The sequence below is a fragment of the Mytilus trossulus genome, chromosome 9 (genome assembly GCF_036588685.1).
Source record: "Mytilus trossulus isolate FHL-02 chromosome 9, PNRI_Mtr1.1.1.hap1, whole genome shotgun sequence".
NCBI classification, from domain to species: domain Eukaryota; kingdom Metazoa; phylum Mollusca; class Bivalvia; order Mytilida; family Mytilidae; genus Mytilus; species Mytilus trossulus.
This window is the reverse complement of record NC_086381.1, coordinates 9,293,041-9,365,129: the sequence shown is the minus strand read 5'-3', so window position 1 is coordinate 9,365,129 and position 72,089 is coordinate 9,293,041. Positions and strand designations below refer to the sequence as shown.

General features: G+C 32.6%; 2 protein-coding genes across 2 annotated transcripts in view; one reads left to right on the top strand and one right to left on the bottom strand.

Moving 5' to 3' along the window:
• Positions 1 to 9,855, top strand: part of LOC134684291 (uncharacterized) — a 10,594-nt gene extending 739 nt beyond the window's left edge. The window contains exons 3-7 of the mRNA XM_063543577.1: positions 2,896 to 2,995; positions 6,585 to 6,882; positions 7,396 to 7,464; positions 8,289 to 8,427; positions 9,647 to 9,855. Coding sequence (XP_063399647.1) covers positions 2,896 to 2,995; positions 6,585 to 6,882; positions 7,396 to 7,464; positions 8,289 to 8,427; positions 9,647 to 9,855 — 815 coding nt within the window. The remainder of the gene's footprint in view (positions 1 to 2,895; positions 2,996 to 6,584; positions 6,883 to 7,395; positions 7,465 to 8,288; positions 8,428 to 9,646) is intronic.
• A 22,880-nt stretch (positions 9,856 to 32,735) lies between these two features.
• Positions 32,736 to 50,290, bottom strand: LOC134685079 (uncharacterized). The gene is made up of 5 exons (XM_063544489.1): positions 50,195 to 50,290; positions 47,928 to 48,001; positions 46,660 to 46,745; positions 45,320 to 45,414; positions 32,736 to 34,443 (listed from the first exon to the last, which is right to left on the bottom strand). Exons 2-5 carry the CDS (start codon positions 47,988 to 47,990, stop codon positions 32,885 to 32,887), a joined length of 1,803 nt encoding a protein of 600 aa, XP_063400559.1. The 5' UTR covers positions 47,991 to 48,001; positions 50,195 to 50,290; the 3' UTR covers positions 32,736 to 32,884.
• Positions 50,291 to 72,089: the final 21,799 nt, after the last annotated feature.

Genomic DNA, 72,089 nt, shown 5'->3' with positions numbered 1-72,089 from the left:
CATTAGTAATGATAACTTATAGAAATGTCCTTGTTCTTGTTGTCACTTTCAACTCACTTGCACCATGTGTTGTTATTATTTTATCTTTTCATTAAAGTAAAGTTGTTTAAACTCGAATTTCGTCAATAGTGTTCTATTCCCAATTGTTCCATTTTGACTGAGTATAGATTTGTGTAATTGGTGGAGGACGAAAGATACCAAAGGGACAGTCAAACTCATAAATCTAAATCAAACTGACAACGCCATGTCTAAAAATGAAAAAAAGACAAACAGACAAACAATAGTACAAATGACACAACACAGAAAACTAAAAAATAAACAACACGAACCCCACCAAAAACTAGGGGTGATCTCAGGTGCTCCGGAAGGGTAAGCAGATCCTGTTCCACATGTGGCACCCGTCGTGTTGCTTATGTGATAACAGATCCGGTAAATAGTCTAACTCGGTAGGTCACATCCATGAAAGGAAAGGGGATTTTAGTTACGACGCAAGGAACATATCCGATATCATTTGTGAAACGGTTATTCCATAACGGTCAACCAACTCGTGATGGCGTCCTTAAAATTTACGCAGGGATGATTTCAACTTCACCAATTGGAACTCTTGGTTTAAAAGCTTCCTAGTGAGCAACAACCCTCTATCAAGAAAAGCATGATAGGAAATGCAAGCACGGGAATATCGTAACAATTGGGAGATATCAAGTGTGTTGTAACACAACCGTGTCAACTTAGGGGAGGTTTATTTACGCATTTCAATACATGTTTAAATAAACTTATTCTAAAAGGTTACGAATTCAATATTGTAATTAGACCATTGAATATTGCTTTTATTGGTATTAATATTGATTTTGTTATCATAAATAAAAAAAAAACGTAAAATTGTTATTAACGTAAACACATTCGTGGATCTTCCATCTGTCAATACCTGTATCTTGGCATTGCACAAGCTCAGGTGATTGGTTATGATGTCTTAACACTTAATCCAATGGATTTTGAATGTGTACCAATTGGTAATTTTGTTTAAGATGCATGATTTTTTTTAGTTGTTAGTTACTTTTTTAACTAGCTCTCAGTAACTGCGAATTCTCTCCGATTAGTATACGTAATTTAAGTTAGTGTCTTTAGGTTGTTGGGATATACAAATACCATTCGGTGTTTTATGTATTTCTATTTGTATTCATCTGATGAGTAAGGTCTTTTTCAAGTTCGTTCTTATATTGTACTGTAACACCACTGTCGTAGGTGAAGGTTTTGATCCCGCTAACATGTTTAAAAGCGCCACATTCTGTATCTATGCGCCTGTCCCAAGTCAAGACTCTGTAATTCAGGGGTTGTCGTTTGTTAATGTGTTACATGTATATACGTCTGATTTCTTTTTTTTTTCTTTTCGTGGACTATGTAGTATGCATTTTACTCATTGTTGAACACCGAATGGTGACCTATTATTGTTGACTTCCATGGCATGTGGACCTTTATGAAGAGTGGTCGCATGTGCGATTATACTGCATCTTCTTACTTGTATCATTGGCACTCACACCACATCTTCCTACATCTATTTTATTTGGAATGGAGAATAATGTTTACAGTCAAAAGACAAATATCAAGCACCGACACACATTTTATAAATTTTTCAAACTATTCAGACTGTCGTGTTTATCCTTGACCGTATTTAGCAGACATTTTTTGGGAAATGTTGAGTACTTAATGCTCTTCAACATTGTATTTGTTTGGTTAAAGAACAAATTTAATCTGAGCGTCACGTATGAGTCTTATGTAAACGAAACGTGCGTCTGGTGTATTAAATCATTATCCTAAACTTTGATGAGTAATTTTACTCTGTATCATAAGCTATTGGGTTGTTTTCATCATTTTCACAAAGTATTTTGTAGGTATTTGTATCATTGGCAGCCTTGTTCATATCAATTAAAGCATTTGGCTGGAGCTTTCTCATCTAAGTATTTTATAACATGCGTTTTATTTCATTCTGCTTGCTGCTAGTTACCTTGAATTCTAAAATATAACGGTGGTACTTATCGCCGCCAATTTCCTTTTCCTTTGTTCAATTATGACATCTTTATATGAGACTTCAAAAGCGATTTTGTATCTTCCATGAGCAACGCGCTTGGTGACACATTTGAAACTGCATATGAGTACACTTTCGGATCGCGTAGTATCATGCGGTTTCTACAGGGTTGGTATTGTGCGATACATAATATAAAAAAGATGTGATGTGATTTCCAATGAGACAACTATCCACAAAAGACCACAATGACACAAACATTAACAACTATAGGTAATCGTACGGCCTTTAACAATGAGCAAAGCCAATACCGCATAGTCATCTATAAAAGGTCCCGATAAGACAATGTAAAACAATTCAAACGAGAAAACTTACGGCCTTATTTATGTAAAAAAATGAACAAAAAATAAATATGTAAAACTTAAACAAACGACAACCACTGAATTACAGGCTCCTGACTTGGAACAGGCACATATATGAATAATGTGGCGGGGTTAAACATGTTAGCGAAATCCCAACCCTCTCCCTAACTTGGGACAGTGGTATAACAGAACAACATAAGAACGAACTATACAAATCAGTTGAAAAAGGCTTAACTCATCAGATAGACAAAAAATACAAGTGGAAGTGGCCGGGTACTTATACATTCCGACACAAAAAGATATACATAAGTTTTGATTCTTTAAGATTTTGCCTTTTTTCACTTACTGAATGTACAGACTTTGATAGAGTTATATATAAAGCATTAAAAAATATGTAAACCACACTATTTCTTCTGTGCTTGTGTTTGTGTATTTTTATAATCCGTTCTACAGTTGTTGGAATTCATTTGATAAAATCAATTTGGGAATACCTTCATTTTTCTCTTTTTCCAGTAACAGCTCTGATATCTAGTTGCTATCTTAAGGCTATGGCTAAGGTTGCAGAAAAATGGTTTGAGGACTCACTTCAACGCAATTTAGAAGATCATGCTAAGTACAGTCATTAATTTGTCAATTGAAGTATTAGGCTTTTTTCAGTTTATAAAATACCATTTCCTTTATAATCTACCAGATTTCGATGATACAAAATATACCAATGAAAGTTTTGTGCATACTTGTATATACTGTCTTTCTTTGCACATTTGAAGGGAAAAGCAAGTATGAATATGTTTGCTTAATAGAGGTGTCTCAACATCTTACGAACGGACGAAACTCTACGAACGTATCGTTATGGAGCAGTTATTTTGTTATAATAAAATCCATAATAAATGTCTTCCGATACTGCAGTGTGTTTAAAAGACAACAGAAAAAAACTTAATATCCTTATTTGCAACCTTGCGTTTTATTGTTGTCATTAAACATCCGTGTTCCAATTATTTTCTGTTGTTGACTGTTTCGTTTTCTTACGTTGAGTTCCGTTTGTTGACATGTCATATATGTGCGTTCGATTTATCTCCCTTATCTATTCAAAAAGATTTTTTTTTTATAGTATCCTTGATAAAAAAAAATCAACACATCTAGTTTTCAATTGGTTGATTATTTGTTTGGTGTTTAACGTTCATTGGCAAATACTTCATTCATTTCATTGCAAAATTAGCCTTTGGTAAAGGATTGATAAGTGATTGAGATAACACAACTTTAATATATTTCATATATCCACACGTCCCTTCTATGGGTCTAATTGGTTTGAGTTATTATGAGTTAAATTTTTTCGTGTGGACAGATACGTCGTAAAATAGCTTTTTTATTTCTAATATTTATTGGGAATCAGTTTAAGAAATTTAAAGGTGCACTCGATCTATCGTTAGAAATAGAGTTTTGTGTGTTTTTGTTGAAAGGATGAGTGCTACAGCCCTAACAAAAATGGAATTCACATAGTTATCAAAATATATATTTTTATATATTACACCCCTAACTAAAAAGAAAAATGAGAAATATGAAAAACAGAGGGAAAATGAACAGTATGCCATAGACGATTAACGGAAACAATAAACAAGTATTTATATACTAATAATTATACTATAAAGGAAACATACACACATATAATAAGAAAGGCCATGATAACAAAAAAAAACACAATTTATAAGTTTAAATATGTATTTCAATTTTTTCCTTTATTTTTTTGTTAAGTCTATCAATTTAAAACAATATATCAATAAGAAAAGATCATTTGGATTTTAGTGGTTGGGGCAAAGAAGTTATCCCAGAACTTATTGGAATGTTTTCTTTTCAAATTTTAATCGAAAGGCGTTCACTCCTAGATTTATTTTACCTCAAATTAACATCTAGCTAAGATTCAAAAAGATTCTTATCCCTTTCTATCCATATATCTATATTTACCTTTTTCACATATACTAAATACTGATGTTGTCATCATGTTAATTAAAATTTCTTGTACAATTACTGTCCTTTGATTGAATATTATATATTCTTCGCTTAAATTTATAGATCAACTGTGTTGATTGAACAGAAAATTGTATATTATATATAATTTTTTTTTCTAAATATAAAACATATTTTATTAACAATCGCCTGTTACATCAACCCTCAGTTGCCCAGGGGAGCAACTAAGGGGGCCCCAATTGTTACAGTCTCATTTGTCGGAGAAATCAAATGAGAAAAAAAACTCCCACTATAAATTATTAACATCAACCCTCAGTAAAAATATTATCTGTCCTTGTACAAATGTACATGTACCTGCAATCATTATCGATCTATATATCTTTACCTCTCACCATATATAATTTTTTTAAATAAAGTTTGTTTTGTGTCTTTATTTATTTCTCACAAAAGCTACCTGTATTTATTAACTTTTTACCATTCGGCAAAAATTGCACTATTTTTGCCGCAGAGGAACGATCACATTTCAATCATTCATTACTTTCTTGTTACTGTTAGTAGACTTATCAACTAAGACTTTTTATAGAAAACAGTTTTTCAGTATTATAAATAAAAGGTTTGTAATTTTTTTTTTGTCATGTTTGATCACGTGATAATCAGTCCAATGTCACGTGACAACAACAAAAAAATCGGAAAATTGTAAAATTTCGATTCAAAATGTATTTGTTTGTAGTTTATTTATGGAAATAGTATCAACAGAGCATTCAAATACAATGTTAGAAATAACATCTCCACGAAAAAGAACCCTCAATGGTCTATTTATGTGAGAAACAGCAATTTTTATAGCCAAACATGCTATGTGGTGATTTGGGTCAAAATTGCTATTTTCTAGCTTTTGGGGTAAAAAACGTAGCTCAACTGTGCAACTGAAGTGCATCCACACTTTTATCCCCACAATCATTTAAAGGGCAGAAAAACAAAAATCTGGCAGCCTCAGCATCCCTTAGTTACCGATTTGTAATAGATTATCTTAATATGTATGTCTCTATTATTCTATAAACGACTGTAGCTAAAAAACAGACAATTTACTTTGTCACAAGGAAAAAAGCATTTTTAATTTGAAATTAGAATTAAATTAAAGTCAAGATATTTAATATTTGTGTTGGTTTTTTTTAACCGTACATTCACCCTTGCGGGATGCGAACTCAGATCGCTTGATTACTAGCCTTAGATGCATTCCCTCAGCTACGGAGGCAGACAGTTAAATTCGATTAATTCATACTTATTTTCAATGTTATTTATAATATTTATTTATAAGTTGACCATTAACATACAAATATTAGATTATAATAAGATACTAAGAAAGACGTCAAAACTGCATTTTTTTACATTTTTAAAACAACACACAATGTGGAATGGTGTGTGAACCCGGGGAGAATAGGGTATATTATATATTATATAATATCAAATAAATATAATATGTATTTGATTCAAAATGTTTTTAAAAAATCAAGCATGCATATTTTACATATAAAAGACATTTCAAAGGGAAGAAGAGCACAGCCGATAATCCAATATTATAAGATAAATTACTGCTCCCTCTTTTCTCGTTACGGCAAGTTACGTTAAGTTAGGCCGATTTTCGTTCGTTCGTAAGATGTTGAGAAACCTCTAATAAGAGTGCCCATCATTTTTACATTCTGTCCCGATACACTTGAAAAATATCGTTGTGCATCAAATCTGTCTTCATTCTATATAGAAAAGACTTATAAAAATCAGATTGTTTATTTATATATTCTTTCCCGAAATGATATGTTTGATTGCGTTGATAGTTATACTGGATAAATATCGTTGTGCATGAAATCTGTTTCCTTTAAATATAAAAAAAAAAGACTCATAAAAATAGTAAAGAAAAGTCGACTCCTACGGATTAAGTATTTATTATTCAACTCATCATATGATGAAAACAACTCAAGAAAATTATGACTAGATAAACAATAAAACTTCAGACTTTTTTTACATCTTTTGGTATCTATTTTATAAAAATCGCCCATACAGTTACTAGGTAATATTTTTTTGAAAAATATTGATTTTAGTTGAAACGAAAGGACAGTTTTTGACTGGGAACTCACTTTTGTCTAATGACTGTATGTTTAGTATCAAATATAGTTCAGTTTAATAACAAGGACTGAAATAATGCTATTTATGTGCAACAATTTTTTATTATTTTTCATGAATACTAGGCTATTTGCAAACAGAGCTGTACAACTTCTTGATAAGCTGTTTCAACATGACGAAGAAATGGCTACTAACGCACTGGATCATGCTTCTGTAGTTTGGGAATACATTGAAAGCCCTCTTCATTTTGGGCATCAATTTGGTATGGAAGATTTCATATCTCATACGTCTACACAGAAAGATGCAAACAAACGTCTATATTCCTATATAAATAATAGATCATCTTACTACATTGTTAATGAGAAGAACGAAAACGACATTGAAAATAATAGCCCACAACCTGAGTGCCCAGATTTTATAAAGGTATGGTTTTTCAAGAGAAGGATTGTATTGATGACTTGCATCGGGTTTTATATTGTATATTAAATACCGAGCATTACTTTTTAGCTAATTAAACTTCATATTTACTTCTAGGATAGCAATGACATAACGAGATCCAGATTTTTCTTTGTTAATTTATATTTACAATATATATTGTCTGCTCTATGGTCGGGTGGTTGTCGCTTTGACAAATTCACCATTTCCTTTCTCAATTTTATGGTTGTCCTGAAATTTCATAATTGTCTGCAAGCAGTTTATGTGGTATCACTTCATAAAAACAATTAGAAAATTTCATTAAAAGTAACATTTATTACCTCTTAAGATATTTGTGTATCTATTTATTTTTAATGGACTGATATGGTTGTCCTAAAATATTCATAATTGTCTGCAAGCAGTTTATGTGGTGTAACATAAAACATAAAACCAATAAGAAAATTACATTAAACGTAACATTTATGACCTCTTTAGATATTTTTGTATCTATTTATTTTTAAGCACCATCATAAACAAAGCCAATGGTATAAATATTTAACAGCACCAGTTAGCAGAATGTTGATTAATGTGGTAGGTTAATCATTTGTTTATACTGGGTTCTCCCTTTACAGAATGCAAAAAGTGTAAACTGTTATTTTCAAACGACGAAGCAATGCCAATTGAGATGGACTGCTTGCCCCAAGTTGTAATACCAGCACAAAAATAGACAATGATTCTACATTATATATGATTTATACTTACTTATAAAAACTTCTGGAAAGAGGGTTTGTTTAGAATTCACTAGCCTGTTACGCTACAGCTGTTGGCAAACTTTTAAGACCTGAATGTAATACTCACTATAAGCTAGTCTTCGCTGATAACATTCATAACCAACTAATCTGAGATTTGCCGTTGACAAATATGAAAAAATAAGAAATTGCGTTAAAACGTCCTTATAAAAAATGATTTTGATGAATTATTCTATTGTTTGCCAATCAATTATAACGTTTTTACTTTTTATGCATCGCAAGCTTCCACATGTCTAAGTGTTTGCGTTACTGTTGATGTTTAATCGAGAAAGAGCACTTAATATGGACGAAATTATATCTTTTTTTGATAAACTTAAAAGTTACTAACTATTTTTGTTTTGTTTAAGTCAGTTTTGGTTGTCAAAAATCATCTCGCATATTCAAGTTTTATACTTTCTTTCATATTTAGTTGTTGATCATTCATAATTAACCATTGACACCTTTAATGAGCATGCGCAAATCCAATCAATTTATAGACTCGAAATTTCTTGAGACAAAAAAAAATATGTAGAATTAACGATACGAATAAATACTTTAATAATACCTAGTAATTACTTTTTATTATTAAATGATGAGATATTTACGATAACTTTTTTTTTTTTTTAGGCATTGTATATTACAGTTCTTGTTATGTTCGTGATCTTCCTTACGACTGACATGCACTATAATTCGATATCTGTATTGGAATGGGTAGTCTCTATCTGGATAATTGGTGACTTTTTTGAAGAATGTTTTATTTCGGCAAGTTTGTTATACTTTATTAATGAGATTGATTGATTATTGTAGGTGACAAATCAAAATCATGTCAATTGATTTAATTCTCCCACCTAAGAAATCAATGTTGGTGTTTTGCAATTAATATTATCTACAGACTAATCACTGCACAAAAGTTCAAGCTAAGTTTAAATACAAATTTAGAGTGAAGTGCAATTTAAATTACGAGTGTATGATTCTAAACAATAGTCTCCTGCAAATGGTTGTCTCCATCTAACTTTACTTAGCTTATAGAACCAGAACTACAAAATCTTAGTTATCAACACTCTCCCACACTCCTCCATATATGACAATTTTCTTTTCTTTTTATTAAATCTATTTATTCATAGGTACGACCGAGGGATGGTAACTGTTCAATTCAACGAGTATTTCTATATATTTTTGATATATGGAACTTCATGGACATTGTATGCGATGTTATGTTCATCATTGCCTTCATAATGCATGCAGTTGGTCCCGCGGAAATACATAATGATACTAGAAGAATATATAGCTTGGCATTGTTTCTGATGTTCCTTCGCTTATTCAATATTCTTCTAATGTTTAAAAAAATTGGTATCATCATTATTATAGTCAAAGAAATGGCAAGTATTACGTAGTACGCTGATATGTATTTTATCTCTAGTTTAAAAATTAAGTACTGTATCATTGTTCCTCACTTTGTTTTCTTGAAATTGCTAGACTTCTCAATAATAAGTTACATTGTCAACAATAACAATTTCAAATGTATTTAAGAAATGTATTTGTTAAGTACTGAGCTCATTTAACAAAAATATATCGAAACCCGTTTGTTAGCGCATATTGGCCAATCCGGTAGATATAAGTCAACAATAGTTTTTATTGGGTTAAATTGCCCCGTCTGTTTGTCATTTTGTTGTATTTTTTTTAACTTTTATTTTGTTTTAACGAAAAACAATCGTATTGTCAACATTGATAAAAACAAAAGGAAAAGGAAAAACCAAACATTATCGAGGAAAATTCAAAACGGAAATTAATTAACGTACTGTAATCTCAAATCACAAATAAGTTTATTAAGGAAAATTAAAAAAAAAATAGAATTACTTTCCGGAGGGAAATATTTATTCGGTATTTTTATTCAACAATGATAATGTATTTTCAGTTGTTAAACTTTGTTAAAGTAATAAGGCATTGTTTTTGTATTGTTTTTTTAATATGAACATATATTTCAGCTGATGGATTTATTGTATTACCTGGTCATTCTGATGATTTTGATATTAGCTGCTGGTACAGTTTATCATGCAAACATTTATCCAAATCACGATGTCAAACCATTTCCAAGTGGAATTCAGAACTGGCGAATTTGGACAATTCTCAAGACACCGTATTGGCAGGTTTACGGCGAGCCGTTCTTAGATTTACTAGAAGGTCTGTAAACTAATGACACTATGATTAGTGAGAAAAATCGGATTGTTATAAATATGAATAACCTCCGCTGTATTCGGCACAACTTTTTGGAATTTTGAATTCTCAATGCCCTTCAACTTTATACTTGTTTAGCTTTATAGAAATATTTTGGTATGAGCGTCACTGATGAGTCTTATGTTGACGAAACGCGCGTCTGGCGTACAAAATACTTGTCTTAAATCCATTTATTATAAAATACAGACATTTGCGATGTTTTGCGATTTAACTGTATGGGATTGATCTTAGAAAAGACTTAAAATGCGAGAAATAAAAATGTACATTGTGTTTGCGAGTAAATAAAATTGTGTTCTTGTTTACAACATCATATTCTGAAAATACCATTAACACGGACTGGTGATCAAGACTACTTTTTTGCATATTTTTGTAAAAAGAAAAAAAGGTGCGAATGTTGAATATTCGAAAAAAAATTATTAATAATCGCCAATTTTAAATGGCTTGTATATCGAAAACATGCAAACGAATTTACTTTTACTCGCGATTTCTTCTTAAAAAAAATTACGTCACCGTGTTTCTTATCCTTGATATATAATCAAAGAGTATAACTGCAATAACTATATTTTACTGTATGGCTTAGACAATGAAAACAATCCATACCATAATAATGGGCTCGTCATGAAAGCACATTGCACTATTTCTAATTCCTTTATTTCGGTAATTTTGATTCTTTTCTATTTTTACTTTTTTTTTCATCAACATTATATTAGCAATCAGATGGAAAATAAAGTTTGGAAAACGATTTTTTGAAAATGGTACTTTTATAAATGCAATTATAATCATGTAAATATATATAAGTGACTATTTTTTTTGTATAAGTGAATGATTGTTTAAATATAATCTGAGAAGTTTTAAAAACATCCGTACAGTTAAATTGCATTTTTTTTTAGATTGCCGTCCTTGTAGCATTCGTATCTGACGTCGATATCAGCGCTAGAAATCTAAGATGTTATTTAAAATATCATCTGGTTAATTTCTTTTTTTATATATAAAAAAAAATCAACTAAAAATAAATTGTACCTTTTTTCTATAAAGATTTTGTTCATTTATCATTTTAAATAAATCATTATATTGTATTGTACAATTTTTCGATAAATCAGTCTAACTATTTTATAAAGATAAGTGACTGCTTTCTTCTATCAATATTAGTGCCAGTAGATAGAAAATACTAAGAAGACTTTTGTTTACCATTACTAAAATACTTATTTTTGAAATCCTGAAAGTTAATATTGTAAGCGACAGTTTATTTTAACTGACACATACAAGCACGAACCATTCAGAAACATATTCCATTGGGATAAAAAAAAAAAAAAAAAAAAAAGTACTTTATTGACATCCTTATACTATCTTTGTGTTCTTTTTGTATATTTTTTCTAGATAATTATTTGCTAAGTCCAAGTTTCCGTTACAAAACTTTATTAGTTATGCTAATATGTGCATCGGGTTAGAATCTAAAAATGTATTCATCAAATATGTATTCAACAATTATTTTCGCAGCGCATATATTTACATAAAACATTGGAAAGACTAACATTGAAATATACGTATACGGTTGTTTGTAATTCTACTACTATGACGTGCTTCTTTCGCTTTGTAAATAACACTGTGATAAGATTCTCGATATATCTATAATAAGGGCAGACTCCGCGGTGTACATGATAATGGCTGTTACAATATACTTTCCACGTAAATCCACATGTACTGAAACCTATTTGCAAACCATTTGCCGATTTTATTGTTTTAAAAATCGCAATTAAAAAAAGACAAAATCACTTTAATTCTTATTCAGATGCATACTAAAAAGAAGTAATGCACAAGACCTCGGAGAAACCAACAAAATAAAAAGAAACTAAAATTCTGCGAAAGTCTGTTAATGTTTTTGGCGCATTTAAGTCATTTCAAAACATGACGTCATACAAATGAAAACGCTAGAGTTGATAGTTTTCTGTTACGTGAACCATTGAAATGTTGTTTACTATTGTATTAAAATTGATTATCAAGGTAGGTTTTGTTTAATTTTCTATTCTATTGCACTTTTCGCATATTTACTGATTTCAGCAAGTCAACATGGCGGCTTTTTAGTTACGAAATGTCAAGTTTGGATTTGACGGTAGCTTACGAGAAAAACATGTAAATCAAAATAACAATTGTTGGTTTTGAGAATGAAACAGATTTTAGCGGTTGTTCACGAAATAATCCATGCAAGCTACGAATTTATTAGAATGTTTGAGCTTTATCTCACAGGGAGTAAAAAAAGAACAGCCACACACACAGCTTTACCCACCCTCGCTTCATTTTTTTTAATGATCGTATTAGTCCTATTAGAATCGAAATAGTTCATGGAAGCCATAGATTATTGGAAATTTACATATGGCCTGGGCCGTGATATTCGTAAATTTTATCCCACGCTAATGCTCAGGATAAAATTCGAATATCACGGCCCATGTGTAAATTTTCAATAATCTATGGCTTCCATGAATCATTTCTTAAACAAAATATATGTATCCCACACTAAAATGTAATTTCTTTACGCTTGTCTCGTTATAAAGCATCAGATAACGGCATGTGTACAGATAATGTAACAATTTGGAGTAATGATCCAACGGTTGAGAGGTGTCCTACCAGAGACTGGATAACTCCTGTAGTTGCCGCATTCTACATGATGCTGTCGAACTGGCTTTTATTAAACATAGTCATAGCTATGTTAAGGTTTGCATGTGTATTTCTACCATAAATGATACCTGTTAATTATGGTTCTTAGAGGGAGTCATTTTTCCTTTTTTCATTTTCATAGAAACAGTTACTTAGAGGCAGTCCTTGTTCCTTTTTTCCTTTGTTCATAGAAACAGTTAGAAGTGTATAATGAAAAATATTCAAAAGCATAGCGTGACCAGACACCTGTTAATCGACGATACATTGAATTCTAAATCAACCAATCATTTGAAAATAGAATTATAAAATGAAAGTACTATAATGAACAAGTGTATATACAAGTTTACCGATTGACCTATAACACTTTTTTGTCCTCGGTTTCGTATTACGCAGAGCTTTTACAACTGCCTTCGTCGTGATTTGCAGACAACAAACGTTAAAAAACAAATAAACACAAGGTTACATACGGAAAGAAAAAATACATTTAACAAAATATTAATGAGATTTCCTAAAATATCACAATTTCTAAATAAATGGCAATCCATTTCAAAACAATTGCTCCGACGCATATATAGAGAATGAAATACATCGTTATCAACCTACAAACATTCAAATCACTTCTTTATCTCGTTTTGTGACAGTTGAATTATATCGTCAGAAAATTGAACTTATGGTTAGTATTGAATAATATATGACTTAAAATATATTGCGGTGAAAACATTTTTCTGTGTTTGGCAATTCTTACTTCAGTATATAGTGTAAACGATTCATTTGATTGCATTTGCAGCTCACGATTCAACTTAATTACAGCAAAGTCAAAACAGAAATGGCGATACCATAGACATTCAGTGGTTATGTGTTATGAAAATAGAATTCCATCCCCAATAAATCTTGTCGTTAGGCCATTAAGCTTTTTCTGTTATGTAGCAAAGTGCCCATGTTGTTTTTGTTTCAATGAAAGACCAACAGGTAGGTGTTTATTCTTGTTTTATGCTTGATTAAGATGAACACGTTTGGATATTTTAAAAATCATACCGTCTAGATTTGCTAAACTTAATATGAATTTTTTTTCACTTGATGTTACATGTCTAATGTACATGCGTTAATAATGGGTTTTTAACAACTTTATGACAAACATATATTTTACTGTTTTCGTTTTTGAATTATACTTCTCGTCATACCTTTACTCATATTCATTATGAAGTTGTAGTAATAGAAATGAATATGTTTGGAATGATCGCCAATGTGACAACTCTCAACCACAGACAAAATGATGTTGATTATCTATTATAAAAAGGTTCTTGATTCGTGCATACATATAAACCTCTGAATTGCAGAATTTTCAGAATTAGTTAATCGTGATGTGCAATTAATATAGTTACAATTGCCAAAACATGATTGAATGACATTTTTTTCCAAATCAACTGACGATTCATTCCTAAAATTTATGTAAAACTAACATTTTTATGACAAAACAGAGATATTTTTTATCGAATAAGTTATAACTGCATATTAATTGAAATTTTAATTCTAAACTATATAATATTGATTGAGGACTTAATGATATATGAAATGGAAGCCATAGTTTTGTGGTAAATTAACACCCGGGCTGTGATATTCGTTAAGTGTATTCCTCGCTAACGCTCGGCATATAATTCGAATATCCCGGCCAAGTCCATGTGTAAATTTCCAACCAATCTATGGCTTCAATGAACTATTTCGATTCCTATAGGACAAAGGTTTGTTTTTTTCTTTTTCACTCCCTGTAAGATAATACTTAGTTTACCTGAACTATTTCGTAGATAACTGCAAAAACAATGTGCCAAATTCTTTTTATTCCCAAACACAACATTTGCAATTTTAAATTTACATGTATTTTTTCGTAAGCTATCGTTAAATCATAAGTTGACATTTTGTAACTAAGGATCCACCATATTGACTTGCTGAAATCAGTCAATATCCGAATATTGCAACGGAACAGAAAATAAAACAATACCGACCTCAAAAATCTACTTTAATGTAATATTTTACGAATTTAGATGGTTCACGTAATGGAAAAACCTTCTGCTTTGGCATTTTCATTTGTATAACGTTATGTTTTGAAATGACTTCAATGTGCCAAAAGCATTAATGAATTTTCGTGGAATTTTGTTTATTTTGATTTTGTGGATTTCTCCGAGCATTTATTCTTTTTGTCATACATCGAAAAAGTATGAATTTCTGTACTCTTTTTCAATTGCAATGTTTAAAGTGTTTGCAAATAGGTATCGATATATGTGAATTTACGAGAGAGGTATATTGGAACATCCATTATCTTGCATATCTCTAAGCTACGAATAGATATAGCGACAATGTCATCACGGTGTTGTTTACATAGCGAAAGAAGCACGTCATATTAGAATCATGGGTATCTCATTGGTATTGACAGTTTCATAGATTACACTTTCTCAATATCTATTCATAATATTAAACTTTGAATGTTAACCTAAAGCACAAAAAATTTTAAACATCAGCTTTTGAGTAAGAATTTTGTATGAAACTTCCAATTTACTAGCTATTTATATTTAGGGAATATTCAAACGTTTACTTTCAGTTATATCTTGATGTAGCTTAGTATCGATCTGATTCATTATAAACAACTTTATTTCAGATTATACGGAGAAAATGTTGAAAAAGCAGAGAGAGCTCGCAAAAGAGATAATAAGGATTGAAAATGACTACAACTAAAAATCAGAGCATTCAAACAGTGTTAGTGGTGTCTCGATGCATGTTGTAATCTTTACGTTTTGTAAAATGTTTACATTTCTTTTGGAATGTAAACCTTTATAGACCCATTGTTACAAAGTATTTATTCACTTTTTTTTACTTTCTTGATGAATCGATATCTTTACCTATGTTAGTAACTGACATCTATATAACTGTTAAATATGTGTTTATATATCAGCTGTATGTATACGAGGCTAGGAAACGGGTGTAATTTGAGCTGGGTTAGTTCGAAAGCTTACTGATAACGTCCTTCTTATATTGAAGTAAGCTAGATAGAATGGTAAAAGAAGTAACAGGAAAATTACTTACTAGCTATTAAAATTATAATGGAAATACTTAATTACGCTTTAGAATTGCAACTGGTCAAGCTTTTCGTACTTTGTTTATGATTATGTTAATCTTACCAAATGCTTAAAATTTCGATCCGTTTTGTCAAATACTTTAGCAACAAAATAAACTGTTTCGATTTCCCCAAAAATAATGTTAAAACTTGTACATTTCCCTTTCATGTATCCATTATTTTGCAGTTCAATACTAAATACAATATGTCAACTATATTTTACGATGTACATGTCAGTATGGCAGGTTTATGTGACATCGATCTAATTATCACGATTCATTCGCTCATGTTCATTTATTGTGTTTTTGACAGTCTTTTTTTATACTTTATACAAAATGTCAACTGTTTTTGGTGAATGGAAATATTTTACGATGTATATAAAGGCAACAGGGTTCATTGCTAAATTTTGTTTTGGTTTATAAATCCTTAACTTTAAGTAATAAATTATCTATATTTGATTTATGAAATAAAAGAGAGGTGTATGTGTCTATCTGGCATGTATGCTTTGACCTTTATTTCAATTAAAGTTTCATAAGTCAATTTTCAGTTTTTCTGGTTAACTTTGATCCCTAAATACTGTTTACTAAATACTAACTAATTGTCTCGCTGTATCGAAGACATATTGGTATTACTAGGATTTCTTTTTAAATCAAATAATAAGTAAAATGAATAAAAAATGTCCTTAGCACATTTTCGTTTATTATTTATACTTCAGGTATTTATAATTAATCAAGGAAATTAAATATCGGTCGTCTGCCTTTATTGAGGAAAAAGATCCAAAGAAAAAACAGCTTATTTTTTGTGGCTTAATTTTACCTTAATGTTAATGCTATAACACGAGAGAGTTTTGGTCTAATTGTCTACCTTTCAGGGTCTATAAACATACGTTTTTAAACTTTAGAAAAGTGAGATTTGCAATCAATTTGTTTCCCACTAATGGAATTAGTAACTGATAAGGTTTTTCGTCAATGAGGTAAAACTTTGTAAAATATATACTTCAAAAATAGATCCGCATCATATATTTGTATGTACCAACTGTAGGAAATTATGACATGAAGCGCTTCCCTTGACTGTTTTTGTTTTCGTCTGTCCATTCCATTTTTGTTTCTGCATACTTACTTAAGTTTTCCTCGTCCAAATATGATGAAACTCATAAATATAATTTCTGCATTGAGTCTTTTAGAACAGGTATAGAGTTATGCCTTAACAATAACAAAGCTTGAGCGGGGTATACATATACAAAGTTAATAAACAAAGAGAGAAATAAATGAATACACGTTGCAATTTTACAACACTGCATCATCCCAACTTCCTCTCTCGCAATTCAAGTAAGTAAGTAAGTTAGTAAGTAAGTAAGTAAGTTAGTAAGTAAGTAAGTAAGTTAGTTAAATGTTTATTTGTTTAAAATCCAAAATTACAGGATTGATACCAAGACAATCAAATATGTTTGCTATACACAAACATACCAACATATCTATATCATACCAACATATCTATATCATACCAAATTTATTAACATTATATGAGGAGGTGGTGCAACAAAGTCATTAAGTGCTTAATAAAGCATTTCTAGAAATGTACATGTCACTTATAAATTAACAATAATTTTAATTAAATCAGTCTCAACACACGTATACAAAAAATTAAATAATGCTTTATTAGTCATTAAAAAAGAGGGAACTATTTTCCTAATTTTGGAAAACAGCTGGTCCCTTATTATATTTAGTTTTCTACATTTTAAAGTGAAATGAAATTCATCTTCTACTTCTAAGGAAACAAAGGACAAATTATTTCTTCGACAGGGGTTTTAGTGTTACACCCTTGTTCAGTTCTATGAACACTATTACTAAAACGGATTTTAGCAAAATACCCTATTACTTTTCTGTCTATAGTTAACAATAAATAGGTTTCAAATTTATAATTTTCTTTAAGCTGTCTATACGTTCTCAGCTTATTACCATGTACTGGTTTAATTCAATTCTAGTAATAACAATCATATAATATGTATAATGATAAAATGACACGGATTTTGAGTTAATATTAGAATACAATGCACAAAATTTCAACAACAATCAATTGTCTCTCCTGTTTTGGTACAAAATTGCTCATTGTTACAAGCCGTACTATACGCTGACTTAAAGCTGTTAATTTCGTTGTCATTTGGTCTCTTGTGAAGAGTTGTCTTATTTGCAATCAAACAAACTTATTTTTTTTTTAATATATATATAACCAAAAGTATCGAATATAAAGTTCATCATTTCTCACATTGCAAAAACATAACAAAAATTAACAAAGTATTAAGTTTACGAAAGCATTTATGCTGTACAACCCCATAAACGCTCATTCTCACTACAGAAAACTGAACGCTTATGGTAAATCTACCAAGAAACTCAAAGCTTTATCCCTCATCAAAACAAACTGCATTGTATAAAAGAAACTGATATGTGGATATACGTCGTTCCCACGTCAGGTGCTTTTATTTTAATTTCGGGAGATATTAATGTCAGAATTGTGCCCGGTTTGCTTCTTCAGTGTGCCATTAAGAGCAATCAATATCAAATACAACCAATTTCAAAAACACAAAGATGAAATATTGTTTGGCTTTGTATCAATTGCCAGTTAGTTTTGTGCAACACTAGATCTGCGATATATGTGAACATACAGATACTTATTTGCATTTTTGTGGCTTATTGTTTTTTCATACTTTTTTACACAAAGACTCGACATAAAACATTCAACCCCGCCACTTTCTGTTTGTGTGTGCCTGTCCTAAGTCTTGGGTCTGTATTTCAGTTGTTGTTAGATGCTGTGTTACAGATATGTTTTTCGGTCACTTTTTTAACATAAAGTAGGCCGTTATAGTTAGTTTTATTGTATAATTTGTTTTACATTTGTCATTTTAGGGCTTTTACAGCTGATTATGTGGTATCGGTTTTGCTCATTGTTGAAGGCTGAAATATAACCTAAAGTTGTAATTTCTGTGTCCTTTGGCCTCTTGAAAAGAATTTTAAATCATACATACATCTTCTTTTTTTCTATTTAGAAATATTCACCCCCCGTTATGCTGAGAAGCTACTACAAAACATGGTTAAAATAATAACGTTGAGAAGATTGTAAAATTGAGAATGAAAATGGGGAATGTTTCAAAGAGTCAACAACCCGACCGTAGAAAAAACCACAACAGAAGGTCTCCAACAGGTCTTCAATGTAGCGAGAAATTCCAACACCCGGAGGCGTCCTTCAGCTGGCACCAAAACAAATATATACTAGTTCAGTGATAATGAACGCCATACTAATTTCCAAATTGTGCACAAGAAACTAAAATAAAAATAATACAATACTAACAAAGAATATATACATTACACTTAAACATTTAGTTTTGGGAATTTATGACATTCTATGGATGCATGAAATTTTATGTTTCTATTGTAGAATTAATGAATAATAAGCGCTTATTTCGAAACATGAATAATATGCCAGCTTTAGCTGGCACTTATGGTAGAATCATCGTTTTGGGACAAAGAACGATAACTCCTGTTACCTGTTACCTAGTCTTTATCTTCCTCCTCTAGCAGGAGCTTCGCTTCTATAGCGTAATTCCAATTTGCACCCTTATTTGCACCCTAACCCTTACACACGGGGCACTCATAAAATCAATATACGTAGGTAGTTATTATAATGATTTATATATCACAGTAACATATATACAGCATGCGGACTAATCCATCACCATGTAAACGTAGTTTACTATATATATTACACAGTCCAATCGTTCATAGCCGGATCACTATTATATCTCCATATAACATAGTGTTATAGACTATAATTAAAACACTCCTGCCCTCGCAATAGCATTTACTGTTCAAAACACTGTCCTTGGTATCTTTAAAATCTAAAAAACGTTTCACTGTTCATTTGGTAAGCAATTATTCCATATAAAACACGCTAATAAAATATTTAAAATCTAAAACCACTTGATATTTTACAAGCCTTGGATACGAGTTTTCAGTTCAAACACTATCCATCTCTCAATATTGCAGAATAAATCCTGACACAATCCAGTAAATGCGAATCAAATTTACTCAGACATTAAAAGTAAACGTTTGTGATATAGTTTGTAACACAGACCTCTGGTTAATGTCTCTATACGGACCTGTTCCTTGTAGGTAAGAAAATGATATGATGTACAGTCTATAATTAGATGTAAAAGATTCTCCTTGTCATCAAATAGTTCTTGAATTAGCAAAGGTGGCTTATTACAATCTACGAGAAGAGATTTCAACTCTTGCATAAAGCGATTTCTTATGCTTGACAGTTTTTCACATTTAAGTATAAAGTGAGTCATATCTTCTGGTTCAATGTTACATAATGGACAGATTGCTGAGATACAGTTTTTTGAAAATCTAGACCTCTGATACTGAAGAATCATTATTCCGGTGGCAATTTTAACTTTAATTGCAGCCATATTAACAGAGTACGGGTCAGTCCCACTGCTTTTCCAAATATTATGCACAGTTCCTATGTTGGAATCATTAAAATTAATATATTTCAAGGATGACTTTTCTTTAGCTTCCTTCTTTAAATTTTGTAAAAAATGATTATTTATACAGTTATTCACAAGTCTATTCCAGCTTATTTTTGATGGTGGATTCTCAATGATATCATAAGGCGATGGCAATCCATAAATTACAGTTAAATTGTGTAGTTTTGTAAACCAACTTCCAGATTTTTCATCTTTCATAGCCAATTGTCTAAAAGCAATTTCTCTTTCAACAGACTTATCATTTCTAATTATGTTTCCAAATTAGAAATGATAAGTCTGTTGAAAAAAACTCTTGCTAGAAAAGTTTCGTCACTCTCGTTAAATCTCGTACGATTATTTTTTATTAATGACTGCCAAAATTCTCGTTTAATCGCGATCTTGTAAAAACAGGCAGAAAGGAACAAATTTGATGTTAAATACGACATGAATTTTTATTTGTTTGCAAAAACAAGAATTCAGAAATGTTGGCTACTTGTGTAGCTTATTTAAATTTTATTGTACCACGGAAATTACCGAAGTAATGACAACAACATCCGACGCCATGTTTCGTCTGCTTCAACATTCCATTATCTAAAGACTAAAGTGAGGTCAAAGCAAATTAACTGTCCTAAATAATCACAGGTACTTCATTCAAAAGTCACAAAATCATAGTTAACGAAAACATATTTAGCGTAAAAGTTCCGTCCAGCCATGGGAACACAGAAAAAAACATCTGCAAGCAATATATTTCGCATTTCTTTTTACAAATTGACCATGGCGGGCATGCGGGGTAAACTCCGGTGCACTGGTTGACCATGACTCCTTATGTTCATCTGCCACATATCACTATTCCCCACACCAAGGAACAGTGATAATTATACAGTTGAAGGTTATCACGGTTATTCATGTAGTCAATGGCGAATCCAGCATTTTTCATAAAAAAGGGGGGGGTCTGACGGTGCGCTCCAGTCATGCTTCAGTTATTCCCTATATAATCATCATTTTTTCCCCAAAGAAAAGGGTCTCCCTCTGGATCCTTTGGTAGTCCACAGACTAATTCAAAACTTAACAAAAGTTAAAACATTCAAATAATTCACAATCTTCTTATTCTGTACTTTCTAAATGGCAAACTCTCAAGACATCTTTTCATTGATTATGTCAAACCTTATACAGTCCCAGGAAATGGAAACTGTTTTGTTTTCTCTCTCTAAGTTTAATCATAAAAGGAGACTCGAGTCCAGTGATATTGTTTGCCTTAAATTAGTGGAGAATAAAGGCTTTTTCCCCTGGAGAAAAATCCCAATTTGAAAAAAAAATGACTGAAAATTATTCCCGAAAAAGACCACTTTTTTCCCAAACAGTGCAGTCTTAGTAGTATTTGTGCACAAATTCAAATGGAAAAACACTCATTTGAACATTTTTCATACCCAAAATGCCTATATGTGCAGATTTGAGGATCTATTTATGTATAATCACTGACTATAAGGGGTCTTATTTCAATGCAAGAGTTGACTCTTGAAAGGGAGTCGGTAAATTGAAGTTTCAGTCAAATTTGAGGTTTATTTTAAATTTCCCAATTTGATGAAAATGACACATATTTTCCCAATAAAAAAGGGCAGAGGTAGTTTTGAAAAAAGCCAACAATATCACTGGAGTCTGAGTAGTACATTTAGAACTGACTACTGTATATATTGTATGCTTCAATATTGTCCAAAATTGGATTTTATGGGAAGATGGAGTTATCATGAGAATAAACCATGATGTGTATATAGGGCATGTTACTTGGAAGAATGTGGGCTACATCCTTTAAAATTCAAGCTACAGCAGTCGCCTGCATATTTTATGCATCAGTTTATCCCTGATCAAAACATTTTCACTCTACCAAGTACTTTATGACTATATAACTATCAGGTTCACATTTCAACCTATTTAGCAATACACACTTATGATATAACATCACAGTACAAAAATTGTACTCAGTAACCAAATTGCACCTATTCAACAAAAAATACCTGCAAAAAACTTACAAGTTTTGTTTCACATGTGAAATTATCTTATTATCATCTTTTTACTCTGGTACATTAATTAATAAGTGATAGATTTCTCTTAGAAGAAATTTAAAGGTCTGAGTGACTATAAACTATACAGAGAACAATACCTGTTGTATTTGTTCAATGGGACAAAAGAACTGCAAAAAGTTTAAATGGACAGGTAACTAACTATCAGGTGAATCTATGGAAAGGTTCAATTGGGTTCCAATAAAATGAGCAAATTAAATGTGTTACCATGAACATCCTTTTCTTTCAAAAATAATAGTTACAGCATGAAATAAAACAAAATCTCTTTTTATATCCCAGTTTAAAGGATTTGAAATTAACCATACATGTAAAGATGTATGAAATTTGGGTTCCTGTCTCGTTACAGGATCATGGATTGTTTGGATGTTATTTCAAACTAATTTTTCAATGACTGTACATGGACTCATAATTAAATTGGTATAACTCTATTGTAGACAAGGGAAGTCTACAAAATAAGCACAGAATAAACTTTTGTGTGGTACATAAAAAAAAGTTTGGTAAAAAAAACTGACAATTTAGGTAAAATTAGGGTATTCTCATGTTAGCAAATTTATTTTCATGACCAAAAAAAAAAGGTGCAAACCTAAAGCCAATAAAATGCTTTGCCATGCACAGCCTGATACGACTGCAGATGTATATTGAGCATATAAATAACACCATTTTTTTTTTATGTCAGTTGAAATCAAACATATTTTAATTTTAGATCCTTTAGATCAATATGGACTAATTTGAAAACAGGCACAGGTAGACCCACATATTTCTATTCAGCAGAAGTCTCGAACTACATGTACATATCTCCTTAATTCCATATGATAGTAAGTCCTACTAACTATTGAAAATGTGTACATTTAATTTTTTTCTAGCTCCTCTCGTGTGAAAGCAGAACCTTTTTGGTCACTATTTATGTGTTGCGTCTAAATAAGAATTGTAACACTTTATAGTGACTGAACAGGTGAAACAAATACTTCTTAGGAAACAGAAAAAGAAGACAACTTGAAACAGCACAGCCATGCCAGTATATGTATGTATAAAACTCAGATCAGAATAGCATGGACAATGTGTTAGTTCTGTGTCCTTGTGAATTTATTGTGAGGAAAGTTATCAATAATTCTGCAGATAATGAAATTTATTCAAGTGTTTTGTACATTGCTGTTAAAATTTTCACACAATCTGTGAAACATTCAAACAAGCTAAACTGAATTTTTATTACTGAAAGTTTCAAACATTGACAAATGTTTTATTTACCAAATAACTCATGTGTTTCTGTGAGAGAAAAAAAATCATGTTCAATTTTTGGAATTAAAGGGAAAGAAGATCCTTTTCTCGCTCTGGTGCATGTCAATTGTGAATATATACTTACGGTTACCAAATATATTTTCTTTATCATGATACTCACATCAACATTATCAAGAAGTACACGTACATCATAGGAAAAATGCACAGACTACAGATAAAATGTTTAAAACACCATATTTTGAGTGCATCTCCTGCCAAATCTGTACTAGATGAGTATAATTGATGTAAATAAGGTAATTTTTGGAAGAAAAACCCAAAATAAAAAAATAAAAATACCTCCAATAATGTACTATAACCCCAAAATCAATTCTATCTTCCTTTTGAGTTTTGTGTATGAACCTCCTGGTAAAATTTCATGGAATTCCATTTACTTAACTCAAGTTATTGTCTGAAACCAAATGTGTTTTTTTTAACATGCTTGTATTTCCCATTTCCATTCTCAATTTTTTTTTTGCTATCATATAAGAACTTGAAAAGTAAGCTACATTATGTACATGTAACAAAAAAAATATATGCAAGAAATGACATAAAACTGACTCTGAATTAAATAGTACATGTCAGATAGTGATGTAGAACTCACATACTGAAGATGATCAGAAATACAAATGTTTTTATTTTTTTTTACCGAAGCCCTTCAGCGCTATCATTTAAAATTATTTAGTCAAAATTTAACACTAGTATTAAGGTTTATCATAACAAATTGGCAAATACAGTCTTATTATCACCTAAAAAATACTGTGTACAGACTGACATGTGCGGTTTGGGAAGTTTTTATGTTTTTAGATATATAAAAGTTAAATTTAATTTGCATATCTGAAAGATAAAATCATTTTTTGGCAAAGATCTGGATTCAAAATATTTTTTTGTCCTATGCTTTTTTATTCATCAATTTGGGAATCAGAATATTTTTTTCAAGAAAAATAGCATTTTCCATCTGAACTTATAATTTTATTTTAGATATAAACAAAACGTTATTGTAGCCTTGGACATTCGTTCTGAACATGCATGAAATATTTGCCACTGAACGTGAAACCACCAACAACCAATCAATATGATCTAGGACATTATAAAGCTGGCATTTAAGGTAGCGCCTTCCTCATATTAGGGAATATAAGTTAGGGGGAAAGAAACCAACGTTTTGTTCTGTACTGGTATTTCTATTTATATCGGAGCACTTTCGCTTGGAATAAATTGGCTCCATTCTGAAACAAATATTCTCGCAGATATTTACAAAAATATTTAAAAAATTAAATGTTGAGATCTTTACATTATATTTACAAAAAAACGATGCGGGAAATGGACATGATTTCATTTCCGGATGCGGGAAGCGGGAATATAATAAAAAAAAAAAAATCTGGTTTGAAAAAAATAGGTGCGGGCGGGTCCGTCGAACAAGGAATCAAATTGGTGTGGCCTAATGCTTTCATTTACTTCAGGGGTCCAACAACCTATATACAAGCCAAAAACCATATAAATATTATTTGAATTGGACCCTAAAGTAAAAGAGTGCTATAATGCTTTCATTTACTTTAGGGGTCCCACAACCTATACACAAGCCAAAAATCATATAAAGATTATTTGATTTGGACCCTAGAGTAAAAGAGTGCTATAATGCTTTCATTTACCTTAGGGGTCCCACAACCTATACACAAGCCAAAAACCATATAAAGATTATTTGATTTGGACCCTAGAGTAAAAGAGTGCTATAATGCTTTCATTTACTTTAGGGGTCCAACAACCTATATACAAGCCAAAAACCATATAAAGATTATTTGACTTGGACCCTAAAGTAAAAGAGTGCTATAATGCTTTCATTTACTTTAGGGGTCCCACAACCTATATACAAGCCAAAAACCATATAAAGATTATTTGATTTGGACCCTAAAGTAAAAGAGTGCTATAATGCTTTCATTTACTTTAGGGGTCCCACAACCTATACACAAGCCAAAAACCATATCAAGATTATTTGATTGGGACCCCTAAAGTAAAAGAGTGCTATAATGCTTTGATTTACTTATCATAAGGGGTCGCACAACCTATATACAAGCCAAAAACCATATACAGATTATATATATATATTTGATTGGGACCCCTAAAGTAAAAGAGTGCTATAATGCTTTCATTTACTTTAGGGTCCCACAACCTATACAAGCCAAAACCATATAAACAGTTTTAATATAATGGACATATCTAAGCCTATAATATATAAACAATCAATACAATAGAATATTATTTAATATATCAATTACAAAATGTATTCAAACACATGTATATAGTGGGACCCTCCATTTTTCAACAGTAATGTTGGGACCCCTAAGGAAAAGGAAGGCCAGATTTTTTATTCATCAATTTGGGAATCGGAATATTTTTTTCAGGAAAAATACTATAACCCTTCTGCCTTTTCCAGTTCAATGTTTGTTCCCTAAACATTATCCATCTGAACTTATAATTAAATTTTAGACATAAACAATACGTTAATTAGGGAGGGGGGTAGGAGGGGTCCTGACCCCGAAATCCCGGGCTTAAAAAAACGAAATCCTGCAATCCCGGACTTAAAAACACGAAATCCCGATGTCCCGAAATTCGAATATAGAATTCCCGGATCTCGAAAGGGTCAATCCCGAAATCCCGACCTAAAAACACCCGATCCCGGAGTCCCGATAAAGGTCCTATCCCCCATCGTTAATGTAGCCTAGGACATTCGTTCTGAACATGCATGAAATATTTGCCACTAGACGTTAAACAACCAACAACCAATCTATATAGAGGACATTGTCTTAGTATAAAGCTGGCATTTAAGGTAGCGCCTTCCTCATATTATTGAAAATTCTTGTACGGTACACAATAGAATTCAATTGTCATAAGTCTGGTCTTATTCGATGATTAATACTTTAATAAACAATAAAGGGGGATCATCGAGAAACTATATCCCTCCACAGCGAAAGGCGATTTTCGAGAAATTATATCCTTTATGGATGGCCGTACGGTATAAAATAAGTGTCAGTTCCGATTTCTTTAGTCAATCCTGTTATTCCAGTCTCAGAAAAAAAGCGACATCTTGTTACTTTATTCTCTATCCCACGATGGAAGGTATATGCCACACAGTGTTCATCATTAAAACATAGGCTATAACATCCGTCTGGGGTATTTATATTTTTTGTGTCCGTATCCGATGACCGCTGAGCTCCAAAAACAGTTGTGTTCACCATTATCATCTTACTATTGATTTTTGATATGAACATCATTGTTTCCCATTCTTTATCTGTTTTATCAGTCTCAGCTCTTATTTTATACGACGTGTCGGAGTCATTCTTAAAGACATTATTAAACATATGACAGACCAGATCAGCAGTGACACACAGCGGACATATTGTTATAGCTTCACAGTCACTCAGCTGAAGACACGTGTCGATGCACTGACGATTTGTTGAAACTTTCTGTTCCTTAAAGTGTGCAAAGAGTCTTGTTTTCTTCAAAACTAAACCTGGAGGTGGTATCTCACATGAATCTAGCTGTCCAAGATCTTTAAGATAGTCACAGTATTCGGCTTGGTACTTTTCAATGTTTAATGATACTCTTTGATAGTTTACGTTTAAACCTGCCATATAAGTTTCAGTGAATAAGTTGTCAATTGACTCTAGTTTATACTTCATAGGGACTGGGGTTTCCTTAACGGTAGATGCCCACGTTGTTGCGTCGCCGTTTGCAGGAGGTGGGGCACCTACGGTAATAACTTTCGTTTCAATATTTTTTGAAATTTTTTCGACTTTTTCTCTTTCTTCTCTTGCAATATTAAATCCTAAGCCGACATTAATCTTGGAAAAGATCTCTCCAAAAAAGCCGAAATTATACCCTTTTTGCTTTTCAGAAATAAATGTTGAAGTTTTCATTTTATGTTCAAATGTATATCTTGCTCCAAACGTAGTATAAATTTGAAAATGAGTTCCATAAGTTTCGAAAAAATTAAAATAGATTTGTTGCTCGTCGGTTGCTGCAAGTTTATGTATCCATCTTATAAAAGAGTCGGAAAAGGGAGCAGCTTGATCCGTCATAAGTTTACTGAAATAGTAATTACATTCAGCAGTAGAAAGTATGAAAACTGACTTACTGGTCGATAATTCATTCGATGAATCCTGATACCCACCACTAGCTGAAAATGCTCCACTGGTTTTGGATTTTTTACCTCCTGACGATTTTGTCGGTGGACTTGCTTTTGCGCTTGCTGAGAGTGACAAAGATTTTATGAGTTCATATCTTGTTTGTATCGTTTCAGAAGTGAAAGCCGTTATACAGGAAACATCCGGAACGATAACCAATCCTCTGGGAACAAAGTACCTACAATCTGAAGTCTGGAGGCCTTCACTATAATCTGCTTTAAAAATTGGCAAAGTTAATCCTGGGTCATGTCCTATATGAAGTGGATATCCTTTTAAAATGTTATATCCAAAGAAAGCATAGTCTATATCGGGAAATGTTCTTTTGAATTGAGTTCCCTGACATTTCTGTAAGTGATCTTCATTCCTCATACCTGAAAATATGGTAGTATGCTTTTAAAATAGTAATAGATCCTTTGTAAAGAAAAAAGTGCTTAAATAGCATAATTGCATGAAGTTCAATAGAGCTATTTAAATCAAAAATGATAACCTATACAATAGCAAGTCCTTCCCCTCCACTAAATAACACAAGAAATAAGTTTTCGACAAGCATGTTCTATATAACATGTATAAGTATAAGAGTTCAATAATTCTTTGATATCAAAATAAAACTAGAGGCTCTAAAGAGCCTGTGTCGCTCACTTTGGTATATAGACATATAAAACAAGGCACACGTTCCAACATTGTAGACAAGAATAGACCATGCCAAAACTTTCGTTTTTGTTGATATTGTATAAATAATCTTTTAGTCTGTTTAGTTTCTCTGACTTATCAATAGATATTGCCTTGCTGATAATTTTTGTGATTTAGATTTGTTTTTATCTATCATTATGAGGCATGATAGAAGAAAAATGTTCCTTTCTAAATATCATAGTTTAAGTGCTAAACGGCAAAAATGAAACAAAAAAGTATCGTAAAATTTTGCATCCATGAGCAGTAACTCCTATAAAAATGTGTCTAACAATTTTGTGGTATATATGGACAGTTGGTAGAGCTCATTTTTCTGAGCATATGTTTTCCTTTCAGATTTTCTCTATTTATTACGGTTAAAAAATAATAGACAAAACTTGCTTTTTACCCTATGTTCTTCTTTAAGCGATGGCAGACCAATTGTTTGGTAGACAGGGTTATCTGACATTGTTTAGCTAGAGACCTTAATGATGATTGTGGCCATGTTAAGTTACATTTTCTTATAGTTTCAATTCAGAGGAGAAGATTTTTTTGTAAAAAAATATAAAGAATACAAAAGAGTTGTCAAAAATTTACTAAGAACGACAATAACTCCTTCAGGGGTCAATTGACCATTTCGGTGATTTGACTTTTTTGTAGAGCTTACTTTGCTGAACAATTTTGCTGTTTCCAGTTTATCTCTATCTATTATAATATTCAAGATAATAACAAAAAAATGTAAATTTTACCTAAAATTACCAATTCTAAGACAGCAACAGGTTGTCAGATGCATCTGATAATTTTTGGGCAGATAGGTCTTGACCTGATGAACATTTCATACCGTTAAAATTAGTTTTAAATGCCTTAATTTCAGAGCTTTAAGCCAAAAACTGCATTTTATCCTATGTTCTTTTAAGATGGCCATATTGGTTGATGGGCGGGGTATCAAGATATATTTTTTATTTTGAACTAAAAAATCCAAGGATGATTTAGACCAAGTTTTGTTTCATTTGGTCCAATTATTTCAGAAGAGAAATGTACATATCTCCTTAATTCCATATGATAGTAAGTCCTACTAACTATTGAAAATGTGTACATTTAATTTTTTTCTAGCTCCTCTCGTGTGAAAGCAGAACCTTTTTGGTCACTATTTATGTGTTGCGTCTAAATAAGAATTGTAACACTTTATAGTGACTGAACAGGTGAAACAAATACTTCTTAGGAAACAGAAAAAGAAGACAACTTGAAACAGCACAGCCATGCCAGTATATGTATGTATAAAACTCAGATCAGAATAGCATGGACAATGTGTTAGTTCTGTGTCCTTGTGAATTTATTGTGAGGAAAGTTATCAATAATTCTGCAGATAATGAAATTTATTCAAGTGTTTTGTACATTGCTGTTAAAATTTTCACACAATCTGTGAAACATTCAAACAAGCTAAACTGAATTTTTATTACTGAAATTTTCAAACATTGACAAATGTTTTATTTACCAAATAACTCATGTGTTTCTGTGAGAGAAAAAAAATCATGTTCAATTTTTGGAATTAAAGGGAAAGAAGATCCTTTTCTCGCTCTGGTGCATGTCAATTGTGAATATATACTTACGGTTACCAAATATATTTTCTTTATCATGATACTCACATCAACATTATCAAGAAGTACACGTACATCATAGGAAAAATGCACAGACTACAGATAAAATGTTTAAAACACCATATTTTGAGTGCATCTCCTGCCAAATCTGTACTAGATGAGTATAATTGATGTAAATAAGGTAATTTTTGGAAGAAAAACCCAAAATAAAAAAATAAAAATACCTCCAATAATGTACTATAACCCCAAAATCAATTCTATCTTCCTTTTGAGTTTTGTGTATGAACCTCCTGGTAAAATTTCATGGAATTCCATTTACTTAACTCAAGTTATTGTCTGAAACCAAATGTGTTTTTTTTTAACATGCTTGTATTTCCCATTTCCATTCTCAATTTTTTTTTTGCTATCATATAAGAACTTGAAAAGTAAGCTACATTATGTACATGTAACAAAAAAAATATATGCAAGAAATGACATAAAACTGACTCTGAATTAAATAGTACATGTCAGATAGTGATGTAGAACTCACATACTGAAGATGATCAGAAATACAAATGTTTTTATTTTTTTTTACCGAAGCCCTTCAGCGCTATCATTTAAAATTATTTAGTCAAAATTTAACACTAGTATTAAGGTTTATCATAACAAATTGGCAAATACAGTCTTATTATCACCTAAAAAATACTGTGTACAGACTGACATGTGCGGTTTGGGAAGTTTTTATGTTTTTAGATATATAAAAGTTAAATTTAATTTGCATATCTGAAAGATAAAATCATTTTTTGGCAAAGATCTGGATTCAAAATATTTTTTTGTCCTATGCTTTTTTATTCATCAATTTGGGAATCAGAATATTTTTTTCAAGAAAAATAGCATTTTCCATCTGAACTTATAATTTTATTTTAGATATAAACAAAACGTTATTGTAGCCTTGGACATTCGTTCTGAACATGCATGAAATATTTGCCACTGAACGTGAAACCACCAACAACCAATCAATATCTAGGACATTATAAAGCTGGCATTTAAGGTAGCGCCTTCCTCATATTAGGGAATATAAGTTAGGGGGAAAGAAACCAACGTTTTGTTCTGTACTGGTATTTCTATTTATATCGGAGCACTTTCGCTTGGAATAAATTGGCTCCATTCTGAAACAAATATTCTCGCAGATATTTACAAAAATATTTAAAAAATTAAATGTTGAGATCTTTACATTATATTTACAAAAAAACGATGCGGGAAATGGACATGATTTCATTTCCGGATGCGGGAAGCGGGAATATAATAAAAAAAAAAATCTGGTTTGAAAAAAATAGGTGCGGGCGGGTCCGTCGAACAAGGAATCAAATTGGTGTGGCCTAATGCTTTCATTTACTTCAGGGGTCCAACAACCTATATACAAGCCAAAAACCATATAAATATTATTTGAATTGGACCCTAAAGTAAAAGAGTGCTATAATGCTTTCATTTACTTTAGGGGTCCCACAACCTATACACAAGCCAAAAATCATATAAAGATTATTTGATTTGGACCCTAGAGTAAAAGAGTGCTATAATGCTTTCATTTACCTTAGGGGTCCCACAACCTATACACAAGCCAAAAACCATATAAAGATTATTTGATTTGGACCCTAGAGTAAAAGAGTGCTATAATGCTTTCATTTACTTTAGGGGTCCAACAACCTATATACAAGCCAAAAACCATATAAAGATTATTTGACTTGGACCCTAAAGTAAAAGAGTGCTATAATGCTTTCATTTACTTTAGGGGTCCCACAACCTATATACAAGCCAAAAACCATATAAAGATTATTTGATTTGGACCCTAAAGTAAAAGAGTGCTATAATGCTTTCATTTACTTTAGGGGTCCCACAACCTATACACAAGCCAAAAACCATATCAAGATTATTTGATTGGGACCCCTAAAGTAAAAGAGTGCTATAATGCTTTGATTTACTTATCATAAGGGGTCGCACAACCTATATACAAGCCAAAAACCATATACAGATTATATATATATATTTGATTGGGACCCCTAAAGTAAAAGAGTGCTATAATGCTTTCATTTACTTTAGGGTCCCACAACATATACAAGCCAAAACCATATAAACAGTTTTAATATAATGGACATATTTAAGCCTATAATATATAAACAATCAATACAATAGAATATTATTTAATATATCAATTACAAAATGTATTCAAACACATGTATATAGTGGGACCCTCCATTTTTCAACAGTAATGTTGGGACCCCTAAGGAAAAGGAAGGCCAGATTTTTTATTCATCAATTTGGGAATCGGAATATTTTTTTCAGGAAAAATACTATAACCCTTCTGCCTTTTCCAGTTCAATGTTTGTTCCCTAAACATTATCCATCTGAACTTATAATTAAATTTTAGACATAAACAATACGTTAATTAGGGAGGGGGGTAGGAGGGGTCCTGACCCCGAAATCCCGGGCTTAAAAAAACGAAATCCTGCAATCCCGGACTTAAAAACACGAAATCCCGATGTCCCGAAATTCGAATATAGAATTCCCGGATCTCGAAAGGGTCAATCCCGAAATCCCGACCTAAAAACACCCGATCCCGGAGTCCCGATAAAGGTCCTATCCCCCATCGTTAATGTAGCCTAGGACATTCGTTCTGAACATGCATGAAATATTTGCCACTAGACGTTAAACAACCAACAACCAATCTATATAGAGGACATTGTCTTAGTATAAAGCTGGCATTTAAGGTAGCGCCTTCCTCATATTATTGAAAATTCTTGTACGGTACACAATAGAATTCAATTGTCATAAGTCTGGTCTTATTCGATGATTAATACTTTAATAAACAATAAAGGGGGATCATCGAGAAACTATATCCCTCCACAGCGAAAGGCGATTTTCGAGAAATTATATCCTTTATGGATGGCCGTACGGTATAAAATAAGTGTCAGTTCCGATTTCTTTAGTCAATCCTGTTATTCCAGTCTCAGAAAAAAAGCGACATCTTGTTACTTTATTCTCTATCCCACGATGGAAGGTATATGCCACACAGTGTTCATCATTAAAACATAGGCTATAACATCCGTCTGGGGTATTTATATTTTTTGTGTCCGTATCCGATGACCGCTGAGCTCCAAAAACAGTTGTGTTCACCATTATCATCTTACTATTGATTTTTGATATGAACATCATTGTTTCCCATTCTTTATCTGTTTTATCAGTCTCAGCTCTTATTTTATACGACGTGTCGGAGTCATTCTTAAAGACATTATTAAACATATGACAGACCAGATCAGCAGTGACACACAGCGGACATATTGTTATAGCTTCACAGTCACTCAGCTGAAGACACGTGTCGATGCACTGACGATTTGTTGAAACTTTCTGTTCCTTAAAGTGTGCAAAGAGTCTTGTTTTCTTCAAAACTAAACCTGGAGGTGGTATCTCACATGAATCTAGCTGTCCAAGATCTTTAAGATAGTCACAGTATTCGGCTTGGTACTTTTCAATGTTTAATGATACTCTTTGATAGTTTACGTTTAAACCTGCCATATAAGTTTCAGTGAATAAGTTGTCAATTGACTCTAGTTTATACTTCATAGGGACTGGGGTTTCCTTAACGGTAGATGCCCACGTTGTTGCGTCGCCGTTTGCAGGAGGTGGGGCACCTACGGTAATAACTTTCGTTTCAATATTTTTTGAAATTTTTTCGACTTTTTCTCTTTCTTCTCTTGCAATATTAAATCCTAAGCCGACATTAATCTTGGAAAAGATCTCTCCAAAAAAGCCGAAATTATACCCTTTTTGCTTTTCAGAAATAAATGTTGAAGTTTTCATTTTATGTTCAAATGTATATCTTGCTCCAAACGTAGTATAAATTTGAAAATGAGTTCCATAAGTTTCGAAAAAATTAAAATAGATTTGTTGCTCGTCGGTTGCTGCAAGTTTATGTATCCATCTTATAAAAGAGTCGGAAAAGGGAGGAGCTTGATCCGTCATAAGTTTACTGAAATAGTAATTACATTCAGCAGTAGAAAGTATGAAAACTGACTTACTGGTCGATAATTCATTCGATGAATCCTGATACCCACCACTAGCTGAAAATGCTCCACTGGTTTTGGATTTTTTACCTCCTGACGATTTTGTCGGTGGACTTGCTTTTGCGCTTGCTGAGAGTGACAAAGATTTTATGAGTTCATATCTTGTTTGTATCGTTTCAGAAGTGAAAGCCGTTATACAGGAAACATCCGGAACGATAACCAATCCTCTGGGAACAAAGTACCTACAATCTGAAGTCTGGAGGCCTTCACTATAATCTGCTTTAAAAATTGGCAAAGTTAATCCTGGGTCATGTCCTATATGAAGTGGATATCCTTTTAAAATGTTATATCCAAAGAAAGCATAGTCTATATCGGGAAATGTTCTTTTGAATTGAGTTCCCTGACATTTCTGTAAGTGATCTTCATTCCTCATACCTGAAAATATGGTAGTATGCTTTTAAAATAGTAATAGATCCTTTGTAAAGAAAAAAGTGCTTAAATAGCATAATTGCATGAAGTTCAATAGAGCTATTTAAATCAAAAATGATAACCTATACAATAGCAAGTCCTTCCCCTCCACTAAATAACACAAGAAATAAGTTTTCGACAAGCATGTTCTATATAACATGTATAAGTATAAGAGTTCAATAATTCTTTGATATCAAAATAAAACTAGAGGCTCTAAAGAGCCTGTGTCGCTCACTTTGGTATATAGACATATAAAACAAGGCACACGTTCCAACATTGTAGACAAGAATAGACCATGCCAAAACTTTCGTTTTTGTTGATATTGTATAAATAATCTTTTAGTCTGTTTAGTTTCTCTGACTTATCAATAGATATTGCCTTGCTGATAATTTTTGTGATTTAGATTTGTTTTTATCTATCATTATGAGGCATAATAGAAGAAAAATGTTCCTTTCTAAATATCATAGTTTAAGTGCTAAACGGCAAAAATGAAACAAAAAAGTATCGTAAAATTTTGCATCCATGAGCAGTAACTCCTATAAAAATGTGTCTAACAATTTTGTGGTATATATGGACAGTTGGTAGAGCTCATTTTTCTGAGCATATGTTTTCCTTTCAGATTTTCTCTATTTATTACGGTTAAAAAATAATAGACAAAACTTGCTTTTTACCCTATGTTCTTCTTTAAGCGATGGCAGACCAATTGTTTGGTAGACAGGGTTATCTGACATTGTTTAGCTAGAGACCTTAATGATGATTGTGGCCATGTTAAGTTACATTTTCTTATAGTTTCAATTCAGAGGAGAAGATTTTTTTGTAAAAAAATATAAAGAATACAAAAGAGTTGTCAAAAATTTACTAAGAACGACAATAACTCCTTCAGGGGTCAATTGACCATTTCGGTGATTTGACTTTTTTGTAGAGCTTACTTTGCTGAACAATTTTGCTGTTTCCAGTTTATCTCTATCTATTATAATATTCAAGATAATAACAAAAAAATGTAAATTTTACCTAAAATTACCAATTCTAAGACAGCAACAGGTTGTCAGATGCATCTGATAATTTTTGGGCAGATAGGTCTTGACCTGATGAACATTTCATACCGTTAAAATTAGTTTTAAATGCCTTAATTTCAGAGCTTTAAGCCAAAAACTGCATTTTATCCTATGTTCTTTTAAGATGGCCATATTGGTTGATGGGCGGGGTATCAAGATATATTTTTTATTTTGAACTAAAAAATCCAAGGATGATTTAGGCCAAGTTTTGTTTCATTTGGTCCAATTATTTCAGAAGAGAAGATGTTTTTAATAGCTAACGGACGACGACAACGGTCTTTTGGGCCAGGTGAGCTAAAAATATGAAGGTTATGAGTAATTGCTGTATTCTAGATCTGTTACACGAAATGATTTATCCAGAGCACATGATATAAAATATAAAGTTGTGGAATGAGAGTACACATAGACAAGCTAAAATTGGCACCGACATGATAAAATCATATGCAATTCATACGAGAAATTTCACTCGTTTCAATGGGTGTGACGTTAGCAACCGGTTCGTTATTTGTTAAGCAATATCCAAACGGCTGCTAGCAGTCAGTTCGATATTCATAATTTTGTTGAAAATCATATAAAAAAAACTAAATAACTTTAAAAGCATGTTTTTTTGATAGTTCATAGGGCTGATATAAAGATACGTAGGGAATCGCTTAATCGCGCTTTAAAATGACTTCTTCAAGCTGTCATAAATGCTCGTGGTCCTCGAATATAAACCTTTTTCTGAGTTGCTTATTTGTCGTTATGTAATATAGATGTTTATCAATAAAAGAAAAACCTATAACTCTAGAGACAAGGGTGAGACCCCCTGATCTTTCAATGTCCATACTATTCAAGTAAATCATAGACTCTGTATAGAAAAAGATTGTATTAGTCATCTTCGATATCTACGGAGGGCTTAGATTGTCATTTTGTAAGTAAAACATTGTCATTATTTATGGACAGCGCGCACATGGCAATGATAAGAGGCCCCTGGTCTCTCAATCTTTCCAATATTAGTTATGCAGACATTAAGTCAATAGGTGGCACGTTAGTATTTCCTGACCATAAGGGATAATGATAGCCTTTTTAGAATTTTCACCACTTTCTAACACTGCAAAAAATTCTACATTCACAGTTAACTGAAGTACTTTCATTTTACCATTCAGAAATGAATTTGTATATGTACCATGACCGTTTACTTTTTTTGCTATTTTTAAAATCCTAAGACCACTAGTACTTTTAGGTCTTTTATGGTGCAGTGAATGCAAAATTTAAAAAAATTCTCAAAAATTCATTTTCATCTGTATATAAAATTATTTCATATTTTTCTACACCTGATTCATCACTCAGTTTGGGAAAGTATGTTCAGTTGATACTGTATTTTTTGTCCTATCACACTGTTTAGATACATTTACCTAAGTAGGGTACACAAAAGAGCAACCTAAATTCTGGAAAGCAAATACTACCGTGCCACCTTAACCAAGACATAACAAACTTGAAACCAGTCATGACACCTATGATGCATAGACTTCTTATTTTGGAACATATTACAATAAAGAATACTTGTCTGCACTCATTTCTTTAAAATGAAACATTACATCCCTACCCCATCTGGCAGATTTTCACTTTTTTTTCATCTTACCATTTTTACTTAAGGAGTGAACAAAACCCAAATATATGATGTTTCAAATCAACACAGAAGTCAAACATGATGATTCAGGAGGAATCAGTGGATTGCCAACTCTGTTTATGGTTAATCTGACTGAAAGAAACAGTTTTAGCACCAAATCATGAAAACTGGTATTAAAGTCCATTCCACATTTTACAGCATGCCTTATATTTCTTTAAACATTTTCAGATTATGAGAATAGTACAACAAGAGTCTTTAGATTGCAGTTAACTATTATTCCAAAATCTGTTTGACAATACATGTACTAGAACACATCTCTAAGTTGACTGTATGTCTATTTCTCATGTATGCATTAAGTTGAATTATGTCCCCTTACATAATCAATTTGCCTTTATTGTGCTTTTCACTGTCAGAAAATCTTAACAACTAATGGTATTTGCATGGAAAATGAATAAACCATTTAATCTTGCTGATATAACATCATAAATACATTCTTTGTCAAAAATAAGGTCTATTCAATGTAAAGAAACCCCTATTTCTATCTCTATTTCAGAACAGTATGAGAGCTTAATGAATAAGTAAGGACCCCTTAACCACTTACTAGTTCCCCAAAAGCTCCAACTGGTGTCATGTTACACCAGAACTACAAATTAAACCTGAAGAAAACTAGTATAGCTGTAATTGTGTTGAAAAAAATAAGAAATTATGCAATTTATTTATTCGGTGAAAATAATAGGATGTACATGCAACCGAAGAATGTCGCGTCTCAAATTTCAGTGGTTGCAAATGTGTCTGACACTGGGAAAAGTCAAAGCGAGCATTTATAATTAAAAATGTAGTGCAAGTTACATAAAAATAATGAATTTCTACTTTCTAGGTAAATTTTTACATTATTACCTACAAATCATGCAAAATTTGCTGAATCAGCAATTTTTACTCTCAGGGGTGGAATTTAAGGCTTGTTTTTATTATAGTTGCCCTTAATCAACTTTGTATTGATAAACTTACAAATTGCATAGGTAAGAAAAGTTCCTTTATTGATTTAGTGTAAAAATAAATATCCCCCTTAAGGTGGCACGGTAGTATTTCCTGACCATAAGGGATAATGATGGCCTTTTTAGAATTTTCACCACTTTCTAACACTGCAAAAAATTCTACATTCACAGTTAACTGAAGTACTTTCATTTTACCATTCAGAAATGAATTTGGATATGTACCATGACCGTTTACTTTTTTGCTATTTTTAAAATCCTAAGACCACTAGTACTTTTAGGTCTTTTATGGTGCAGTGAATGCAAAATTAAAAAAAATTTAAGTAGGGTACACAAAAGAGCAACCTAAATTCTGGAAAGCAAATACTACCGTGCCACCAATAGGTAGGTTCAAACGTGACTAAAATGAATTTGGGGACACTTCCTGTCTTCTAGTTTACGGAATGCCCAAGATGCCAGTTGGATATTCAAAACATATAGCGAAAACCTACACGAGACCGTTTAATCAAGGTTGAGACCCCTTGGTCTCTTAATGTCCATAAATTTCAACCAAATCATTGACTCTGTATATACAAACTTTAAGGTTGTATCAGATGGATTTTCCAGAATAACGCCATCTTCAATATCTACGAAGGGCTTAGATTGTCACTTTATAGCCAAAAAATGTCAAAATCTTAGGACAAAGGACACAGGGTAATGGTGAGAGCCTCCTAATCTCTCAATCTTTCTAATATTAAAGAAAGAAACACATCTACTCTGGAAAATTCATCTACTATCTTGATTTGAGATGCTCGATTTTGTTGTCGGTAAATCTGAAGCAAAAGTGTACAGAACTCCAGATAAGAATTCACAAATTGGGATTTTTACCCACTTTTTTCTTATGTAATTGGGTGATAAAGTTTTTTAATTGCATTATCAATTCCATTCACGCCTCAAATTAATATCCAATTGGATGTTTCACCACCAAGCTCCTTAAATATTGGATTTTTTCATCCAAACAATATTGAATAGATAGGCAATATCAACGCCAGATGTTTTTCCACCGTATATGTGTTTCTTTCTTTGTATATGTGCTAGCTGTTTTATTTGGTTTATTCACTGACCAGCAATTGTAGGTTTAAATTTCCTGTTTCAAACATCTGCCAGTTTTGGATTTTCTCACAACTTTTATAAACTGTAAAAAAAACGGATATGTGTATTCACAGGCACTCGTCTCAGATTTTTTTCTTTCCTATATACCTTTACATAAAAAAATCTGAGAAGAGTGACTCTGTGTGTATTCACACATTAACCTTAAAATGAAGAAAAAATTTGATATAAACTCTTAGTCTAATTATACTTGATGTTTTTGTTTTATTCAATTTACATAAATCTGGGTTAATTCTCATTGTTTAAGGCCCTACGGTGACCTATAGTTGTTTATGTGTGTGTCATTTTGGTCTTTTGTGGATAGTTGTCTCATTGGGAATCATACCACATCTTCTTTGTTATAAGCTGTCCCTAATTGGAACTTTTGGTTTATGATGCTGTCCAGCTACATATTTATATGATCATGTCATAATTGATTTGGCCTTTCACTTTTTCCAACTGGTTTCGTTTTTGACGACAAAACCAAGTGTTTATTAGCAATGTTCTCGATAAGATATACAAACACGCCTGTGCGTTTAAAGGACGCGTCCTAAAACACTGGCTGAGTCTTGTTATCATCATAACTTTCCCTCAGCTATTCAAAAGAAGCTGAAAACATGCTTCTATTCAATATTTTTACCGGACATTCACTTTCGTTGTAATTCAATGTATGATAAATCCCGAGCAATTCGAAAAACTATGACATTATGACATACGCTAATTGGATAAACCCCAAGAAAATGGAATGTAAAAATATGAGACGACTGTAAACAGATCAGAGTAAATAACGAAAATAATAGTCAATAAAAGGGTTGAGCACTCATGGTTTTGGCATATACTTGGGTTTTCTCTTGAATTGATTGGGTTACTGGACCCTGCAATGGGCAATTGCATTGTGTTTTTCTATTATTTGTATTGCGTGATCACGCAAATACGCAGCTTATCTGAAGCCCTGATTAAATTAACTTGTATTTGATAATGTATGCTATGGTCGACTCTCTTTTATTCGTTTTTTTTTTATTTTTGAAACTTTCGGTCAAAGGCACGATTGTGCTCTTTATTATAACATGTGTCTGGCATTAGTTAAAATACCATGAAATGATCAATACGTATGGTTTTGCATCATTTATCTTCTAGCTTCAGAGGACATGGAGGGCCAAAAAAAAACTTGCTTTACAAAAATAGCCTTGTGTTTTGCTTTTCAGCTGTTTTAAATGTTGTCTGTAGTACACTTCATTGTTTTAGGGGTGGGATTAGGTGGTCAAGGTCACATACAATAGCAGTTCATCTACCGTACCAATATCATGTCAGGGCTACCTTCCACACGCGCCAAGTGCATTCGATTCGGTTATGAATCGACTAGGAATGTCATTTGTCCTGTAGATGATAAGTGGTCTTTCACAGGTACTCCAGATTTCACAACCAATAATATTCGGCCTGTATAATAGCCTACAGTGCTGAAACAACAACAATCAGCAAATTCTAGTAACGTCTCTTCAATACATTGAAATTAAACAGGTTGACTACTTCACGTACTGTAAACCAACTAGGGGACTGACCAAGCCAACAATTTTTCAAGTTTAAAGGACCACCCTACTTACAGGCGAATTTATGGCTTTCAGGAAAGAGAAATGTTTGTTCTTTAATTTTTGCCTGGTCGTAGAATTGAAATATGGTGCATTTTTTTTACAAATCTAAATAAGGTCAAAGGTTAGTGATTGAGTTTTTCACTATTGTCAATTTATTTCACAAGAGGTAATACAAAGTCTCCAAATAATATCTGAAAAAAAGTAAAAACACAAAAATACTGAACTCCGAGGAAAATTCAAAAAGGAAAAATCAAATGGTAAAATCAAAAGTCCAAACAAATCTAATGAATGGATGACAACTGTCATATTCCTAACGTGGTACAGGCATTTTCTTGTGTATAAAATGGTGGATTGATGCTAAACAAGAAATTCATAATGAAATAAACTGTGACACTTCATTTTCAACTTAATTTTAAAATAATGAAACCACCAAATTCCCATTTTGAGGGTAATTTAGACTAGCAACAAAAAGAAAACAGGAACTGGAACAGCCAACTCTCAATTCATAAAATTGAGAATGGAAATTAGGTATGTATCAAAGAGACAACAACCCGACCATAGAAAAAACAACCGGAGAAGGTCACAAACAGGTCTTCAATGTACCGAGAAATTCTCCCACCCGGAGGCGTCCTTCAGCTGGCCCCTAAACAAATATATACTAGTTCAGTGATAATGAACGCCAAAATAATTTCAGTTTGTTTTTACATCGCATAAAAGGAAGTATACTGAAATAGACCCTCAATGAAAACCGAGAGCAAGCCGTTTTTACCCTCTAACCAATCAGAAAATTAGAGTTTTCGGAAGGTATGATCACTGGTTTAGCAATATGAGAGTTCATCCAAATTTACGTATGAAGCATTGTACGTGTGATGTGCTATAAAAACGTGTTTTCGTATTGGGTAATTTTCACACGACTGGCATCCTTTGTGGAGGCAAACTCCACCTTTAGCTTGCTTGTTTAGATCATTTTGAAGATACCGGAACTTTCTCTTCAGATCATACAATGAGGCAAAAATGCACTTCCAATGTTAACTGCGAGATCTGATCACCCGTTTGAAAACTTCCACCAGCCCAGTTATCAGCACTACGGTGTTGACTTTAACATTAATTATATAGATATAATAAACCGTTACAAAAGTATTAATTATTCGAAATACTAAGGATTTTCGTATTCCAGGTGAACACTACTTTGACCGTTTTTGGCACAACTTTTAGGAATTTTTGTCCTCACTGCTTTTCAACTTTATACTTGAGTGGCTTTTTAACTATTTTGATCTGAGCGTCACTGATGAGTCTTATATAGACGAAACGGTCGTGTGGCGTATCAAATTATAAACCTTATACCCTTGATAAATAGGGTCATAACTTGGAAGATTGAAAGGAGAGCAGTTTTTCTTTTCAAGGAGGTTAATTATATCAATTATACCAGATTTAAAACATTTCCAAAAAGTACCATTATCCCCTTTTAACCTTTAGAATCTTTAATATTGGTTTTCTCTGTAACCGTATCACTCCAAATACTATTAAAAGCTCCATGTTTATGTCTGATTGAAAAATTCAACTGAAGTAAAGACTGTTTTTTTTTCCTTTTCAAACAAATTCAATATACCCAATATGTAGAAAGGTTTCCATCTAAAATAGTTAGTCGGATTGGTAATGAAAAAGCATCGCAACATTGCAGCTACCATTTGCAAATGTAAAAGCCACAACCCATTCCGTTCAGCCCTAATGTTCTATAACAATATCTCAACTGCATGAAGAACCATATCTCAAAATGCGAAGGCTGATGATAGATTACAAGAGTTACAAGAGTGTATTCTGAATTCTTCAAATAATGGCAACATATATTCTTTACAATTAGATCAAAAACAAATGTTAAATACCTCAGCGCTTTTGTGTGTTTTAGTTAATGTAATGTGACAGTCAACGAATGCTTCCATACATTTGGTTCCATATTAATTAAACGATTTTCGTCTTCATACCAATTGAAGAATGCTTTTAAATTAAACAAAAGACCCGTTAGAGCTAGCCGCTTTTACCAAAGTTGTTTCTCGAACACGTCTGGTATAGACTCATAGGCGGATTCAGGGGGAGGGGGGGTAGGCTTGGCATCTTTAACCGGAACATCAGCTACAGACAAAATGTGTTCAGTGCTTTCTGCAGAAAATGGAATCGAATCTAAGTTTTGAAGAAGTTTTGTCTCGAAAGATGTCGCAAAAATAAAAAGACAACAGATATATCTCAGTTGTTCATGAATGAAAAAAACACAATCTTAAAATAAACATAAGGATAGCGAGGAGGTCCATACCATTCTGTTGGCTTGTCGAAAGGTAAACATGCCATTAGATTGGTATTTGAATCATTCAACGTCAAATATCTTTCTATTCCCCGTTTAACCTCTATTGAACTCGCGTGGGCGTTTGATGATTCGTTCTGATACTGAAATACAACTCTACCCATGGAGTGAAATGTATATTTACCTTCGATTGTTTCAGCATTTCAGTCAATATTTTCTGCTCCCTCCTGTATAATAGCTTAAACATAAACATATTTATAGTGGATTGGGAAACGAGTTTTACAACTTTTCTAAATAGAGCAATACCATTAGGTACATAGGACATGTAATGGGTGCTGTGTAAAACAGTTATGTCTTTCTTTCGAAAAAGAAATTACGGCATCCATTTGCTTAATTAGTCCGATATCTACGTACTTCAGAATAGGATGCACAAAAGCAATGAGAGTATTTTTAGAAGCCAAACTCATGGTGTGAAGGAATACCAATCAAGTTAAGATGATCTTAACTTGATTGGTCGGATGGAGTTAACAGGTTTATGTTTGAAGCAAGTATGCATTCTGTTATCGCCAGTTCGTCGACAGGATGTTTAGAAACATTACTACAAACTGCCAATGAGAATTAGAATAACGAGGTGGGCCATACCATATTCATTCAACTATAATGCAACGTTAAAAATCCACATTAAGGGCATACGATGCAGTTACAGGGAAGGTAATGACGTTGCTAACGTAAAATGTTATTTTCGCGCCGTCAAACTGTGACATATCGAGAAAAAGATGCATTTTTCGACTGATTTTTATCATTCAAACTGATTTAATTTGAAAACAAGTTCATGGACCCCTATTTTTCAAAACGTCATTTTGTTTCATTTTGCAGGGAGATTATGTGACCCAAACTTTATAAAACTGTAAAAAGAGGATTTTTTTAAATTTTGATAAAAATGCAGTAAAAAAACGTTTTTCCTCAATTCATGAACATTTGATAAATATGAGTTATTTCTGAATAATAGTAACAAAATTTTGTTTTTCCATTTGAAAATTTGAAAAAAAAACAAATGTACCGCATGTAATGTCTCCGACTGGGCAAATAGTTAGCCTAAGGCTTTGCAAACAAATCATTTTTAGCCTGCAGGTTTGCCGGTCCATTAAAGTCGTAAAATAAGCATCTTTTCTTGATCTGTCACTCAACTTAACGTTTTTAGCAGATATTTTATTTCGCGTTTAGCCTTAACTAGCCCGCGATGATTAATATTTGCGTTTTTGTTTCAACTCGCAAAACACGTGAAAATTAATCGCTCGCGAAAATAAGTTAGTTTACAGTAAGTACAACAATTGCCAGCAGTCATTCAATGTCTAAAACGGACAGACAAACACACAACAGCAAGACGAGCATTCCAATCAATGAGGCAAATTTTCAGGTGTAATCACTGCACCATAAGACAAAAATCTATAAAAGCATTGTAAAACCTAACTGGATGAATGGCATGTTAACTTGTAAAAGTCACATCATATGATATTTATTAATCTGCCTTCATTTATATCTTTAACCAGTCAAAACAAATCTTTCCAAGTCTTATAAAAAAAAGTCATACTTCAACATGCGTTCTGTATTAACATAGAGATATCTAGCTACACGATGGAAAAGAGAGGTCCAGTGGCGGATCCAGAAATTTTCTTAAGTTGGGGCCCGCTGGCTGCCTAAGAGAGGTCCGATTTCGCCACGCTTCAGTGATTCCCTATATAAGCAACCAAAACTTTTCTCAAAAGGGGGCCCCCTAAATCCGCCTCTGAGGTCAAAGCAAATATAATACGGTATAGGACTGCAATGAAAGGAAAATTCAAAAGGAATTTCGTTCATCAAATGAAAAAAATTAAGGTCAAACACATCAAACGAACAAAAAAAGCCATATTCTTTATGCGGTACAGACAATTCCTTATGTAGAATATTGTAGATTAACATAGTTTAAAGCTAGCTAAATCTTTCTTGCAACTGTTTGACAGTCACATCAAATGCCATGGTTTAACAACAATGTTTGAGCAAGACAAACACACAGAGTTAAGAAAATTGCAATCAAACTGTTGAAAACCGGAAATGCTCTGATCGGTGCAGATGGGGTTGGAATTATTTTCTAGCAAATCATTATTCTAGACACTAAACACTAGACATGCACTTACCGACATTTAAGTCCATGTTTTGAACTGAACTGGCTAGCAGCTTTTCTGCATTATTTCCAGTAAGTGTTTGTTTTTCTACAGTTTTCTTTAATTCACTACAAATTAAGACCATGAAACATGTCAGGAAATCAAAACAAAAAGAAGCATTACATCGACACAATTACATATACTGTGGCATATGTGTCCTCAAAATCTTGATCACTTGTAGCTAAATACCGTCACAAATTTTATCAGAAAGACCATGACTCGAATATGCAGTATGAACAAAAATGATGTATCTGCAGAATTTGAGAAAAAAATAAAATTTCTAGCCTGTTTTTTACTTTGACTGTTAGTGAAATACAAAATTTTGCAATATGTCATGCGGTCAATTTTTGAGTGCCAGGATTTTAAGTTATGTTTTGATTCTGATTCTAGTTGATATTAGGGTAGGAAAAGCAGAGATACAAAGTAACACATAACGTTCAAAGTTCATTCAAGAAGATTACTTCATTAAAAGTTTCATTTTCGTCAGTATGATATTGTTCTATAATATGTCATTATGATATATTGCTATTATGAATTGCTATATACGTTGAACCACAAAAGTCAAAATCATTCAATCGCTTAGTGGAATCAACTATTTTTGGTTTCTTATAAATTCTATACATAACTGTTGGACTAGTTTAAATCTCATTCTATTTCTGAAATTTTGTTCTTACATACTTTTGATTTTTTAACCCTGTATGCTAACATTACCTATGTAAATTTTAAAATTGTTTGTATGCACATTGAACGACAAATTTATGTGACGTATAAAAAAAATTCTGACGTCAGACACTCAAATCAATCAATGTGTTCGTAGATAGTAGATGTTTTTGTGTTCCTTTTAAAATTGTTATACAATGATGACTGATGTACCCATATTATGACTATTTTATTTATTGTGTCTGTGTCAATGTATATATAATGGAATTTGATGAGCAAAGTGTTGATGAGACTGTCATTAAAGTGAGAGGGTAAGCGCTATAAAACCCGATTTAATCCACCATTTTCTACATTTGAAAATGCCTATACCAAGTCAGGAATGTGACAATTATTGTCCATTTGTTTTTGATGCGTTTTATTTTGATTTTGCCATGTGATTATGGACTTTCCAAATTGATTTTCCTCTACGTTCAGTATTTATGTGATTTTACTCTTCCTAAAAGGTCCACTAAAGACCTTTAATCAATTGTTATTATATAAAAACAACTATGAAGACACTCTTACTTTGTTCTATTGATTATTGATGCTGAACTTTAATCAAGCATCCTAATTTAAAGTGTCATTTAGGTGATATCCTTACTCTTAGGACTTACTTTGTTTGAGAAATGGAATATGCTATATAACATGCCAATACTAGTACGACAGCTCCAAGGAAAATCTTTATCAATTTGTAAAGCTTCTGGAATAAATAATAACATTTGGTAGTTGTAGAGGGCAGATAGCTAGATAATGACCTCAATCATGCTATCTAAAAACCAGGAAGTATCTAATTGGCCGTTTCAGAATCTAACAAATAATTGGTAATTTAAGTGTTCGTACTCTAAAATGCAAAAAAACGACGTTTTGGTGTACGATTTTGGAAATATTACCCAGAATGCATTAACTTCTTAAATGCCGAATAACAGGACACAATCTTCCGATATTTTTGACATGTGGATAAGTTCGTGGATTTAAAAGAAAACAAATTGATCTTCAAATACCTAAAGAATATGATAGAGTGGATAAGAACTGCGTTGTCTTAAAATTGTTTCTATTTAAAATAGAGCCGATGATGCAATTCGGGAGTAAAGAAGCAAAGATTGGTCGACACGAAGTATAAATCGTGTGTCAAGATAGAGTGATACGTTTATCTGGACTATTAACCTGTGAATAATACGTTTTAAAAAACTCCAACTCAGTGTGTGAATCTAGTACAAAGAAGAGTTTATGTGTATACCATATTAACATTTATCTTACCTCCTATGCATTTCTAGGAATATGATCGGTTAAAAGCTCCCTCGTGGAGACTGTTTATATTTGATATTAGGTTAGTTCGGAGGCGGGTCTCATTTCATACATGGTTAGTAGTGGAGTTACTCCCCTTTATAAAAACAAAACGGTGCTGAGAAAAACTCTCAGAGGCTTCAACAGACGAGGAAATTAATGATTAAGATGGAAATAAATTCATCAAACGCATTTAAACCTAACAAGTTGTTATTGTTGGCATCTGTTTTTGTAGGATCAATGAAAGTAGCTAGTTTCGTTATGCCAACAGTATCGAAGACTTTTTCATTTTGATAGGTCACTAGTCTAAATTTCACATGTTAAAATAGTCGGTAAGATGAATTCGTTACTTAGTGTACTAGTGACGTAATACGGTATATATGGGATCAGTAAATTCCACATAGGGTTAGAGCGTCGACGTATTGGGTCACTAGCACACTATGTAACTTATAGTATTCGTCATTTAAGATATGTGATTTCTGCCACGTCAAATGAAACACAAATTAATCGGCATTATTAACATTTCCATCTTGGACGAGCATCGAGAGATGATATCAAGGTTACCTTCTACATTGAATTCAAAAGTTTGAAGTTTTACCTTTTTAATTCCACCATGCTGTTTCTCGCTGTGTTGTGGTAAATTTGATGACGTTGCTTCCATGTCTTCACCATCTAGATATTGAACAAAAAACATTATGATTTAACAAACAAAAATAAAAATGTGTACGCAATTTATTTTTTTGTCAATCTCCAACTAGCTGTATTTTTATTAAGTACGCAATATCTCAAAAGGCAAAAGCAGTGCGTAGTTTGATACGCGTGCTCAAAAGCAGTGCGTTGTTTGATACGCGTGCTCAAAAGCAGTGCGTAGTTTGATACGCTTACTCAAAAGCAGTGCGTAGTTTGATACGCGTGCTCAAAAGCAGTGCGTAGTTTGATACGCTTGCTCAAAAGCAGTGCGTAGTTTGATACGCGTGCTCAAAAGCAGTGCGTAGTTTGATACGCTTGCTCAAAAGCAGTGCGTAGTTTGATACGCGTGCTCAAAAGCAGTGCGTAGTTTGATACGCGTGCTCAAAAACAGTGCGTAGTTTGATACGCTTGCTCAAGAGCAGTGCGTAGTTTGATACGCGTGCTCAAAATAGTGCGAAGTTTGATACGCTTGCTCAAAAGCAGTGCGTAGTTTGATACGCGTGCTCAAAAACAGTGCGTAGTTTGATACGCTTGCTCAAGAGCAGTGCGTAGTTTGATACGCGTGCTCAAAATAGTGCGAAGTTTGATACGCTTGCTCAAAAGCAGTGCGTAGTTTGATACGATTGCATTGATCAAATCCTGAATAGTTAAGGCAAGTATGGACTCAACACTCAAGCTTGGTATAGCTCTGAATTTGGATTGGGATTGAATATTTGAAACATCAAAGGTTTCTGACACAGATAGTTATTAATGTGACCAAAGAGATGAAAATTTTGAAATTGGTCTTGTGCTTTTTATAGTCCTATGAGTATATCCCATATTTAAAAACACGCTTATATATCTGATCATAAAAAAAGTATCAATATTTAGCATCTTTGTCACCCGCGAAGTCACAATGCAATTCCCTCGTCTTCACAATGGGCGGATTTCAAGGGTGTAGAGGATGGGACTGGATCGTAGCCAGTCTATCGAAAATTACTATTTAGACAATTTGGTGTAATTTACTGAGAGCTGGCTTAATCTTTTTGTAAATGATACCACGAAAAGTTAAATATACACTCCTTGATGATACCGACCTTCCAAAAGCATCATAAAACATGTGTCGTAGTGATAGAACTAATCGCGTCGGTGGTTGCTTGGAAGCGTATATAAAAGAACATTGTATCTGCGTCCATAGTTCCTCCTTGCAATTCGGTCGCTTCAAATGCGTCTGGTTAGAAATAAATTACCACTACTAAAAAATAAGCCATTTTCATATTGAACATTTTAAATACCCAAAAATCGTTCAAAACGAACTTTTGATAATTTTTATCATTCAATTCACCTTGCGCTTTCTGCTAAAAAAGACATTGTTCAAAATGGCGGTTTAGATATAGTCCAAAATATTAAAAATCTCAATGACAAAATTACAAATTTACTTCCTCAATATAGCCTGTAGTTAATTTATGAAAACACATATTTCACTAAAAATAGCTCTCAATTTTACATCTTATTATTGTTTGTTTACTCTGATATCGGTCCAACCTTTCTTGATGAAACGCGTTATCATTTTAATATGTACATATATGCCGCAGTGGTAACATGGTAACTATGAATCAAACAGACAACGCATTTCAGATATAAATTGGGGCTCTTTGTTCGTCACAGGTGATGTGGAAAAAATGCCATAAACATTTCAAAAGTTATTCTGAAATTTGCAGGGTAAGTGATCCCAAATCTGTTTATAAATGTGAAAAGCCGACCTCCATGGCAAACTATCAAATTAATATATATCCTAAAGAAAAATTTAAGTCCCATGAGAACACTTCCTATCAGTTGAGGGGGTAAGGGAGGGACAAAACCTACAAGAGGGACATTCAAACTCATAATTAGAAAACAAACTGTCTACGACATGTGTAAAAAATAAAAGGAAAACAGACAAATAATAGTACACAAGACACAACAAAGAAAACTAAAGACTAATCAACTCGAACCCTATCAAAGACTTGGGAGATATGAGGTGCTTCGAAAGAGAAGCAGATCCACATACCATTGTGGTACCCGTCGTGTAAGAAATAAAAGTAATAAAGCTGTTGAAAACGTTTATAATGTGCATCTGTCAGATATGTGTTTTATCATTGAGGAAAAGTGTATAGTTTTATATGTTGAATAAATCTTAACTGTAATTGCACTTACCGACCAAAAGATTTTTCTGTTATGAAGGTCTATTATACACCTTTTTGCAACAAAACTACTCTTGAGAAATTGGAATTACTTTACGTTATTTTCTCGGAAAACCGATATCTAAAAATAGCATTATCTTACACACTTGAAGATAAAATAGGTTGACCACAATTTGAAAATGACTAATTTCTATTTTTAAGTCATGTAAAACGAGACAAATAAGTGAATAAATAGACACATAATAATTTGTTTCATACTTTTTATGTGTTCCCTTCGTTACCCATGTTAACTGAATTGTTCTCAATTAAGTTAAAGTTAAAGAGACTACCACTTCCACCTAAACTACTTTAGATATAATACCCTTATTAGGTAATGACCATTCACTTCAAAAGTAGGTGTGGATTATGTTATTTTTTCCTAAAAGAAACATTTCAATCACCAATTTGTTGAGAAAACAAATATTGTCATCAAGCAGATGATAAAAAAAAACAATTTCTGAACCCATTTTTTCCCCCTATTACTTATTGTGTTATATTTTGTTCATTGTATACCGAGGAAAATTAAGAACGGAAGGTCTCCTATCAAATGACAAAATCAAAAGCTCAACCACATTATGGGATTACAACTGTTATATTCCTTACGTGGTTCATATATTTTTGTACGTTAAAAGATCTCTCTTGTATGACAATCTCATAAAATTCCATCATATTGTCGACGATGTGTGAATACAACAAACAGACGAAAAAAGGGAGCAAAATAGTAGTCAACATTTTGTTATAATCTTTAATCACTATAAAAACAATCTAATTATTTTACAAATAAACACAAAAGGGCATAAATACAAAGCATATAAACACAAATAAAAGACAACAATACAAAACATTTACCATAGCACCATTATGAAACAATGACGGGATTTACAAGTGTCGAGTCACGTCCAATGGATATCACAAAAAATACACCAAACATTTGAAGTAATATTCAAAAAACAAATAAAATTATTTAATCATTATTTAAATTTTGTTATACAGTCATTGGACAAAAGTGAGTTCCCAGTCGAAAAAAGTCCTATCATCTCAACTAAAATCAATATTTTTCAAAAACTTTTACGAAATAACAGTATGAGCGATTTTCATAATATAGATACTAAAAGATGTAGAAATGTCTTAAGTTTTATTGTTCATTTGGTTATTATATTATTCATGCTCATTTTATTTTTCTGACGAGATGAACATAAAGATAAATATTCGTTGAAAAAGTTTGCTATTATTCTAACCAAATTAAAAATCCTAAATATTTGCATCTGTGTCTAACTCATCAGATGATGAAAACGAAACTCCTGAAATTTATGACTAAATAAACAATAAAATTTCAGACGTTTTTACATCTTTTGGTATCTATTTTATAAAAATCACTCATACAGTTACTTCGTAATAATTTTTTGAAAAGTATCGATTTTAGTTGAAATGATAGGACTTTTTTTGACTGGTAACTCACTTTTGTCTCATGACTGTAGTTACTGAGTAGGGGAAATATTTCTATATATTTTTCTCTTATTTTCTGTCGTGAAAGAAAATTAACTGTTAGGTTCATTTCAGATATAAAGGTCTTTATATCGTTCATTTTTACTTATTAGTTTTATAATTTTTTTTGCTGAAACATGTCGTGCAATATGCACGATAGTTTTGGCCCAAGATAATAAAATGTTTAATAACCATTTCAAATTGGCACATAATGTTTCGAAATACACCGACTCAAGAAATATAAATGAAAACATAAAGATTTTAATCTGATGACGTCACAATTTCGTCATAATATGTACTGTTTCACAAAATCGATGAAAAAATACAGAATGTATGAAGTTTTCTATCTGTATTTCCGTTGTGGAAACATCCTGCGCATCCAAGACACAACAAAATAATTTAACAGAAGCTTCATTATAACTATTGGCATGATCTCACCAAATATAAAGTTGTTTCTTGGGTGTGCACATATTTTTCCAATCTAAAATATACTTAAATTTGATGAAAAAACAAGTAAAATCATGAAATTTAACATAATATCCAAATTAAGTCATGATTTGTTGCCATGTTAACTTGTTCGATGTCAAATTTTTTTCTTTTTTTCTTTGTACCTTATACCTTAGTCACGTTTACAGTTATTTAAGAATATGTGTGATAACTTTTAAATTGCAGTAATTTTTGGGCAAAATAAGGACCTTATTGTCTCTACTCCTTCCTTCTGGGGTTGAAGTATTTTATCATTCACTAAGTTCTATCAACTATTACTTTATGAAACTTTTTTTCTTTTGTTTTTTGTGTATTTTGTGGGGTTGTTTTGTTATTGTATTTCCTTTCCATAATTTCATAATGATTGATAAACATAAAAAGGCAACAGAAGTATATCGCTGTTCAATAGTCATAAATCGATTAAGCGAAAACTAATCCGTGTTACTAACTAAAACACATCAAATGTAAGAGGAAATACCTGGAACATTATGGGATGAAATATAAATGATTAATAGCTTATCTCACAAACAAGTCATTGGAAAATTGAATAAGAAACCCGAAGCAGAAGATACGTCGTGTAAATAAGGTTTTTTTTAAACCACTGAAAACCTCACATACCGATTAAGAAGACACAAAAGCAGTAAAAAAGTAATGATAGATTCGTTCAAATTCCAAAAAGAACGAAGTGAAATGCTTTAACCCGGTAAGTGTCTCCTGTTATGTAAGTATCACAACGCGATAATTATATCTTGTTATGTAAGTATCATGCACCACGCGGTAAGCGTCTCCTGTGATGTAAATATCACTACGCGGTAAGCGTCTCCTGTGATGTAAATATCACTACGCGGTAAGCGTCTCCTGTGATGTAAATATCACTACGCGGTAAGCGTCTCCTGTGATGTAAATATCACTACGCGATAAGCGTCTCCTGTGATGTATGCATCATCACGCGGTAAGCGTCTCCTGTGATGTAAATATCACTACGCGGTAAGCGTCTCCTGTGATGTATGCATCATCACGCGGTAAGCATCTCCTGTGATATAAGTATCATCACGCGGTAAGCGCCTACTATGATGTAAGTATCAGCACGCGGTACTCGCCTCCGGTTATGTGAGTATCACCACGCGGTTTGCGCGTAAGCGGTTAATGGCGGATAGCCTGAAAAAGTACGATGACAGAATGCGACCATGAATGTGGTTCTCTAGCTTTATATCGTTCTCTCAAGATGATATGTCGTTCCCGCGGAACAGTATGCTGTTTCCACAAGAAAGTTATCTCGTTTCCACAAGATAGTTATGTCGTTTCCACAAGATAGTCATCTCATTCCCTCAAGATACTATGTCGTTCTCACAAGATAGTTATCTCGTTCCCTAAAAACACTATGTCGTTCCCTCAAAATACTTCTTTGTTCCCTCAAGATGATAGGTCTTTCCCTCGAGATATCAAAAGTCGTTTCCTCAAAATTCTATGTCATTTCCACAAGATATTAGTCATGTTCCCTCAAGATGATATGTCGTCTCCAAATGATATTTATCTCGTTTCCACAAGATAGTTATCTCGTTCCCTCAATATACTATGTCGTTCTCTCAATGTGTTCTGTTGTTCCCTCGAAATAGTTATCTCTTTCTCACAAGATAATATGGTGTTCCCCTAACATAGCTATAAAAAGTAAAATCACAAAAATACTAAACTCAGAAGAAAATCAATTTGGAAAGTCCATAATCGCATGGCAAAATCAAAAAACAAAACGCATCAAAAACGAATGGACAAGAACTGTCATATTCCTGACTTGCAATTGGTACAGGCATTTTCAAATGTAGAAAATGTAATGGTGGATTTAACCTGGTTCTATAGCGCTAACCCTCTCACTTTAATAACAGTCTCATCAAATTCCGCTACATTTACATGATGCGTTAAATAAACAGTCACAATTAATAAAATAGTCAAAATATGGGTACATCAGTCATCATCGTATAACAATTTTAAAAGGAACAATTTAACAGGACACAAAAACATCTACTATCTACGAACACATGGATTGATTTGAGTGTCTGACGTCAGAAAAATTATATACGTCAGAAAAATTATATACGTCACATAAATTTGTCGTTCAATGTGCATACAAACAATTTTAAAATTTACATAGGCAATGTACGCATACAGGGTTAAAAATCAAAAGTATGTAAGAATAAACTACAGAAATAGACCGAGATTCAAACTAGTCCAAAAGTTATACATAGAATTTATGAGAATCCAAAACTTTTAAAAGGAACAATTTAACAGGACACAAAAACATCTACTTTCTACGAACACATGGATTGATTCGAGTGTCTGACGTCAGAAAAAATTATATACGTCACATAAATTTGTCGTTCAATGTGCATACAAACAATTTTAAAATTTACGTAGGCAATGTACGCATACAGGCTTAAAAAATCAAAAGTATGTAAGAATAAATTACAGAAATAGACCGAGATTCAAACTAGTCCAAAAGTTATACATAGAATTTATGAGAATCCAAAAATTGTTAATTCCACTACGCCATTGATTGATTTTGACGTTTGTGATTCAACGTATATAGAAATTCATAATAGAAATATATCATAATTACATATTATAGACAAATATCATACTGACGGGATCGTTTAAAGTACAGAGTCACGTTATAAGCACAAAAGAAATACAAAGAGTCACATATACAAAACAAATCACCAAAAAATGAAAGCCAATACAAACGCATTGACGAGATGTATAAGTACCGAGCCACGTCAAACGGATATCACATAAAACCATTCAACAGTACACGTAATCTTAATAATAGAACAAAAACAAATAAAAGAACAATAAAACATGTTGTTAAGATGATACACAACATCAGTACGCAGAATCTATACATCAAGACCATCGTGTATTATTTGAGAAGTTGATACGGAATATTTATCAACAAGGTCTTGGAACCTTCCGATGAACTTTTTTTAGAAAAAGGACGAGACGTTCTTTGACATACCCCTGGTTCATCAACTTTCTACTCAGACACTGATGACGTTTTACAAAGTCTGAGTAGGAGCTGCAAGCTCTTGAATATCGAATAAGTTGGGAAATATATATCCCATATGCAGATGAAGTTGGTATATTGCTACTAAGGTGGGGGAAATTTATAATTTTGAAATTAAAATCGTCTCGTTTGTCATAGATTCTGGTACTGAGATGACTGTGTAAGTCAAATTCGAGATATAAGTCTAAAAATGAGGCGGAGGAAGCCGTGTCTGTTGTTTCTTTAATCTCGAGTTCTGGGGGATATATTAATGGGACCCAATCAGAAAAGTTCGGATTGTTTAAGGAAAGAACATCATCAATATATCTGAAAGTGAAATTAAATAATCTGGCTTCTTTGATCCTCTTGTTTTTGACAAGTGTCTGGAGGAACTCCGATTCATATGAAAATAAGAAGAGGTCGGCAAGAAGAGGTGCACAGTTTGTTCCCATAGGAATGCCGACAATTATTCAAGAAAGAGACCGAGATTTGAAATTGTCTAGAAGTTCTTTAGAATTTTTAAGAATCCACATATGGTTAATACCACTACGCGAGTAAACAGTTTCACAGTATTTCTGAAGACCCTCTTTCACTGCGGACAGAATGTTAGTCAATCTAATAGACAATTCTTTAGTGGAACATGAAGATGAGCCAGCAATATACCGTTGTTTGTACGGAATTTTATGAAGCTTTGGTATCCAATACAAACAAGGTAAGTCCTCCGATTTGGTGTTCAATGTAATGTTTATTGAAGCCATGAAGGACTTATGATTTGCTAAAATCTCATCCTTGTCAAATGATATGTCTTTGTATGTGGGATTACCTGAGTGCTCCGTTATACCCAATTCTTTTACAAGACATTCGTAGTAATACGATTTACATACAAAGACAACATTATTTGAAGCTTTGTCTGCAGGAACAACAACATACTTATCATGAAGAGTTGATAGACGTTTCATGACCTCTTTGTCTCTGAAAACGGACTTTGGTCGATCGTTCACACAGTTTTTCAACTTGTGAATGCGACGTTTTATCAGAGAACTGATAGTTTTAACCCATTCTGACAAAGTGTCCAGTTCAACTTCTTCTCGCTTAGCCCATGCTCTGGCGTAATCCTCAATAGAATCCATAATTATTTTGAAGTTATGGTTCCAATTGATGTGCTGGGGTTCTCTAAACTTAGGACCATGAGAAATCACCTTTCGAAGATTTTCATGTTTTATATTTAGATCCCCAGTTATAACATGACCAGAGAGGCTGTAATTATAAGGCGAGTGGGAACAGTCACATGTCGGAGGGTTTTTAAGGTATTGTTCTAAGTCAAGGTCCTGCAATGCCTGTTTATAGTTAAATAGTATTGGTATCTTATGTATTATCCCTACGAAGCTATGTTGTGGGAACGATATAAGATCGAAAATATTAATGTTGCTCGTGTAAAATTTACTGATTCCTGTAAAAAAAATATCTGATAAGCAATAAAGGTCAGAAATGTAAGGCTATCAACAATCTAAATAACAATATCCCTTTTAACCATTTAAATAAAGTGTGGGTATACTGTTTTACCTCTGTCTGTCCACCAGGCCTATAAAAAATGTTCGTCACATTTTCCGCAGGAACTACATAACAAGGATTTCTGAAATTTGGCTTTAGGGTTTATATAAGTCAGCTGTACTGTGTGATACGTTTTCAGATTCATCACAACACAAATTCCTTTTTACCAAATTATTTGGGCAGAGGAGTATCATCAGTGAGCAGTGGTTTGCAGTTTCACTTGTATTTAACAGTAGTATAATTCCTTACCAGTAGTTTCCTGGGTGGTTTCAAAACGTTTCCGTTTTTCAGTCAATTTCGTAGCATGAACTGGCTTCCCCTCTGTCTTATCTTTTTGATGGCCAATTGTTTTTGAACTCGCTTTCATATCTAAAAGACAAATTTAAGTAATAAAATGTATCTTTTATAAAATAAATACAAATACAAATATTTCATTAGCACAAACTTATCAACAATAAATCGTTAAGGCTCATCGTACATCCATTACATAATCGGTCAAACAAAATAAGTATTGCAAATAATGACTTTATCCATATGTAATATTTTAAGCAATGATTATACATTAGACATATTGACAATAATTTTATAGAGTTTTTTTCTGCTTTACGCAGGTTCAAACTGTCTGAAATAAAAGAGGAAGTCAATGTTAGGATTGTGTATGAATTATTATTTAACAAAAAGATTATATTATTTTCATGTTTTTCACATGGATCAATTTTAGTTAACAGTTAGTATATCGAGAGAGTTCTCTGAAGAAAACAACAACCAATCGAATCTGACTGTTTTGGTCATGTCTACCGATTTCTTTTATATTTAATTTCTTCATAAATTGCATTACAAGTTGTATGAGTGTGCATCTATCGTGTGCATTCAATTGTTTATTTAGTCTAATTAAAAAAGATAAATCGGATTAAGATTAAATTTAAGTGACCTGACAGTATATGTAACAAAACTAACGTTTACTGCTCATAAAAAATGGCATTTATAAATGTACATAAACATTTATCTTCACCCAAGTAAACATTAAAAGTACGGTTCATTTAGTTAGGCATATGGGGGAAAAGTGATCTCGTCTCACATGGATGTCTACTTAAGGATGTTCTAATAGGTGAGGTTTTGGAATTATTATCAAATGTTCGGACTCCTCTGTGTTGTTCCATACGACACAAGGTAAAATATTTTGCCCCATAACCCCAATATATATTCATATTTTAACATTAGACTTCCTAATAGTTAACAAAAGGTCATTTGAGAAAATTTAAGCAGATTCTTGATTTCTTGCTTTTGATTTGTAACTAAAATAATACCAATGCAAATATAAGATAAAAGTCCGAGTCAGCATTTTCCCGCTATATTTTATAAACCAAATATCTTTAAAGGATCTCCATGACCTATTATATTGTTTAGCTCCATGACCTATCAATATGTGTACCTTTGATAACTATTTAGCTTATTTTGATCCGTAACCAATACTCTTCCGCCTGGAAGTCTTGATTTAAGATCTAATTTAAGATCACCTAGTAAGTACATCCTTAAGCTACATCAGTTGTATAGATGGGGGGGGCAAGGGGTTTAACTGTTATGCTGTTATGGAGCAATTTAATTCTTTGATATATGTTATTCTGAAAATATATTTGCTGTTAGCTGGTATTGTCTTATTCTTTGTTAGCTGTTATTGGGCTTTTAGTTTTTTTGTTATCAGTTATTGTGATAATGTATTTTCTGTTAACTGTTATTGAAAATTGGAATGTTTTGCATTTTTTTGACAGCAAATTTTCGGTAGAAATTGAAAATCATAGGACATTGGGGTCTACCACTACTAATATGTTGGTCCTGTATTCAGAGATTGATTGCATTAACATATTAAGGCAACAGTAGTATACCAATGTTCAAAACTCATAAATCCATGGACAAAAAACAAAATCGGGGTAACAAACTAAAACCGAGGAAAACACATTAAATATAAGAGGAGAACAACGACACAACGCCGAAACGCAACACACACAGAAACGGACCAAGCAACAGACAAAACACCAAAGAATAACAAATATAACAGCAAAACCAAATACGTGAATTTGGGATAGACAAGTACCGTGCCACGTCTTATCTCAATATCTCAAAAATAAGAGAAAACACAAACGACTCAACGTTAAAATGCAACACACACAGAAACGAACAATATTATAACAATGGCCATCTTCCTGACTTGGTACAGGGCACTTTTAAAGGGAAATAAAAGTGTTGGGTTGAACCTGGTTTTATGGCATGCCAAACCTCGCACTTTAATGGCAAAGTTAAATGTTACATTGAAATGACAACATATACCAGGAACATATCCCCCCGCATATACCTATCACAGAAGTGAGATTCAGGACAATTCCAGTATATCTTATGCTTATCCTTTGTAATACATTCCATTTTTTTGGAACATGTATTTAGAATTATCTCATTATTTGGTATGAGGATAATGTTCCTTGTTTCCCGTACCAACATAATAAATCAGAAAAATTCTTAATATGACAAAAGGGAAAATATATGTCCATGCAGGAATATCTGACAAGAATCCCAATTAAGGTCTAGCTCCTTATCATACAACCAGTTAACCTTTTATATAATATGGTACATTGCCTCAGCTCTGTGATTCTTTTCAAAGCAGAACCAAACACATTGTACAATGAAAGTTCCAACCATGTATTGGGTTTAGAAGCTGCACATAGCTCATTACAAACAAAGATTTATTTCGTCTTCAGGCCATTGTTCCCCTACTAAACTATGTATTCTCATTACTAGAACACTTGGTGCAATCAAAAGTCTGATAAAAAAAATTGTTCAAATTGAGCCTTTGAAAATAGTGGAATAAATTACTATTGGAGTGTTTAAATTGGTTTGAGGTACTTGATAAATACCATGCTTATAGTTGGTCTTTTTGATTTTTCTGCCCTATATACCACTTTGCCTCATAGTCTGATTAAGAAAAATCACACACCTCAATTAATTAAACTCTGAAACGTAAAATCTAAAATTTATAAAAATTGAAACGGAGCTCATGTCAATAGATATAAACAATTCACTAAAATTGCAAATTTGTGAAAGTATTTTTGAAATATTTTCAGAAAACTGAAAAAAAAATATTGAATAAACCTCCATTACTCAGAAACTTAAAATTGGAAATTTATATAAAAAAAAACTAAGGGGAGCACACGTCAATAGAAATAAACAATTTCCCAAAGTTTTATGCAATTTGGTTAAAGAGTGTTGGAGCTAATGTTCGACATGTTGACGACAGACATACAACAGTATTCCATAATACGTCCCGTAAACAAGCGTATACAAATATATTGAGTATTAAACACATTCTAGATACATAGTTTTAAAATCCTGTTCATAGAAAACGGAATTCATTACAAAGGAATATATATAGATATAGGAAGATGTGGTGTGAGTGCCAATGAGACAACTCTCCATCCAAATAACAATTTAAAAAGTAAACCATTATAGGTTAAAGTACGGCCTTCAACACGGAGCCTTGGCTCAAACCGAACAACAAGCTATAAAGGGCCCCAAAATTACTAGTGTAAAACCATTCAAACGGGAAAACCAACGGTCTAATCTATAAAAGCAAAACGAGAAACGAGAAACACGTATATATTACATAAACAAGTGACAACTACTGTACATCAGATTATTCCATATACACGTAAATAAAAAAATTCTGGATTGGTCAAGTATCCGACTTTTTTTAATATTTCATTTACTGTTATCTGTATTTGTCCATTTTAATTCCTTGATATCTGTTATAAGCCAAATCAATTTGCTGTTTTGCTGTTTTGATGTTATTGGGACCCCCCTTGACCCCCAATAGATGGGTTAATTTGTTTCTCATATATAACACTAGGAAGAGCAACCTAACAAGGCTGAGGAGGTTCCAGATTCAAATCCTGGCCTAGTATTTATCCTTGTCCATTGTTGCAGTATATTTGCTATCAGTATAAATTTGTAAGTTTAAAATTGAAAAAAATTGAATGTTTGTTAACCTTCATGGTTTATGTAAAATTTACCAAAGGCATAATGAACTTCAGTGTCAGTGTGACCGTATTCTTGCCACTTTTTTGTATAGGTGGTCATTTGTTCTGCTCTGAGATGTTTAAGCGGGAGAAAAGATCCCGTAGACCGCCCTACGTCACGATTTATGAACTATGCATATTAATTCTATTTATAGGCTATTTATAAACGATTTTAAAAATACTAATGATAAAATAGAATATTATCAACATGTTAAACTATTAAAAAAGGTAAACGTAGCAATATTAACTTTTGTGTAACATTCAGGTAAATTTGCTTTATTTATTTTTTTATCACATGAAAAATAGAAAAATGTAGCATATATAAGTGTGGTCTCTTTAGGCAAATACAGATTCCTTTTTTAAAATAGACATGATATTTCATATATATATGACAAACAGTAGTGGTGCCTTAATTATGTTGTAACTAAAGACCCACAAATGTCCCATGGCTTTCAATATACTATGGAGTTAATTGTTATTAAAATTTGCTGTTACAAAAGGAAAGAAATTATTATAAATTAAGAAATGTATCTCCCTCATGCAAAGCTCTGATTTCTTTCACGGATTTGGCTATACTTTTTGGACCTTTCGGATTATAGCTCTTCATCTTTTATATAATATAAGCTTTGGATTTTCAAACATTTTGGCCAAGAGCATCACTGAAGAGACATGTATTGTCGAAATGTGTATCTGGTGCAAGAAAATTGGTACCGTTAATTTAATTACTACCACTGGGTCGATGCCTCTGCTGGTGGACTATTAGTCCTCGAGGGTATCACCAGCTCAGTAGCCAGTACTTCGGTACTGGCATGAAAATACGGATTTTTTCGTGTTATTAAAATTTGCTGTTACAAAATATTATAAATTAATATAAATTAAGGAACGTATCTCCCTCATGCAAAGCTCTGATTCCTTTAACGGATTTGGCAATACTTTTTTTACCTATTGGATTATAGCTCTTCATCTTTTATATAAGCTTTGGATTTTCAAATATTTTGGCCACGAGCATCACTGAAGAGACATGTATTGTCGAAATGCGCATCTGGTGCAAGAAAATTGGTACCGTTAATTTAATTATATAAGCTTTGGATTTCAAATATTTTGGCCACGAACATCACTGAAGAGATATGTATTGTCGAAATGCGCATCTGGTGCAAGAAAATTGGTACCGTTAATTTTATTGTCATAGCTTCTGGTACTGAGATGACTGTGTATTTCAAATTCGAGGTAAAAGTGAGACGGAGGAAGCCGCCTGTTTTCTCTTTCATTTCTAGTTCTTGTGGATATATTAATGAAACCTAATCAGAAAAGTTCGGATTGTTAATGGAAAGAACATCATCAATATATCTGAAAGTGAAATCAGATAACCTGGCTTTTTTTTTATTTTCTTGTTTTGACAAGTGTCTAAAGGAACTCCGATTCATATGAAAATGAGAAGATGTCGGCAAGGAGAGGCGCACAGTTCGTTCATATTGGAATGCCGACAATTTGTTGAAAAAGTCTACCTCTAAATTCAACAAATATGTTGTCAATAAGAAACTCCAGCATACTGATCACTTGTTCTTCTCTGTAGTATGTTTTACCCTTTTGTTCCCTATTAACAAAAAATGCCTTATGTTCAAATTTAAATATGTTGTTTCACTTTTTCTGTTCTGGAGTTGTTGTTATATATCTGTCTGTATATGGTCGTACGTGTTTTGTAGTTAAGTCGTGATAGCTGTGTCCCTTTTTATGATGATGATGCATATTTGTCCAACTTCCAAGGCAAGGTTGTCGGTTCTCCAAACTTTCCCGAAATCTTGCGTTTAACATCACAATACAAAATAGCAAGTCTGCATAAACCGATCAGTGACGCAGAGAATACAAAATACCGGTGACGGCAATGATTGATTGCCGAGTGTATGACTGCTTCGGTCCTTGCTTGGAAGTTGATTATTTGTCATGTGATGTTATCTGTCTCTTTGAAATAAACGTGCTATGGAAATAGATGTGTTTTTATTGCTCTCAAGCAAATATAACTTTAGAAACATGGGGGCAAGTATATGTCCCCCATGTACGTAATATTGTACAACATGATGCATGTATTTGAAAGATTGAAATGCGATACAATTTAAATTAGATTCTAATTCCAATTGGTTTAAACAAAAGTATTTTTTACAGACAGCTGCTGGTTTTTTTTTAAATAATTTTCAAACAAAAAAAGAAGAATTTAAAGAAGTAATGAGTCTGATTTAAATAGTTTAATTAAGTTAAATTACTGAAATAGTCGAAAAAATATAAATTCCACCAACTTTCTGCTCATTTTATGTTTCCATGGCAATATATGTGTACACGAATAGTTATCATACATCTATTTCAGTAGAAACCTGGAAAAATATCACTGCGAGTTAACGTCTATACATTAAACTGATTTAGACTTTGAAAACGAGTTCATGCCGGGACTACGTGGCCGGGACATCCTTTTTTTAAATGACATTTGGTTTTATTACGTATGAAGATTATTTGTAACAATTTTCAAGAAAGTGTCAATAGTTTATTTTTTTTAATTTTTGATAAATAAACATCAAAAATGACGTTTTTCCTATATTCTTGAATAATTTAATTTTCAATGTAACGCATCTTCTAATTGGCTGAATTCGTTTTGTTTATCATATCATAGACATAATTTTGTCATGTGACCATGACGTCATCAACGTTTTTTATGAGTTTTCGCCGGTTTAAAATGTAATTTAGAATTAAATTATAGAAATAACTGTAATATTTTGTCAGTCTATATGAAATAACAAAAAAAAATGTGGTGCACACTGTTAAATAACCCGTTACGCGCATTATTCAGTGTGCACCACATTTTTTATGTTATTTCTTCATAGACAGAAAAAATATTACAGTCAATCCTCTAAAATTTTGATAAATATGAGTTATTTGTAAAAAAAAAAAAAAATGCATAAATTTAAAGAACATTTTTTTAAAACAAAAATTACAGACAATTTAACAAAAAAAAACAGCTAATCTGTTAATCTTTTAAAATAGAAAAAGTTTTTCTTTCAAAAGGAAAAGTATGTCCACAAATCCCAATTTTGTGCAAATGTCTGAAATTTCGACCTTCTTTTACTCAAAAAGTAGCACATGAAGGTATATATTCTATTACATATTTGATTTAATCAGGTTAAAAATAGACAAACTGTAAATTTTCACCAAAATTTCAATGTAGAATCAAAACTGTATCGTATGCTCTTAAAAATGAGCCAAAATAATATGTTACAAGCATCCATTTCTTTTTTTTTTTAAAAAAGGAATATAAAACATGGACTAAAGTCAAATTGTTTTAAATATTTGAAGAAACAGAACGAAATATACTTTATTCAATTTTTAAGGATGTAAATTAAAGCATGGTTGCAATTTAGGTACTCCTCATTATTTAAGGAATGACTGTTATATTTTTTCTGTCTATGATGAAATAACATAAAATATTTGTTGCACACTGAATAACGCGCGTAGCGGGTTATTTAACAGTGTGCACCACATTTTTTATGTTATTTCGAATCGACTGAAAAAATATTACAGTCATTTCTTATAATTTGATTCTTAATTCCATTTTTAACCGTAGAAAACCATTAAAAACGTTGATGACGTCACGGTCACATGACTCAATTATGTCTATGGGCTGGTAACAAAATAACGTCAGCCAATCAGAAGACGCATTTCATTCAAAATTAAATTATAGTGTCATGGATCGTTTGAAAGTCAGTTCAATAGATATAGGAAGATGTGGTGTGAGTGCCAATGAGACAACTCTCCATCCAAATAACAATTTAAAAATTAAACCATTATAGGTTAAAGTACGGCCTTCAACACGGAGCCTTGGCTCACACCGAACAACAAGCTATAAAGGGCCCCAAAATTACTAGTGTAAAACCATTCAAACGGGAAAACCAACTGTCTAATCTATATAAACAAAACGAAAAACGAGAAACACGTATATATTACTTAAACAAACGACAACTACTGTACATAGTTCAGGTCCATTTTTCTATGATTCAATATAGTTCAAGTCCATATTTCTATGATTCAATACGGATTCAAAGTCATATTGGTGTAAATGTATAGTAAATAAGGATAGGTCTACAATATAAACATAGAGTGGAATCTTTTGTTTCTGCATCATTAAAAAATGCAGGTGACAATAACTGTCAAAATAAGTGCAATTTGGGTACCCTCGCGTTATTTCACAATTTTGATGGAGGAAAAGCCTCAAGGAGAGACCATCGTGACTAGGCGTTGTTTCCCTCTCTTGTTTGGCAACCAAAGCTATCGTTTTTGAAAAGTATATTTTTTTAATTTTCAAGGTTGTACATCGGTTTTCAATCAAGAGATGAAAACGTCGCTTAGTCTTTAGTTTTCTATGTTGTGTCGTATGTACTAATATTTGTCTGATTTTCGGTTGATTTTTAGCCGTGGCGTTGTCAGTTTATTTTTAATCTATGAGTTTGGCTGTCCCTCTGGTAACTTTCGTCCCACTTTTAGTCAATATGACACGATCCGTATAGGTACAAAAGCTGACATTCTGTCAAAATGTATTACATAACTTGTCGTCTCGAACTATAGTGTCTTTCCTCAATCTTTATGGATCTGCAGTTGTTAACATGCGTAAATCAACTAATGTTGAAACATTTAATGAATTCATTATATATATAATATATGAATATATCTCTATAGTAATCAAAGGTACCAGGCTTATATTTTGAAACGCATCACATAAGACTCATCAGTGACGCTCATATCAAAATAGTTAAAAAGCGAAATAAGTATAAAGTGAAAGTATATCATAAGCGTCTTCTCATGGTAAAGGTATTTGAAGGCGAGTTCAAGATGAATTTAATGTTCCAGAAAACTTGCAAGAGTTCTTGCGTCAAGACGGTAACAAAGTTAAGGTTTCACATGCTCTCGCTGAAAAAGTAATCAATGCTGGCATAGAAAATTAGACCTTTGTAGCTCACACGGACAGCGCAGTTTAAAAATACTGCAAAACACAGCTATGAAATATTGAGGTCATGTTCTCGTGAGGAGGCAGATACCAGAATTTGGTATTATGCCTTTAAAACTATACAGCCTAAAATGTCATTATAACAGAACATTAATCTGAACAGGTGATACAGATGATGTTGTATTGTCTTTCAATTGTTTCAACAGATTGTAGATTGAATGGTTTTAGATAGGTTTTGACACTGGAAAGAACTTTCGGTATATATCAGTTCATAGAGTACATGACTTATATGTCTTGCTCTAGGACTATTGAAATCGAAGATCTCATTTTTGTTCTATTTTCTCATTAATTATGACATAGTACCAGCTATTTCTGGGAAGAGTAAATACTAGTAATCAGCTTTGGACACATTTATTCCTAGAGAAGAGAAGAATAATTGTCAACTATATTCATCAATTAAGAGATGCACTACTACAACATTCGAAACGTGTAGCTTACTAAGGCTGTGGAGGTAATTATTTTTAAAATTACAAATCCTGGTTATGCCATCACCAGATTTATTTGATGAGCAAAAACCTAAAGAAGATAACGGCTTGCAGAAGCTACAATGTCAAAGCATGAGCACATACACTGTTGCTGTAAGAATGTTGGACATATAGATGCCTGAATAGTTATCAAAAGTACCAGGATTATAATTTTATACGCCAGACGCGCGTTTCGTCTACATAAGACTCATCAGTGACGCTCAGATCAAAATAGTTAAAAAGCCAAAACAAATACAAAGTTGAGGAGCATTGAGGACCCAAAATTCCAAATAGTTGTGCCAAATACGGCTAAGGTATTCTACTCCTGGAGTAAGAAAATCCTTAGTTTTTCGAAAAATTCAAAGTTTTGTAAACAGAAAATTTATAAAAATGACCATATAATTGATATTCATGTCAACACCGAAGTGCTGACTACTGGGTTGGTGATACCCTCGGGGACGACGTCCACCAGCAGTGGCATCGACCAAGTGGTGTAAATAGTTATCAAAAGTACCAGGATTATAATTTTATACGCCAGATGCGCGTTTCGTCTACATAAGACTCATCAGTGACGCTCAGATCAAAATAGTTAAAAAGCCAAAACAAATACAAAGTTGAGGAGCATTGAGGACCCAAAATTCCAAAAAGTTGTGCCAAATACGGCTAATGTATTCTTCTCCTGGGGTAAGAAAATCCTTAGTTTTTCGAAAAATTCAAAGTTTTGTAAACAGAAAATTTATAAAAATGACCATATAATTGATATTCATGTCAACACCGAAGTGCTGACTACTGGGTTGGTGATACCCTCGGGGACGAAACGTCCACCAGCAGTGGCATCTACAGTATTAAAATGCAGGCATTATGTAAATGCTCAACAGACTGTTAAAGAGAAACTGATTTAGACTGTCTCTGCTATGACTATAGGACATTGCACAAATACATGCTTCAACTAAAGGACGTTCAACAAGTTCCTACTATAACAAAGGGAAATTAAACACATACCTGCTTTATAGTAAGGACATCCATCAGGTACCTGCTATAAATATTGTACATTCGACAAGTCCTTTCTATAACAATAGATATTCAACACGTACCTGTTACAAATGCATGGATACAGTGCTTTTTATCATGTCGTATCCAAGCAGTTATCTTAGAGGGTGAAACTTCAGGCTATGTCCCTGTGAAGTCAGAAGTGCCTCAAGGATCTGTTCTGGGCCCAATTCGGTTTCTATTTTATAAAAATGATAATGTACCAGTTGGGTTACATTCCGACATACGCCTTTTCGTAGAAGACACTATTGATTATCTGGTAATAAAATCCAATAGCGACTGCGAGACCCTACAAAGATCTCCGCACACTAGGAACCTGGGGAACATACTTGGAAAATGGCCTTTCATCCTGACAAGTGTAATGTCATGTCCATCAGTCGAAATAAAAATCCAATAACTCAGAATTACCACTCTACACGGCCATGTTCTTGAACATGTGGACACGGCAAAATACCTAGGCGTGACAATACAACCAGACCTAAAATGGCACAGTCATATAAACACCATCTGTAATAAGGCTAACAGTACACTAGGTTTTCTAAGAAGGAAACCTTGACATCAGTTCCACCTCAGTAAAGGTCCAGGCATATAAATCTTTAGTCAGACCATCACTAGAATATATGCCTTTTCAGTGTGTGATCCTTACTTTACTGAGGATATAAACAAACTGGAAAAGGTACAACAAAGGGCTGCTATATTTGTCACTAACCGACATAGAAACACATCAAGTTTTAGTGACATGATTGATCACTTAAAATGGAGAGACCTAGCATACAGAAGAACTGAGGCAAGACTTGTCACGTTTTACACAATAACAAACCATCTCATCGCCATCACAAAAACAGACAGGCTAACACAACCGCTCAGACCGTCCCAGAACATGCACGCACTCTCGTATCAGATTCCATCCTGTAGAACACAGATACGCCAACAATCATTCTTTCCAGGAACAATTAAAAACTTGAACAGCCTTACTCTGCATGAGTATTGTTATGAGCGACTCTATAGATTCATTAAAAACAGCCATATCAACCTACACCTACATACAGTAAATTCATCATGTGTACATTTTTCATTGTATATACGTCTCCACAAAGCAATGCGCAGTACAAGTACAATGAGGATATTCAACACTATAACAATAAGATATTCAACAATTTCCTGCTTTAAATAAAGGATATTTAACAAGTACCTGCTATAACTATAGGGTATTCGACAAGTATCTGATATGACTTCAGGACATTCAACAACTATACCGATATAAATATTGGACATTCATCAAGAACCATCTGCATGGTTATCACAATACATTCAACAAGTACCTTTTATAAATATAGGACATTTATTACGTTATATTTATTTTGCGATCGGTCTTTTTCCTCGTGATAAAAAGTGAAGTTTTATCAAAACGCCTTTAAATCTGAGTAGATTATAAAGATATATATGATGACAGCAATTATTCAATACAGTTTAAATAAAGGCCATTCCAGAGAAAAGACAAGGTACGATCCGTTTTTGGCCCCCCCCCCCCCCCCCCCCCTATTTTCTCATTTTCAAATTCTGTTTTGGAATGCTACTTATCACGTTAAAATATTCCCTTATGTTTAAAGTTTGTTTGGCTGAACTTCAAAACCATTAATTTCAGAAAATGGGTGAGGTTAGGGCACCAAAAACGCCAAAAAGAAGGATAAAGTACGATTTTTTGGTCATTGTTTTTTAAAAGTTAGTAGGGAGCGCCTACGTGACCCGAAGAAAATTACGTCGATTTAGACAACAAAAACAGTGCTAATGACATTCGAATGAAAATATTCATGGGTCACGTTGGCGCAGGCACTTAAAAAATTTAAAAAATGTTGTACAAAACACCTAAAAAGAGAATAATAATTATAACATTTGAATAATAACAGAAAGTTTACTTACTCACCCAGTTGCTAAAGTTAGTGATTTTTAAGTTCATCCTAACAAACTTCAAGCATTAGGGAATATTTTAACATAAGAAGTAGCTTTCATAAACAGAATTTGAAAAAATAAGAAAATAGGGGGTAAAAAAACAGGCCTTATCGTACCTTGTCCTTTCACTCTATCTATCTTGGCAAAAACCTATTATGAAAACATTGTGTTTGATTTGAACGATAAAATTCAAATCAAGCACAATCTTTTTAGTAACAAGGAATATAATTTAGTGATAAGAAAACAAATTTAGCGTAGAAAATATAAATATAGATTCGGCATGACTTTTTGCCCAAATATACCTCAATAAGCATATCGAATTGGGTTGTAAAATCAATCAAATCAAATAACTTTATTGGTGAAAATTCCTACACAGAAATTATACCAGCCGACATTTACAAAACACAAAACACAAATACAAAAATAAAAAAACAAACAAAGAAAAACATATTTTCTCAATGATAAGAGATAAATATGTTATATTTACATTGAGTGGAGGTGTTATATATACAATATTATTAATTCAAGCTATTACAATAAGCTTAATATCGAGATGTATAAGTACCCGGCCACGTCCACTTGTATTTTTGTCTATCTGATGAGTTAAGCCTTTTTCAACTGGTTTTTATAGTTCTTTCTTATGTTGTACTGTTATACCACTGTCCCAGGTTAGGGGGGTCCCGCTAACATATCAAGTTAACCCCGCCACAATATTTATGTGTGTGCCTGTCCCAAGTCAGGAGCCTGTAAATCGGTGGTTATCGTTTCTTTATGTGTTACATATTTGTTTTTCGTTTATTTATTTTTTTACATAAATAAGGCCGTTAATTTTCTCGTTTGAATTGTTTTACATTGTCTTATCGGGGCCTTTTATAGCTGACTATGCGGTATTGCCTTTGCTCATTGTTGAAGGCCGTATGGTTACCTATAGTTGTTAATGTTTGTGTCATTTTGGTCTTCTGTGGATGGTTGTCTCATTGGCAATCATACCACATCTTCTTTTTTATAATACTATAAAATATCTTAACAACATTATGTTTGCTTTAAATGAATGTTCAAATCATACATATCGCTTATTTCAGCTACCGGGACATACAGTACTAATGTCCGTATTATTACTTTTCAAAATAAAACTAAACTTATCTTAAAATTGAGAATGGAAATGGGGAATGTATTAAAGAGACAACAACCCGACCCTAGAAAAAAAAAACAGCAGAAGGTCACCAACAAGTCTTCAATGCATCGAGAAATTCCCGCACCTTGTTCACACATATTAACAAAAGATGGAGCCATATCACTTAAACCACAAAGGAGTACATTTATGTTAAGTTCTAACGCTTTACATTGAATGAGGAAATGGAACTTATCTTTATTTCATTTATATATGTTGTTTTAATATTATAATTGTCTGTATTTGGATCACGCCTCTATTGTGCTCTTTCCAAAAAAATATTGAATTGAATTTAATTAGAGTTCAAAAAAGATCTTGTTTCCAGTATTTTATGAATTCCTCTTCTAATTTCTTTTGAAATGAAAAAAGTATTTTTTTCTTTGACATAGTATTTTGATTTTCCCAGACATGCTGAAAACCTAGTGTACATAATAACACTTTGTATTAAGGTATGATAGTATTAGGGTAAAAAGTTGCACATTTAAATTAAACTAAATAGATAAATTTTAAAACTTCCATTTAACTGTCTGTTTTAATATACCCGAGAAAAGATTGTTTTTCCTCTAGTCGTTTCTGGACGCTTCTTGTCGTTAAACTTTTTTTAAGATAAGATAAGATAAAAAAAAATATTTTAAGTCGGGTTACATTAAATACAAACATAAGCTCTGTAGAGCTTTTTGCCGACATTAATAACAATAACAACACACATATTAAGATACATAAAACACACATATGAGACATACAAATTATGATCGCTTATTCATTATTGAGACCGCTTATTTATTATTTGTATATATTTCTCTCTGGTCTTGTTCAATCCTATCACAGATGTTCAATCCTAGTAACAATTACAATTTCATTTTGATGTCACCAAGAATTTGTATAATAAAGATTTTCTATACAAATTCTTGATATCAGATACCTTTTGGCCTAAGATCACAATTAATTCCCTTTGTTCGTGGTCAGGAATATAGTTCCTAATTATTATATGGGGTATTTCTTCCTAGGTGTTCTGTCTACTGTTATCTTTGAAATGTTTACTGTTTAAGTGGTCCTTACAGTTGCATATATATGGAAATAAGTAGAACATGTGGAAAAAAAATATTGTTGAAAGTGAAAGTAGTGATTTGGCCAAAATGAAAGTAGGGTAGAAATTAGCCTTCGTCATTTATTCAAGATTCAAATCCTACCATTGGCATGTCAATATGGCTCTCAAAAGATAAAGCACTTATGAATTTTCCTGGGACAAGCATATTTTATTGGAATAATAATGGTCTATAAGCAGTTAAATTTATTTCATGTTTGTGGCGGTGCAATTTTTTTAATTCACTTTGACTTTAATCAAAAAATGCATTGTAGCCAAGGGGGAGAATAATTGTGTTCTGAGGCCTTTTCGGCCGGTCTCACTAATTAGCGTCAACAAGCGACAAGAAGCGACAACAAGAATTAATTTAGCGACAACAAGCGACAAGAAACTATATGGCGACAAGAAAACATATTTTTTTTAAATTAAAATTAATTATTGCAATATTTATTAGACAAGACAAGACAAGACAATTTTATTCTTTAA

Excerpts from the sequence above, each read along its gene's own strand:
- LOC134685079 (XM_063544489.1), bottom strand. The coding sequence starts at position 47,990 with ATGGAAGCAACGTCATCAAATTTACCACAACACAGCGAGAAACAGCAT. Across the intron at positions 46,746-47,927 it reads AGCATGGTGGAATTAAAAAG|AAGCTTTACAAATTGATAAA; the intron begins GTAAAACTTCAA and ends TATTTATTCCAG. Across the intron at positions 45,415-46,659 it reads TATTCCATTTCTCAAACAAA|TGAATTAAAGAAAACTGTAG; the intron begins GTAAGTCCTAAG and ends CTTAATTTGTAG.